Raw genomic sequence first — 72,089 nt, forward strand, 5'->3', positions numbered from 1 at the left:
GCAAAGGAAATACCCCAGGGACCAAGGGGGAACGCTCTATCCACTTGAGCTAACTCCTATCCTTTAAGTATTTTTTATTTCTTTAAAGAACTAGGAAGTGATATTTATAATACATCCTCCTAAGATAATCCACTACAGATAGGCCTTTAAAAAATAATTTAAATCGATGGGTTGATATCCACTATATATAATATCTACCTCAAATGGATTTTTTACCCATTAGACAATATATTCTAGTTGAAGGAAGTTAATTGCATTATTGTCCTTTGTATAGCACTCCTTGTAAACACCCATAGACAAACAAATAAAGGTTGTTTGGCACCTCTATAAAGGAGTATAAAGGAAGGTTGGATCAATTAAAGTCTGATCGACGTATCTTTTTCTTTAATTTGCGAGGTTGGTAACAGGTCAATAATAATTATATGCAATTGATGAAGATGAGAATGGAGCATTATTATTATTTTAACGAAAAAGAAATTTAGCTCTCCTACATATATATAGTTCCTTTCAACCATTTAATTAGCAATTAATTGAATTAAGTAGTAGACATGGGGTATATTGAATGAATGTTAATAGCTCTGCCATTCTTCTGCTTAAATTTATAGCATTGGATCTTAAATTCATACTATCATAACATTTAATTTGAGCATTAATCTTTGTGACCCAGCTTCTTCATGCCATCTTCTCGCTTACAACTGCAAAACGTACCCACCACACCATGAATTCATATTACTTCCGATCCTCTTTATATATACAAATTTGTATAATTAGTTGGAGTTGTGTCTTTATTAATTTGCTATATATCAAATATCAATGTTCACCATTTGGTTATTCAAGCTTTGAAAGGAGCTCTTAGGAGGTCTAGTGATTTTAATTTAGTTGTCGAAGATATTTTCGCTCTAATTCGTTGTTTTGATAATGTTGTTTGGTCTTTTATTAAACATTATGGAATTAAAGTAGTTCGTGATGAGTTAGCCGATCTCCAAATTCTGGCCAACGCTGTTGGGTTGATAATATTCCGGATGATTTTGTTTTGCATGTTTCGAACTTCGAAGGATTTAATAAAGGAAAAATTGACAATAGAGGTCTGAACTTTAGGTGATAATTTTTAAAAGGTCTAAACTATCGATTAACCTGTGTAGGTCCCAACTTTAGAGGGTCTTAACTTTTAGCGGGCCTTAGTGACTTAAAACTGGCTTAATAGGTGATCACTTGTATTTACTTTCGAAAGATATATGAATACATTGATTAATGGAATTAAAGCTCCAACCAATAATATTAAGTACTTGTAGAAGAAAATCAATGAAATAATCTGTAAAAAGAAAATGGATGGGATTTGTTTAAAATGATACTTGTATTAAGATGGAAATGCAATACTTGTATAAAAGGATGGAGGGTAGTGCACATGTATGGTTTTTATGAGGCCTCTTAACAGTTAAAGCAGCTAGCTGTAGCTGTACCCATTTATAATCATCACTCACTACTTACTACTACTCCTTGAAAGTTCAAACTTCAAAGTTAAAAGTTCAATTCTAAGTTGTGATGGCAGTTCTTAAATTGGTGCTTTATATTTAAATTTACTCTCTTCTACCTTGGAAGGGGAAGCTACGGTCACCTTCTTTAAAGGCCTTTCTTAATTATTCTGATACCATCAATTAACCAAGATACAGCTAATTTAAGGCTTCTTTTTAATACTCTACTTTCCTGGGATCCACATGCGCGCTTTGCTTTTCTGGAATTTACTCTCTTCGTGCCCATAATATAATGATATAGTGCTTACGTTTCTTTTTAAAGTATTCTAATTTACGTTTTTTCCTATAAAAAAAAAAAAGCCCGAAAGACGACAACAGGTTGGACTTGGACTTGGCAAATACGAATTTCACGATTCTCAGCTGTCGCATGTTGGCCTATGTTAATGCTACATGAATAGTGCAGTTAGCAGTACATAAATAGTACCTCACTTTTAGCAACTCCTTTCTCATTTTCGTTATTAATATTACATTCATTGTAGGATATGACTCTATGAGTACGACAACTTGTGCTTGTGACCATTGTAAATTCATTATTTCCATTCAACTATTACCATCATTTTTTTGGTTTTACTTCTGAGAGCATGTTTAGTAATGACTAACATTTTTTTTTTTTTGGAATGAATTGAACTTAAACTGTGAGAGAAAATTAGTTAAATTGATTAAATTGAACTAAAAATGTACCCAAGACAACAGGGTCTAAGAAACGAAACCAAATACCTTTTTTCTTTCTTCTTTTTTGGTTCAACCTCTACTCAATTCGTTACCATTTTTTTGGATAATTTTTGGAACTACCATATAAAAAGGACATCTAGGGTGTTAATGATGCGAGTCGAGTTCGAGTTTGAGCTAGCTCGATTCGACTCGACTCGTTAGTATTTTCAATCGAGTTTGAGTTGAGTCGAGTTCACACGAGTCGAGTTTTAACCGAGCTTTAACTGAGTTGAGCATTGACCGAGTTGAGCTTTGATCGAGTATATTTCGAGTAGCTTGCAAGTGTCTCATGTTAAAAGCAACAATGAGATTTGTATGGTATTACAATGTTTGAATTAACAAATATTAACAATTTACAAAATTGGAGGGTTTAAGTTAGATTCTCCTAGTATTCTATTTTTCAAATTGCAAACTCGACCATAACCTAATAGAATTTCCTTACCATGAACCTCCCTCTACATGGACAAATCACATTAAAAAGAGATAAGTTGATATTTGAAGCTTGTCATGGCGTATTTCGTGATGCTTGGATCTTCATTTTTTCAATCTTCAAATATGAAATTCGCCATGCATCTATTTCATAGATCATAGCCAATAATCCTTGAATATTCCCCTTCTTGGGAACGAGGAAGATGATGCAATTAGATTTAGATCAAATACTCTAGAACTTCATAGTCTCCCATCATCATTACATACATCATTTAAAGTCCTTGTGCAAATTTGGTGGTTTCATCCCGTTCATCGGATTTCCATGACATTAAATTTATTATGTATATATTGTTGTTATTATTCTTACTTCATGTTGTCTTATATCCACATTACTACATTATGTGATTACACAATTTGCAAGCTTTTTTTTTTTGTGTTTGCATCCGGTTCACCCTTCGGGCCACATCCGGATCGAGGCCAAGTTTGGGGTGGTTAGGTTTCATTCCTCTCCTAAGAGTGTTGCGGAGATTCGAACACGGGTCAGTCCTACCAAAGCCAGTCCTTATCACCACTGGACCAACACTTACTTGATACAATTTGCAAGCCTTTGATCCTAACATCACTAATAGTGGCATAAAATGCGTAGATGTCTATCCAAGTGAAATATGCTTTTTATTTAAATGTTTTTGTGGTGACCGCTATTGCTAATTGAATATGTATCTATAATAACTTAGACGTTTTTGGAAAATAAAGATTTTTTTAATATTTAAGATCTATTATTTAGTTTTCTTCTTATAATAAGGAAATTATTGAAAGTAGGTTAGACATGATTGCAATATATTCGAAAGTTTTTGTTACTTGTTAAAAAAAAAAAATTCCTTGAGCTAAAGATCCTTAATATTTTTGTTCTTAAAGGTAAGATGAAGTCCCTTAGCAAGGAAGGGGGAAAATTGGGGATCCCTCCTTGCAAGGGGTGAGAGTCGATCTCTTGACCTCTGGGATCAGAGATGATGGCAATACCACTAGGCTATCACCTACTGCTCAGATCCCATAGTAATATGAAAAGCAGAAGGTAAAAGGTACACCTTGGTGTACGTACTTCTATGTACACCAAATGAGTATGAATTAGTCACCCAAATGAGTTTGAGTTTTCCAAATGAGTATGTGTTTTCCAAATGAGTATGAGTTCTCCAAATGAGTATAAGTTTTCCAAATGAGTAGGTGTTACCTAAATGAATATAAAGTCAAATGAGTATGAGTTGGGTTGGGGTTTTATTTAATTTTTTAAGTATGATATTTCTTGATTTATAAAATAAGTATACTCATTTGAGTCTTATCTACTCGTTGATTAAACATACTCAAATGCTTATAAATGAGTATGAAAATGTCCAAATGAGTATGAAAGTTGTTCAAATGAGTATGAGTTGGTTGCGGTTTGATTTAATTTTTTAATTATGATATTTTGTGATTTATAAAATAAGCATATTAATTTGAGTTTATGTACTCATTGATTAAACATAATACTCAAATGCTTATAATGAGTACGGAAATGTCCAAATGAGTATGAAAGTTGTTCAAATAAGTATGAAATGTACAAATTAGTATGAATTATATGAAAAAAATAAATGAAAATTAAATTAAAAAGAGCAATTGTGGTTGAAGTGAGGAGTCGAACTCCCGAACTCTATGCAAAATGGAAAGGACGCGCAGGCGCAACACTGTGACCACTGAAGCAAATGTGGTTTTATAATAAACTAGCACACGAAATGTATATAAGAGCACTACCAATGGTGATCAAACCCATCACCAAAATCAGAAATTTTGGGTTGAACAAAAAAAAAAAAAACATCCCATTGGTGATATAAAACCCATCACCAAATGACAAAACATGTCATTGCTTACCATGTGAACAAACTCATCACCATGTGAACCGTGTAAATTGAAGACAAAAGAAGGATTGTCACACACAGATTACTCGGATGTACCTATCGCAAGGTACACCCGGGTGTATGTTATAATTTGCGTATGAAAAGCTATTGATATCTAGAATTCACTCATTTAGATATGAAAATGTGAAATAAGAGAGATAAAATTCCGTAAAATTAAAATATTATAATTTAAGCATTTAAATATCTTAAATTTAAATATATAGCCATTCTCAATTTCTCATAGTACATCATGCATGTATATTTTGACGTATTTCTATATATTTTGATGCATATTCTTTAGGATAAATATTTTCTTATTGGTCGTTATACGGGTCATTTCTTATATTCTAGAGTCTAGGCAATCAAATAGAATGATGGATCCAAATCCATTCCTGAACTCAAGATTGGATTTAAAAAAAATGCCTATAGTGACAATAGTGTGTGTGTTTGTGGCATCTTTAATTGGACCACAGTGGGGACTGGGGACTGGGGACCAAGTCCAACATTTTCAATCATTGACCGGTCAAAATAAAGGGACAAGTGGAGTGTAATATAAAGTGGGAACAAAGAGTGTGTTATTGCAATTGATTTTTGCATGCAATTCAGTTTTACTTAATCTTCTTGATGCAAATGCAACTCCACCTCGGGATTGGATTGTTTTTAATGATATTGAAATTGGCTTTGTTTCTTTGATGATTTTAAAATTTGAAGAGTATCAAAACCCATAAATGAGAAATTTCAAGAGTATCAAGTCAAGTAGTCAACTATAATGGATATATTAGACTATAGACTTATGATAATTAAATCATTAACAAAAAGTAACACTAAGGTGCTCCTAGATAGTCAAGGGCTCAAGGCGATGGTAATTTATTATGAAGCACATGCATAAGCACTAAGCATGAGCAAGAAGCTAAGTGAGACTAAACACTAATGATCACACAACAACGACCCATAGAGGGTTCGCTCTTATTGGGACTGGTTTTTTAGACTTAAAGCAATAAGGCGGAGCGTTCAACTACTTTTATGTAACAACCTTGTTTCTATGTAGTTTTTCGTGTTTGTTAATGATAGTGCTCTTATACAATATGTTGCTAGGTTGTTTTTCACATTTTATCATTTAACAGAGAGTTTAGAGAGGTTAATAACAGAGTGACTAGAGAACCTAAAGAGATTGAAAATTCTTCTTAATTATATCTTTATCTCATATTCAAAGTACTAGTATAATTGTGGTTTTTCTGCCGCATCACGGACTTTCATATATATATTTCTTGTGTTCTTTATTATTTATTCGTCTTAATTAATTCAATTTTTTTCCGAACATTGTTCATGAGCACCTATTGTTTTTATTCTCAACACTCAAATAAGATAAATCAAGTGTTTGGAAATGCAAAGACTTCAAAGATGGAATTGGTTCAAACATGTTGTTTAATGGTTCATTTGATTAAATTGAAGTAACTAATATTATAATTTATAATTCCATGCTAACCTACAACCCAACCTATTTCACTTTAACCTTCACTCTCTTTTGTTATGATGTGTTTGTTTAAAGGAATAGCGGGGTGGGACAAGATAAACAGACGGAGATTAGGGATGTGCAAAAACCAGGTTCAAATAGGAATTTGGAACACACCAGACCAAACCGAACATTCAGGTATGGTCCTCGATCCACAGAAAAGCAAGATTCCATGTTTTCGATAAGGTTGAGCTTAAATTTGGAAAATTCCTATCCGAACCGATGGACTCGAGTTTCTGTTTTTTTAGTAAAAAGAAAAAGTTTAAAGGTTGAAAAAATTTTAAAAGTTAGAAAGCTAATAAAAACCTATTCTTTATTTTCTTTAGGATTATTGTTGTAAGAATTATATATCTATATCTATATATATATATATATATATATATATATATATATAATATATAATATATATATATATATAATATATATATATATATAATCGGATCAAAATTTCTAGATCGATCCCGATCCACATAATATTCAAATTGTGATCGACAAGTATTGGACTGGTGCACACCCTTGATTGATATAGGGGAAGTCTTATATTTATTTTGGAGGATGATGATTAAAAATGGAAAGGAGGAGTATAGCGATGTATAAAAACATCACCTTAGGCTTTTTCCCACCAATATAAAGTATTCATCATTTCTAAATAACGCGACACTTTGACAATAAATTTCCATTTCCAACTATCTGTTTTTTCTTATTCAAATGTACACTTTAGACTATAGCCTATAGGTATTGTGGAATGAGCATGCAAAGGAAGGTAAACAAGTTTTTTACGTGGCTGAGATGAGTGTGATAGCTATAAAACCATATAAAACAATTATGGTATATCGATATTAAATTTTAGAAAACGTATTGTGTCAGACTCGTCCGACCATAATTTTTGGTCGGACGACTTTTAGGTGGTTTCAATTTTTTTTCAGGTAGTCTTCATTTTTTTTTCAGGTGGTTCCAATTTTTTTTCAGGTAGTCTTCATTTTGTTTTCAGTTAGTCTTCTTTGTTTTTCAGTGGGTTTTTGTGCTTCAGTTAGACTTACTTGGGTTTTAGTTGGTCTTTATTCTTTTTCAGGTAGTCTACATTTTTCTTCAGGTAGTCTTCATTTTGTTTCAGTTAGTCCATTATTTCTTTCAGTTGCCATTATTTCTTTCAGTTGGTCCAACTGAAAGAAAAGAAAGTCTAACTGAAAGAAAAGAAAGTCCAACTGAAAGAAAACAAAGTCTAACTGAAAAGAAAAAAACAAAACACTAACCTCTACTTTCTCCCACTTTCTCCTTCTTCTTCACATTCTCCTTCTCCTTCACAAAGCTGAGTGTTTTAGATTCGTCTAAAGCTGTGCTTCAACAAGAGATTGCTGCTGCTAGAGGTACAACTATACTATTGTTTGTTGGGTTTGGTGCTTGTTACTAAGGAGCTCAACGCTAGGCACCGCAAGGTCATTTCCTCTCTCCTCTTCATCTTCATCTGTTTTTTTTTTTTTTTAATTTGAAATTCGATCTGCAAGTGATTCTTTTTTGTTCCTGTTAAATCCCCATGATTTATCCTAATTTGAATTTTTTTTATTTTCAAATTGATGTGTTTCATCTTGATCTTGTACTAGTAGAATGACACTTTCAGGTTGAAACATCATCATCATCATACGACCATTTTGAACTTTGTTAGAGGGGTGATGATGATGGGTTGGTTGAAGAAAAGTTGAGAAGTGTTTCAAATGATGAATCTGTTAATGCAGCAAGATGAACCCACAAACATTCGTGTGAATGAACGACATTATTGCAGAATTTTAGTATTGGGTTGGGCTCGTCTGACCATAACTTATGGTCAGACGGTCTGACCCAATACTTTCACTAAATTTTAAAAACGTATGAAATAAATAAAAGAAAAAATTGATGTGAATAATCCCAATTTTCAACTGTTTTCATAAAATAATTTGAACTTTGGATTATTTCAAAATAATCCGAACTTTGAGGGAATCTTCTCAAAATAAACCAAAGTATCATTTTTCTTGCCCACAATAATTCGTTTTAGATTTATATATATAGAACATTAATAGTTTGAATTATTTTGAGAAGGTACTCCTTAAAGTTGGGATTATTCTAAAATAATTCAAAGTTAAAATTATTTTTAAAAGACCGGTAAAAGTTAGAATTATTCATGTTAATTTTATTTTTCTAAATAAAATTAACATGTAATAGCTTTATGCTTTATCTAGTAATAAAAATTTGCATTCATGTTTCTAACATGTAAGAAAGTTATAAGGCGCATTAACATTTTTAACCATTGTTGATTCGTACCATTCTCGGCTCTCTCCTACGATCTTGACCGAAAAATAAATACTCGTCTGGTGAGTGGTGACTACTGACTGGTGGTGGCTTTCTTTTTGATCTTCCCAAGAGAATCTCCCATTTCACAAATTCTTTCTTTCTCTCTCCTTTCGATTTTGTTCTCCTAAAATGACGATCGGCTCCGGAGGTTCAAGCATCGTCGGTACGACATCTTTCCCCTTTTTTGTTCATCTTTTGATTGATTCATACAACTGATTGAATATTTGCTTCGGAATTGCTTTTTCGTTGTTTAATTGAGGTTAATTTATCCTTGTTTGCTTAATTGTTGTTCAAGATTTTGTTTTATATGCTTCATCGATTACTGCTTCATGTGAATTTTAGCTTATTTGCATGCCAAGAACTAGAGTAGGTAAGTAGGTTGTTTTATATTTTTATCGAATTTAGGGTTTAACTCAGCCTGCCTGTGCTTTTATTGAATTCAACTTAGGGTTTTGGATATTATATGTGTTTCAATATATAACAATGTGATTCAATATATTATATTTGTGATTGAATATAGTACTAGTTTAAAGATTGTTATGAACAAAGAAGGTGTCATATTAGTTATGAACTAGGCTGCCTTTATAGTAGTTCTTGGCATAAATTTGAACATGGAGTGAGGATATTGATTGGGCTTATTGTAATTGGCTGAAACTTTGAAGATGAAGGAGATAATCATGTCGAATTGAAGATGATTGTTTAGTATGCATCATTTGATTGCTTTCGTCTACTAAATCTTTGAGTTCTGTAAGGTTTTCTCGATTGGTTAGGAGTTCAGTATTTGCACATGAGAGACATAAAAGTTTGAGCATAAAACACAAATTACAAATGCTGGAATTACCATGGGAATGAACAATGATTTTCTTCACATATTTACATACAAATTGATTTGTATTACCACCATTTATAACCAACTACTAAATGGGCTGTTAATGAGTGGCATTGGCGGTGATCCTTTTGGTTATGCTAAGGCTTCTCTGAAATGTTTCCATCATCAATTTCTTGACATTGCGATTGATTCTCCTTGTTTTGCTTTTATTCCCATTTTCAACAACAGTGTTTTTGGGTGTGCGTTTGCTATTTGTATAGTGGCTGTTTCTACTTTCTTTTAGCTGGTAGTCTCTAGAACGTTGCACTTGTACCTGGGATGTAGTGTATATACTTGATTATACTTTTACCGTTATGTTCATACAGTTCCCAGAAACTTCAGGTTGCTGGAAGAACTTGAACGTGGTGAGAAAGGGATTGGAGATGGGAGTGTCAGCTACGGTATGGATGATGGTGATGATATTTACATGCGTTCTTGGACGGGTACTATAATTGGCCCTCATAATGTGAGTTGTGTTTTTCTGATCACTGTTTTCTGCTTTGTGCATGAGCATGTCTCATTGCAGATGATGCAGCTATGGGTTACTGCTTATTTGCTTTAAGATCAATGACTTTATTTTACTAGGTATATGTTCCCTAGTAATAGTGATAACAAAAGTTTTTCAGGTAGCTTTTTGCATAAAATATTATGCCATTTAACTGGAGTATGAGGGGAACAAAATTAGTCCATCCAAAGTCTGGATAGAATGTTGTGTACTTGTGCTGATGATGTCCTCTTGAGTCTTTTCACATATTGAGAAATCAATTCTGAATATTTCGTGTATAAGATTCTCTAAGTGCCTAGAGGAAGAAACTCATTTTCTTTTTGTCTCTTGTCCATGGTGTTTTAAGCTTTTTCTCAGCTATTGTCTAGTAGCTTTAACCTCTTTCTCTGCGTGTTTATCAATCTTTTACAACCTGTATTTCTGATTCTTCTTTTCTTATACGGGTTTGTAATGGGAGTATATTCTTGTATCATGCAAATTATTGGTGTCTACTATAGTGATATTGATGACTGGATATGGTACATTGGCTGTATTCCATGGCTCATTTTCTTTTTTAATGGGAGATTCACACTGGTTTTGTATCAGAGTGTACATGAAGGTCGAATCTATCAATTGAAGCTCTTCTGTGACAAGGATTATCCAGAGAAACCCCCAAGTGTTCGCTTCCACACACGGATCAACATGACTTGTGTGCATCCTGAGACTGGAATGGTATTGTTATTAATTTTTTGCTGACTAACTTGGAAAAAATGTGTTGTTCTATCCTATTTTTTACCATTCTGCTGAGGATGTTAACTTAAGCATGTAACTCTTTATAATGGTATGAGCATTTTGCAAGGTACTTGCAATTGGGAGAGTAGAGCATCTATTCCTAATAGAAGAATTAGTCAATTGTCTGGTTTATTGTGGTGAATCACAGTTTACATGGTTATTGTTGTTTAAGTCCACTTGTTCATTGTTGATGTCTTAGCACCTGGCTTATTAGTTTGTAGGTGAAATTGCTTGAATCTAGCCCTTTAGTAGACTCTGTTTGATGGTATCCATCTGATCTGGCTAGATTTTTCACAGAGCCTCCATAAGTTTATGACTTAGATGTGTAATTAATGTGTTCGGAGTTATGTATGGTCACACTTACTCATGATTTTTCCTGTTGAGATAATGAAGGTATCTACTTGTCAGGTATATCTGTTGGTCGCATATGATCTGTCATGAAAATTGATATTACATGTAGAAGTGGGGTGATATTGTTTTTGATGAGCTCTAGGTTTTATCATCTTTGTTGTTTTGCTTTGCATGCTAAGTTCTTATGAGCAATGATGAATGTCAGGTTGAACCAAAGAAGTTTGGGATGCTTGCAAATTGGCAGAGAGAGTTTACTATGGAGGATATTCTGACTCAGCTAAGGAAAGAAATGGCTGCACCCTACAACCGAAGACTCGTTCAACCTCCAGAAGGAACCTATTTTTAGGTGAACCTATTTGATTAGCACGCCCCACATCTTTCTAAGTTGGGAAGGCTTAAACACCAGAACCTGAATGCCTTGTATGGTTATATAATTCAGTATAGTGTTTGATTATGTCTACTGTTGATAGGGAAGCTTTGGAAGGAAAAAATTTCCGGTACTGCTTGCTTGTTCATGTTTTGGAATTAGTTTCTTCACTGTGTGTTCTGAGATTTCCCTTTTTATTCTCCTTCCTACTTTGAGGTGTGGACGTTGTTGGATGTGCCATTTCTGTAATCTATACACTGAATTGTATTGATTGGATAGACTAATCACAATTATTGGAACTTGGATAGACTAATCACAATTATTGGAATTTTGAGTCTTGGACCCATAGTAACTTGGTTATTGGGCGGGGACGTGGCGTGGGTTGGGTTGGGTTGGGTTGGTGTTGTTCTAAATAGGGGATAATGCTGGGTTACTTTGTTATGGGTCAATAGCAATACAGGGGTGTCAAGGGTTTGGAAAGAGTAGGGTAATTTACATGATCTTTTGGAGCTATATCTTGTCATCTTTTGTAGATTAGTAATTAAAGAGAAACAAATAGTTAAGGAAAATGTAACAATTAAAAAAATGAGGAAGTATTAGCTATTAATTATTACTTATTAGCTTGGCCTACTATTTTTCCTAATATTGTTTCGTCTAAAAACTCGTTTTCTTATTGACTATTTAGTACTTATTTCATTGTAACCCTATGTTTGATCTCTTTTTTTTCGTTTGTTCCTATTCATGAACTTGGTCTGGTGGTAGATTATCCAAAAAATGTTGGGAACTCAATTTATTAAGTTAAGTTTCCGTCAAAAACAAGTGAATGTCCTGGATCAAACAAGTGGGCCTTGATGATCCAAAGAGTTTTGAGTTTGTTGGGTTGAATCTTCATCCATGGATACCTACAAAACAAGTAAACTGAACTGGGGTTGTACGGGTAAATCCTCTTCGATGCTTAAGTCAGACGGTAGACAAGTGAACAAAGTAGGAATGGATAGAGTAACAGATCTTTACCTTTGTGTCAAGTGGAGTATTTGTAGACGTTTCTTGTGAGACCTAACAGGCCTTGGGTCCTTTCTTTCCAAGTAGGCTTAAAGACTTGGTTATAAAGCAGAGGTATAAGAGCAACTATTGGACTTGGGAGTATATTTAGACCCCATCAAATTAGACAACAACAAAAAAAAAAAGTTATAGGGTTGGGATGAAGATAGCGTCCATATGCAAGGGTATTGTTATACTTTTCTGAGATAAGATACCTTTGTTCTCATTTTACACGAATTCAATATCCATGGGATATAGATGGTCATATGTAGTAAATTAGGGGTCATTTGAGAATTAAGCTGACCTAGTGGACTAGAATTTCAAATTCATCATAGGGGTTTGATATTTATCTCTTGCAAGAATCAAGATAGATTCTAGGATATGAATATTAGTAGTCTAGGGGAGTATTGAGCAAAGACTTTGAGAGTCTTGAGTAAAGACTATGCAATAATGTTGAAAGAAAAAGATGGGAGTCTCATAGTGAGTTTGATAATCAAAAACTCCATCCAAGACTATGACATGTAAGGAATTAAATTTCTAGCCACTTAAAAGTTTTTGTCTTTTTTTTTTTTTTTTTTTTTTTTTTGTAAAATCAATTTAAACGGTAGTTTGTGGAGAGTCTGATGGATAAAGTATAGAATTAGAATGAATCTGAAATGAGTCCATAAAATTAAAAAGTAGTCGAAAGTTAATGTGGCACACTGAAGTTTGGAGTTGAGTTTGAGGAATAAATTCACCCTCAAGTTTCTCCTTATTTGTAGGAGACTCCATCTAACTTTTAGAAAGGAAAAAAAAAAAGGCAGTGGTTTATATTTCCTATTTAGGCCTCATAAGCAATGAGATAAAAAAGACAGCATGAGAAAACTGTGTTGTTTTGGTCACTTAACATTAACATAGTTGACATATCTATCCACATATAGATATTTAGGGGATAGAATGTAGATGATTGAAATAAGACTTGAGTTGAGTAAAACTCCAAGTAAAGCAAGTGGGCTTTTTTTTACCTTTAGGCTTTAGATAGACATTGAACTGTGGAAATGGCAGACATGAGCTTTGCTTCGAATCTATACCCTCTTTTTTTTTTTTTCTTCTTAAAGGAAGCTTTGAATCTATACTCGTCACTTAATTTCCAGTTCCCAGTTGCCAATATGACAACCCGCGGCAGCCGCCATTTTATGTAAATAAAAAAAAAGTAGAATGCGTGATTTGTGAACATAAAACGTGCATTAAATTTCTAAATATCCTAGAGACCTAGACTACAATCAAGTGTTTACCAAATCAAACTTTCTTTTTTAATGGATAAAAACAAAGTTTCATATCATTGAATAATAGTAAAATGTTAATCAATCAATTTAAATTTAAATAATAGATGGTGGGGAGTATGCCCATATTAGTACATATACATATGTATATATGAGAACAATACGCACGATAAACATGAAAAACTAGATTATGAACACAAAAACCAATACTAACGAACATGTACTAACATAAATGTACATATGTTCATTTGACTTGATATTCATGTACATATGCTCGTTCAGCTTGTCATTTATATATAAGGGAAATCCTCAAACTGAGTCCTATAAAGTTTGATCCCTAAATCTCACGGATATAAGTTCGGAAGTGATATATATCACTACTCCACCATCTCATTTTTGCTATTAATATACATGTACAATCATACTATTTCCTCCGTTTCATAATACTCGCTACACTTTTCATTATAAGAAGTTTCACATTACTTGCTACACTTTCTTTTTGGGTAATAAACTCTCTATATCTCTCTATTCTCACATGAGTCCTTTTTCTTTTTTACTCTCTACCTCTTTCTTCTCCAAAAAGTATAGCGAGTAATATGAAACGGATAGAATACATGTAATAGTGGATGCACCATCTAGGCGTTGTTGTGAGTGTGGAGTTGTGGACCAATTCTTTTCGTCACAGCCTACCAGTAGTATATTATTATACACATGGTCAAAAGTAGACCGCGTTGAAATTAGACCATTCACCATTACCTTTTTCCCTTCTTCTTCTCTTCAAGTGGAGTGAGAATATTATTCAACACCTTTCTCCGAAGCAACAAAGCAGCCTCTTATATTCTATATAGACTATCTCACTCCCTTATCCCCATCTTCATCCTCATCACCCTCTATGCTCTCTTTTCTCTTTCTTCACATCAAAAACTCACCAAAATTACTCATATACTACCTATATACATAATTACATAACAAAAAGATTGCATCTTTCTTTTAGTTTAAAACCATTATGTATACACAAAATCTCCAACGAAAGTCAAATTCAAAACCAATAGTGATTAGAGAAGTATGGGCTGCTAATTTGGATTATGAATTTGAATTAATCAGCAACATAATAGATAATTACCCATATATATCAATGGATACTGAATTTCCTGGTGTAATCCACCGTCCTCAAACTTACACTCATGGTAGTCGTCCTTCAGATCTTTACAAATTTCTAAAATCCAACGTGGACGATCTAAATCTCATCCAAGTGGGTCTCACTTTATCCGACGTGTCAGGTAATCTCCCAGATTTAGGTACAGATAATCAGTTCATCTGGGAGTTTAACTTCTCTGACTTTGACGTTGACCGTGATCCACACGCGCTTGACTCAGTTGAGTTATTAAGAAAACAAGGTATTGACTTTATTAAGAACAAAAAAGAAGGGATAAATTCTGAGAGATTTGCTGTTTTAATGATGTCTTCTGGTTTAGTTTGTAATGAATCAGTAAGTTGGGTTACATTTCACAGTGCGTATGATTTTGGGTACTTGATTAAAATTCTCACACGTCAAAGTTTACCATCGAGTTTAAATGAGTTTTTAGCAATTGTAAGAGTGTTTTTTGGGGACAAAGTTTATGATATAAAGTATATGATGAAGTTTTGTAAGAGTTTGTATGGAGGATTAGATCGTGTTGCGAAAACATTGCAAGTTAAACGTGCAGTTGGGAAGTGTCATCAAGCTGGTTCTGATAGTTTGTTAACTTGGCAGGCATTTCAGAAATTGGTGGAAGTTCATTTTGTAAATAATGTACCTCATTATCATGCTGGTGTGCTATATGGACTTGAGGTTTACTAGGAGTATTATTGTAGTTTTATGTAGAGATACTTTTATGATTCATTGATTTGATTATATGTTAACTTATAAGATTAGTATGCCAATGTAGTAAACTTGTATATTGGCTGTTATTATATTTAATTAATCTACTCTATTCATTTTATGAACTACTTTCTTTGTTATTTTTGTTATTGTGGGACTATGATTGATATATTAGTTCATGGAACATGCCTATTTTGAAACTTTATATGAATATGATTTTTTTTTGGCCCGTTGGTAAGAAGAAGGATCTTACTGGACTAGCACCTCGTTCAGGTCAGCCAACCTAGCTACACAGGTCAACGCTTGAGAATAGAGGGGGATATAAGGGAATCCCTACTCTCAAGCATAAGTAGATAGTGGGGTTCGAACTGGTGACCTCCAAATCACAAGGTGAATTCCCCACCACCTCCACTAAATGTTGGGTTTATATGAATATGATATATACTCTTAATAAATGATGCAAGTCAAAGATGGGTATGAACATATACTCTGTTTTTGAGTGGTTTAAATTGTTAGATTGGCCTAAGTTAACTTATGTGCATGAAGTTTTGTTCTGATATAACACTTTTTGTTGCCTAGTTTCAAAATTTTCATGCTTAATTTGTGTTTGGTTAATACTTATTGATGCGTAGTTGCTACTTGCTAGACATAATGTAAGTGTTCGAGTTCCTCAAAATGCCAAGCAAATAGTATGATGACTTTGAATATAAACACGAGTTGAAGACTAAAGAGTACGTACAAGTGAAGATACCATATGTATAGTCAATAGCTGACCTAGTCGACTTGCAAATGCATAATTGACTTTCAAGTTAGGCAGCTTAATTCACTCCTAAATTAAGTAGTGATTGGATACAAATGTTTTTGACTATTCCGCACTGCATCAATGATTGACTTCAGTTTGTAAGCTAGGGAAGGTGAGATCAAGCTCTCATTGATGAGGTGACACATACCTATATTAGATGGTACGTATTGATTAATACTTTCTCTTTTCAGAATTAAGTGAAACACTTCTCTCATTTATGTGAGAGCTTTTTAGAGAAATATATGACATATATATTACTAAGGATTTTGGTAGTTCTACTTCTATCTCAATGTGTAAATCAAAATCTAGTTATTGGCCCTCAGGGATATGTCAGGATATTAATTGTTGTTTGATATTATTTTTTTGAACTAGGTGAAATATTTCAAATATATAGTTTAAGATCAAAATTACGTGCAAATATGGTGGGGTGGATGTGCATATCATGTGTGCAGTTGTGCAAAATAGGAGATATACTTGAGTTTTTCTTGCCTAACTAGACCTAAGGGCATAATGGTTTTCCGTCCGTTTATTTATCACTGAACAGTTTGTAATTTAGCCTTTTTCTTCTCTTTGATTGTGTCTCTAATCTCTATAATAAGTTCAGGTTGTACAGTTGTACAAGTACAAGACAAGCGATAATTTTAGGAAGTTTTATACATCTTCTCCTTGGAGCAATGATAAAACACTAACTGAAAACTACTATCAAGCTAAGGACCATTTTGCAAAAAAAGTTGGTGGAGGATTCAAACAAAAAGCTGAAAAAGTAGACTAATTGGATTTAAAAAAAATATATCCCATCCAATAAAACTCGACAAATTTTAATACAAGATAGAGAAAAAACAAACGTTACTTTGAGAACCCTTGTTTGTGAGTCTAAAACACCTGTTATTTAAAAACCAACTCCTATTTATGTGTTTAAAACACTTGTTATTTATAAATCAACCCATGTTTCTGTGTGATAAAACTTACTTTTTGTCGAAAAGTACAATTGCAATATGAAAAAAAGTAAAAATTGTATCCATTAACTTTATCACACAGAAACATAGTTTTTTTTAGGATAAAAATGTGTTAAATTCTATTTTCTAAAAGATATAATATATTGATCAATAAAGCCTTCCCTTAACCTTAATCTTAATATACATAAGGATAAACTTTTCGGGAGCATAGGAAGCTACTCAAAATTTCGAGATTATAGAGCGCACTACCTAAGATTGTCATGTCATTCATTTTTATTTAATTTTTTCAAAAAAATTCTACATAGATATAAATAATTATAAGAAGTTTTAGATAAGGGAAAATTAGAGCTTGGTTTTGAATAAACAAACTAAATTATAACTGAAGATTTGATTTTGGTTTTTAATAAACAAACTAAATTATTATACCATGTAAATTGAATATAACTTTTGCTACATGATTCAGATTATTATACCATTGGAGAATGACCGGAATATACTTCGAAATAAGATCCATTTATAATATAATTTAAAAACATGTAAAAATATATAATTCTGATTGTAAGCATGCCATGTCATTATATTTAGTTTTTAATTTTAAAAAAATGGAGTTCTAAAATAGACATAAATAAATATAAGGAGATTTGAAATAAAATAAGAGTTTGATTTTGAATAGACAACCTTAACTATTACACTACTAGCCTTATATGCACGTGATGGGTGCATCAATTTAAAATAGTGTCTTATATCCACTTAAAATGCTAAGTTGAAATAGAAAATGATTCTTAAATTATTTTCTTTTGTAATTTTTTTATCCCATTAGATCATTAATGGTAATTTAGTATTTTTTTGAAAGAGAAATTTCATTAATTGAAGGCCAAACGGCATCTACAATATGTATTAAAGTAAAACAAGATACAATTAAACAAGACTAAATCAAATTCGTCTTCGAAGAAACTACAATGAACCAGATCAAACAATACAGCACAATCCTCTTGTATTTGCTGAATCAAGCAGCTATTGATGAGAAAGTCTATCATTCTGATATAGTTTGGGAAGAACATTCTTGATCGAGTCAGGTTGACCGCATCCGAGATTCCAATACCTTCGTGTTGAGTCTCGAACTTTACCAATGAGAACAATTTCTCATACCTAAAAACAAAAGAACCATACTCACAACTCCCATAGGGGAGAAAGAGATTTTCAAAACAAAAACTAAAAACCCCATAACAGGATTTGAGAAAATCTCATAAAGAGAGACTAATTTATTGAACAAAACAAGAAAATGAATTAAAAACTGGAAATAAAAGGGGAAAAGGGGCTTACCATGGATGAAAACATCCATGACAACCCCTAATTGATGAAGAAGGGGTAGGGGGAGGCTAGGGTTTAATGGTAATTTAGTATTTTCAAACGCGAACACCAACTTCCTCCCCCCTCCCCTTATATATTAGAGATGTAAATTGAATATAACTTTTACTAAATAATTTGAAATATTAAAATTTTTATACCATTAGAGAGCGCTCGAAATATGTTTCAAAATGAAATTCATTTGCGATATAGTTTTCTAACTTATGAAAATATATTTATCTAGATAATAATAACATATCATTTATTCTTTATTTTAAATGCATATTAAAATAGATAAACATTTGAGAATGAGGTGGAGTTTATAAGATTAAAAAAATGTCTTTCAAAATATGAACCTCATTCAATCGAACCAAAAACAAATTAATATTGCAATAAAATTGATTTAGAAAACTTTGTTTTTACGACATTATTTATCACAGCTTTTAAAGGGTTGTCTTCTAAGATAATATAATATTGTCTTTATATTAATTATTACATACAAATTAGATTGATAACTATTAAGATAAAAGACAATTAGAGTTTTTTTTGGGGGGGGGAGGGGGGGACTGAGGACCCCGTGGGCCTTATTAGACTGGAACTTCTCACAGGTTAACCCAGCCTGCGTTTGCGAGCAGACACTTTGAGTTTGGGGGATGATAAGTGGAAACCCTCTCCAAAAGTGTCCTAGTAAGAATCGAACCCAGCCCCCAACCTTGAGGTTGGAAGATTCTTTTCTTACCACTAGGCCAAGCTAGGCAAGCTTATAGCTTGTTAAGACAATTAGAGTTTGGGTTTACTGAATTACCTAAGTATTTTTTACTAAAATAATTTTGTTAGTTTCAATGTCAATAACTAATACTTTATGTCTAAAAACGTTTCAAATGGATCACAAAATAGAGAAAATAACTTAAATAACTTGTTTATCATCAAACCTAATGACATATAAATATCATTTTACCACATTAACAAAATAACATGAGCATTGCACTGCTTTAAAAACTAGCACAAGAATATAATGGCTTCTTGATTTCGTCTCATTAAAGAAAGGTACACCCCGACGTCAATATATATGCTATAAAGAAACAAAAAAACTCTGTCGAACTATCCATTTTCAGTGGGTAATTTATCAGGTGATAGATGTATCAATCTCCAACTACGAATTGTCTAATTATCTTAAGTTAAAAAATATAATGTCTCATAAACAACTCTTAATGATAATAAAATTAGTATAAGAGTCCAAGAAATCTATGACTTTAATCGGGTACTTTAGCTATCAGCCAGACAGCCACCAAATGAATAGGGGCCACCAATTATTATCACCGTGTGATTCAAACATTTATGAAAGCTTATGTTGCCCTTGAAGACTTCATTAGGTAAAGCGTAATGGTACCCGTGACCAATTAACCTCGTCCTACAGAAAAACTTGTAAGATACTCTTTAATCAGCAGAGATGTCTTTATTCTGAAGACTTGGTTTAATTTTCTATGGATCATTCTCTCTATTGGAAGACTTTATCTATTGTATTATATCATCCGTAATTAGTTTTTTTCGGATATAAAAAGCTACAAGAACAATTGGTGTAGACGAGATTTGATTACAGAATTTGGGTCACCGCCAAACTTTAACCAATTAATATAATTTACATCCATTAGTATCCCTAATTAGTAATTATCGTCTCCTTTGATTTGTTTGATCACATTTGATTTGCTTATTCAATGTATAGTTTGAGATATCAACTTCAATAATAGGAGTATTTATATGTAAGTCATATTATACTAGAATAATGGTATTAGAAAAAATCCAATAATTAGTATAATTGCACTTTATTCAATAGATCGATGTATATTCTCAATTCTAGCTAACTAACCAGCACGTAGGCTGATTAAAGTAGTATCAATAGTCCCTGATTAAGATTGAAGTACTTATTATTCAATTACCAAAGTTTAGTTTGGTACGTTGTCTTTCTCTTGGAAATTATTTGGACGAACTTAATTAAATTTTGATGAACTTTTGAGGTGATGAAGCTGCAAAGTATTTTTTTCCTCAATAGTCAATGATACCCTCGACATGTTAAGAATAGAGTTGCTTACAAGAAATACTAGATTGTGAAGCACTTTATTTCCAGATTGAAAAAAAAAGAAAGACCAAATAGAAAAAGAACGAGATTTGGGAATACACACTTTTATTCACATGATCTTGGACGGAGTAAAAGCAAGACGTGTAGGCAGATCGACTCATCAAGTTTCCATTATCAAAAAAAAAAATATAGTTGTATCAGTAATGGATGATGACATGATTTACCATGTACGTAGGAGTATATACTTTTATTTATTATGCATATATGGTTACAACTTACAGCATACATACAGATTACAGACTAGAGAGGATGATTAGGTGCATGTGGGCTTTGATTTGAGGAAGAAACGACGGCGTACTGACAAACCTGGAAGAAAGCACAAAGAATAAGATGATGATGAGCAGGAGAGTTAAGTCGTAGGAAGCAATTAAGAAGTTGAAGAAGTTGTTCCGAAGAAAATATTTGATTCTCCTTAATCATTTCCAGCATCGACTGTTGGAAATCATCGCACGGATTCTCCGACTCCATCTCCACCACTGTAGTACTACTACCACTACCAATACTAGCATTGCTCTTCCATCTTCTTGAGGCCGAGGCCGAGACCGAGGCTGAGCCTATGTTTGTCTTCTCCACCATTTCATTGCAGTTGGGCTGATGAGATGGAGCGGAGGAGGTGGCCGAGGGGGAAGTAGAGGTGCAGGTGATCTCTCCGTCGCCGTCGCGAGGGGAGGAAAAGGTGGAAGATCTAGGCTTGTTTACTTTGAGTTTGGGCTCATAGACGTTGGGAATGTTGGGTTTAGTGGAGGAGCCACAACCGCAGCCTATGTTTAGGTGGGTTGTGAGTTTGGTGAGGAGTTTCTTCCCAAACTTGGTTGGGGACATGTTGTGGAGATGTAGGAGTAGGAGAAAAAAAAAGGGTTAGTTAGACATTGGAGATAATCATATATAGATATATATACATACACACTTGTGACTTGTTTATATATATTATATGGTGGTGCTTAATTTGAAGGTGGTTATTGTTGTTGGGTTGAAGATGAGTGAATGATACTCTGAAGAGGAAATAGGTAGAAGTGAAGAGAAAGACATATCATGAATCATGAGGGACATTTGACTCCTTAAAGCTTTTTTGTGTTGTGCCAATTGTATACACCACTACTTATACTGCTACTACACAAAAAGCTAGTACAATTAATATACTGATGCTACTAGTTTTACTTCCACAACTATATGATGGTATCTTCAATCTTGCTTGCTAGGTAGCTGAAGGGTTTATGTCTAACTTTCATGTGACTTCAAAAGAGGCTATACAAGCATAGCTTAACTGCTTAAGTTATTGTTTGGGAATCCATTCATTACTTTTTTTTTTTTTTTTTGAATTTAACATTAATTCATTGATTCAAAGTCATACGACATCTACAATAGAAGTAGAAACTAAACAAATACATATCAAAATGAAATAAGTACAATTGTAATATGACAAAACCATGATCGTTGAGTAGATCTAACAATTTTGAACACCCTCGTCTTTCACATCTCTGCTGTATGATGCAGCCTTTTGCAAGGGGGTCTGTCGATCTTTTGTAATTTTGAATTAGAAATAAGAGATTACCACCGCTCAAAAAGATGATGGTAGCCCCTAAATTGAAAATTAGGATTTTGTGAGAACAGAGAGAGAAGAGAGAAAAAAAAGGAGAGAGGAGTTCTTCATTACTTTATACTACAACTCAAAAGGCATAGACGTAACTTAAAAAGAAATGTCTATTTTGTGAATAATCTACTCACTTTGTTATAAAATAGGTATAAAAACTAATTAATCTAACTCAAAAGGCATAGACATAACTTAAAAAGAAATGTCTATTTTGTGAATAATCTTCTCACTTTGTTATAAAATAGGTATAAAAACTCATTAATCTATATTTCTTGAGTGAATGTAGCGATTTAGGTATTAACTCACTATATACCAGGGTGTTTATTACATATCACACACCCAATGACCCTATTATTTGTGACTTGAAATCTTGTGAACGACATAAGACTGACTTTGAATGCACATATCTTTCAATATATGAATGATTTTGATGTGATTCAAATAAATGGAGGTGATAGCTTGTTCATAGAGCTTTCCAACGATAGGTCATATGCCCAATTCCGCCGAGAAACGAGAAAGTTACCCTCGTTTTATGAAGAACTGTCGAGAGCATACCGCGACTCGCGGTTTGCGAGATGCGTTTCCGAATTAGTTTTTCTTTTTGTAGGGTTTTGTGCGGAGTATATTCTAGGGTTTTTATGCGGGGTTCCACAACAAGAATGTCAGCCTTTAGCGTCCGCAAAAATCAGACGCTAAAAAGGCGAAATCGGACGCTAAAAGAATTAGCATCCGTCAACGGATGCTAAAAGTCGAATGCAAAACCCCTGGTCGCTAATACTTGGATTAGCGTCCAACAGGCGGACGCTAAAATTTTAGCGTCCAATTTTTCCATTTAGCGTCTGATTTTCAGACCCTAATTAGCGTCCGACTTTTCCGACACTAATTAGCGTCTGAAATGACAGATGCTAATTAGCGTCTGAAAATCAGACGCTAAATGCAAAAAGCGAACGCTAAATGTCCAGTGCAATATGCCAATGCATAACGCTAAACGCTAATGTCCATTTAGTAGCTAGTTTCATTTTTCTTTTAATACTGTGAACACAAAATGAAACATAAATGGACACAAAATGAAAAGAAAAAACATTGGAATTGAAACATGAAAATGAAACATAAATGGAAGTACTTCTTATTAATTATTATGGTAAATGCAACATATTTTACATCCCTCAGTAATATCTAGAACAAAATTACTTGAACTAAAATGTTAAATAAAAAAATTACATCAACTACAATATGAAACAAAACCAATCTCTTCTCATATGGACGAGAGTTATTCAAAAATACTTCTACTCACTTATAAAAAAAAATAAATACATCTATTCAACTAATATTTGGATTCAATCTCTTCAAATAATCCTTGAACACATCTGAGCTGCAACCACCAAGATCTGCAACCATAGAATTAAAACAACAAAACATTAACACCAAAATTTAACCCAAGCATAATTAAATGAGATTAACCAAAATTAACAAGAAAAATAACCAAAGATTAACTGAAAAATTAATCAAATCCGAACTCCATAATCAAAAATCAGAATGACAAAAAATAAGTACGAAAAATCAAAATAGAAAATAAATTTTTTAAAAAAACAGAAAACGAAATTAAAATTAAAAAACGAAATTAAAAAACCACAAAACCCAAAATTTTTTTTTTAAAAAAATTAAACTGAAATATATACAAATACTTTATAGCGGAAGATAGAATTTTTTTTTAGAAAAAAAAGGACAAAGATGTTCTTATAAAAACTTAGATCTACCACAATACTAACCCCCAAAAACAAAAAAAAATCGAAAATATAAAAAAATAAAAAACATTTTAAATAAAAACCCCACCCACCCAGAAAACCCACCCACCCCACGAACCAAAAAACCAGAAAACACCGGATCTTCGATGCTGAGCGGAGATCTTCGATGCTGAGCGACGAACACTTTCGGCGGCGACAAAAACCCACCGGATCTTCGATGCTAAGCAAGGATGGCAGGGATTCGACAATGGTGGTTAGATCCGAAGAGGGGATTTAGGGATTTAGGGTTCGAAGAGGAGAGAGAGGGGAGGGAGGGCCGTGTAAGTGAGAGAGAGAGAATGAGGAGGAGGGGCCGCGTAAGTGAGAGAGAGAGAATGAGGAGGGAGTTAGGGTTTGAGTGAGAGAGAGAGAATGAGGAGGGAGTTAGGGCCGCGTATATGAGGAGAATGAAAGCAAAGGGTTGTCACGTGTTTGAACGGGTATATGGTCGATTTTATTTTAATATGGATTATAATTAGCGTCCGCCTCTTCAGACGCTAATTAATCAAAATCGGAAGCTAATTACCGTCCCGTTAAAAGTCGGACGCTAATTTTCGCAAAACGGACGGTAATTTGCGTCCGCTCCATAGACGGACGCTAATTTTAGAAAAACGGACTCTAATTTGCGTCTGATTGTTACCGACGGTAATGTCGAATTTACCGTCCGCTTACGGTGCCGGACGGTAACTTCAAACGCTAAAAGCGCGCATTCTTGTTGTGTTCCTTATGTTATAAAATGACCTCTTGGTGCTCATTATTTACGCATAACTTATGAAAAGAAGCTCTAATCACCCACATGTGGACGTAGGTCAAATTTGATTGAACCACGTAAATCCTCGTGTTCTTTGTTTGTTGATCTTTATTGTTTTCTCACCTTTATTATTTCATTGATTTTCTGTTCCGCATAAATCAAACAGCAATACCCTCTTTCCTAACAGACCCAATACTCCTTTTCTTTTGCTTATTAAAATTCTCACGTGTTATGGTATACACTAGTGTATATGAAGCTTCAAGAGTGGGTTGACAAGCTTGTAAAGAAAAAGTCAATAAATTTCAATAAGTTCAAGTTTATGAGAAGTTAGGTGAAGAAAAAAATATATATCCTCTTTTCTCCTTTAAAAAAATAAAATTGTACTACTTCATCTTAAAATATAATATTTGTTCTTTTTTTCACAGTCTACAAGATAAATATTTGACCGATGATATCTTCAATTCCTTATTGATAAAAAAATATAAAAAGTTGAAATTATGAAACTATATATTGAGGCAATTCTAATGAGATCACACGTGAATATGCTTTTTTTTTTAATATAAATGAGAATATTTGGTCAAAAATTTTAAAGTTTGACTTCAAGAAAAAGAAACAAACACTATATTATGGGACAGACGGAGTATCATATAAATGGTTAATAATTAAGGATTTAAGGTTAATAAATATGCATAGCGCGTCCAACACTGACCGGCCATCATACGAATTATCCTGCCGGCCTCCCTCTTAGTCCTTTTTTCATCCTCGTTAATGGAGGTCCACAAGTTGTCCACTAAAATTAGCAACCCAAAAACATTAATTTAAAATATGGCCACATGTTATTTGTTAATGTTTCTTTCATAAGTTTGGGATGCTTTTCGTAATTCAAGATTTCCATTCATGAATAAAAAGTTAACTAATATGCGTTAAAACTTCAAAGAGAAAATAAAACATTCAGAAAGAGTAAAACAAATTATACCTTCTTGTTATCTTGTTTATTCAAGAAATAAAAAACATATTCATAAACTAAAAAAACAATATCATTAACAAAACTAATGTTTTGCTCAACAATTGATAAAAGTAAAATCGCACACTAATCCTAATATGCGTTAAAACTACTATAAACACAAACTAAGTTAAAAAGTACTAACGATCCGTTTGGTTAGTGATCAACCACTCGACAAAGTCATAGATACTTTTGTTAGCACTAACCCTAAACTCTAGCAACTAGGTAGTTATTAGTAATACTAATGATTCCCATTGGAGAAGCACATACAAAACATTCTTCTAAAAAATTTCATAATACCAACTTCAACATGCACATTCATATCAACATTGGTTGATGCCAAAAACTCATCTTGCTGGCCTACAACGATCAAATTTGTGGCGAAATCCGGCGAAGGACGAGCCAAAAGCTTCCTCCACCATGGAGTTTTTCTTGTTGAGTAGGGTATAATATCTTTTAAAGAAGTATACGATTGTACCTTCAAATTTCCGAGTTTTGTTTTATTGAGTTTACACCTTTTTCTCAATTTAACAGGCATTACAATTTCTGATCCGAACAAACTAGGATCACGCCTGTAATCAAGTACTTCTATATCAACTACCATACCTTTGCTACCCATGCTTACTAATCTTATTAATCAAGGAAGAAAACAAATTGAATTTACTCAATAACAGGAAGATTGTATATATATATATATATATATATATATATATATATATATATATATATACGACAAGAGTGTTAACTTGTTACAAACAAGTTTAAAAGATAGTATTAGGAATACGAGTTCTATTCGTATTAGGAAAGAATTCCCAATAGATAGAAATAACAAAAAAAATAATAAGGTGTCAACTACTCTCCAAAGATATAGGATAACTATTTTTTTGGAATCCTTAACGTACATGGTATTTTGTAGATAAATTGATGGTAAAAAACTTATATGGACATGGTACAAATTAAGGGTTTGTTTTCACCAACTTATTTTCAGTTCAATTCAGTTCAATTTAATTGTAAACAGTTCGGTTCAACTTCAATTATAATTTCTACTAGTTATAATTTAATTCTAATCAGTTCAGTTGCAATTAGTCCAGTGATATAAGATAATTAATTTTATGGAATTCTTAATGTACGTGGTATTTTGTAGATAAATTGACGGTAAAAAAATTTATATGGACCTGATACAAATTAAGGGTTTGTTTTCACTAATTTATTTTCATTTCAGTTTAATTGTAAACAGTTCATTTCAGTTCAACTTTAATAATCATTTCTACTAATTATAATTTAACTCTAATCAGTTCAATTGCAATCAGTCCAGTTCGGTTGCAATCAGTTCAGTCCAGTTTAGTTGTTTTATGGCAAAGAAAATATGCTCTAAATCAGTGTGAACCTAATGCTAATTCATGTGATTTTATAATAAAAAAAAGGGTCGTTATATAAAAAATAGATATAAAATATGAGTAGATAAGACTGAAACACTTAAGATTTTTTTAAAAATACTATTTGGAAAAAAGGGTCACTATGTTAAATAAGTGACTTTTGTCTATAATATTATTAGTTTGGACCAGGTCCACGCACGACTATACATCGTACACATAGGTATAGCATGCACATAATAATAAAATGTATTTTTTTTCCACAAAAAATAACAAGAGATTGTTTTGAAATCTTTTCCATGAATAATGTCAAACGAAGTATTAATTCCTATTATTCGCTTAACTTAAAATTAATTTCATGAATATCGTCCACGAAGGACAACACATCATATTTTTTAAAAAAACTAAAACTGCTACTCTAAGTAGTGTTTAATGCCAATAATATTTTACTGAAGTTGACCGCTACTTGAAATAGTTGAGTGCAAGTGTACTGCGCGCCGCGCAGCCTCATGTGCGGGACACAACGCATCTGCGTGGCGCACATTTTCTCTGCTTCTTTCATTGGCAATTTACCAGTGTAGACACGCTACGCCAAGTAGCGGCTTAACTTAAAACCTCTGCTTTGGGTAGTGCTTTGTTTTGCTGAAAATAATAATAATAAAAATTCTAATATGCTATACTACGTGAATGGTATAGCGGGAATTAATTTGAAGTTTAGCATATAGGAGGAAATAATATCCTTTTGACATTACCTAAGGAAAGACTTCATTGTTTTGTGAGGAAGGATAAGAAACGTGGTATAACATACAGCCGTATGGGCCATAAAAGAGGTAGAAGTCTGGGCCGCAAAGGAGTGCGTTGCAAATGCAATATACAAGTCCCGTCGCAAATGGGCAGAGGAAGTTGTATGGACAAGAAAAGCTAAACCACCAAACATGACAACACCTTCTTTCACTCTTTCTCTCTCCTCTTCTTCTTCCCTCAAATTCTTTGATGCAACAACAATTACCAGTCAGAAATTCAATTTCTACAATAAAAATGTTTCTTCACTTTATAAAACTTGTCGATTTTCTTCAAATTATGTGTTTCAAGTAAAAGCTGTTAGAGATAAAACTGATGAGATTTCTCCTCCTTCATCTTCATCTTCAGCTGAGGAAGTTACAAAGAAATATGGACTTGAAGCTGGTCTTTGGAAGGTAATTCATCTATTTTCTCTGATATATTAATTCATTTTCTGGGTGCTATGCTCTCATCTTCTATGTTTTTTATTTGTATCAACAAGAACAATCAATGTTTGTTTAGCATATTCTTTTTCTTTTCCAAGATAAATATACTAGCTCCCTGTCATATTATTTGCAACGATTTGACATAAAGTGCGAGTAAAAAATGTCTAATCATTGCAATTAATATGAAATGGAGGAGGTAGTATAAATAATGATTAAATGAAGTTGGGTGTTATGAACCCAGATATTTAGCTCAAAGGAAGATGGAGAAGAGAGGAGAGAGAAATCAAAGGGAGAAGAAGCAAAAGAGCTGCTTGCAAAATATGGAGGAGCATATTTGGCTACTTCCATCACTTTATCTCTTATTTCTTTTACATTATGCTATGTTCTTATTAGTTCTGGTGTTGATGTCTCAACTTTACTTCAAAAGGTATATTCCATTTTTGATTACTTTTTCAATCTTGTAACTTGTAAGTAATTCTGAGTAAACTGATAGTATGATTTACTTTAGGTGGGAATTGCAACAAATGAGACAGGAGAGAAAGTTGGGACATTTGCGTTAGCATATGCAGCTCACAAAGCAGCATCCCCAATAAGGTTTCCACCAACAGTTGCTTTAACTCCCATTGTTGCTTCTTGGATTGGCAAGAAAGTTGATCAAGATAATACTAATGATACCAAATAATCACTTTGTAAATCTATTATAATCTTTAGATATGTTTGTTTGTAATACTCTTTGTTTATGCATATCATGTTTAGGTAAGAAAATTCACCAGCAATTCTGAAATAAATCATGTCCCTTGCTTTTTTTGTCTTGTCTTGTCTTATCTTACATCAACAGTAGACTCGGATCTCTCAGCACATAAACCTAGTTTGACTTCGTAACTCAAACCCTTCGGAGTGGGAGGAAAGAATAAGAGAAAAATCTCCACATCCAAGAACCACCACAGCTAATAAGGATCAAACACAAGGAAAACTACACTAAAGCTGCTACTCCTTCCGTAACGAATTACTAGCAACAATTATATATTTAATCTCTCACAAATAATACCAAATGTTGCTAATAATTCATTACGCTGGGAGTACTTGGAAACGTGTTCAATAGGTTACATCTGCAACAGGTCGAAGAGTAAAATCTGATACCACTACAAACCATGCCAAAATGAACTATAGATTTTGTCTCTATCAACATCTTGTTAAGAATTAGTATTTTTACTGGAGAAAGCATATAAAGCAAGACAACAATGTCATTTTCATTAAGAATTGGCGATCCTTGCAGGATAGAATTGTTGAAAGCCAATTCAAGAACCATAAACTATCTAGAAAAGGAATACACTTTTTACAAATCATACCAGAAGAAGAGCTTGCCCTATGGCCTATCCGCACTGATAGTAATCCCTCAAGCAATCTTTCTGCCGAGACTAACTCTGAAATTTGCCAATCTATTTCAATCGAGCAATTGAAGTATGTGAAGAGCTACTTACTCCGTTCTGACTAAAACCAACAAAATAATGTACAGGTTATAGGATTACAGCTACAGACTAACAGCTACAGATCCCCCAATCTTGTTTGCAGCTAAGCAATTATCTCTACCCGTTTGCTGTACAACATGTTAGGAACAATCTCTCCCTGTCAACTCACTTTATGCACACAATAGTATTCCACATCATGTTGCAGCATCTTTGAAGCCGCAGTTATACCCAATTCACAATTTGAATCGGAGGAAGGTAGGAAGCTCACTTCATTACCAAGCAATAGAGATCAATAAATGGAGCAACACTGGCCACACCAATGTATTCAAGGATAGACCCCAATGCCATGTCGATCACCTCCCTGTTGTGTTCGGTGGAAGCACTTCTGTTGCACTTGGTGGTGGGCTTTGTGGCTGTGGCGTGCCAACACTGGCCACAGGATAGTCTTCATGGATAGTCCCCAATTCATTCCATTCAACTCCAGCTATCAATAAGTTAGGGAACTCAATTTCATGTTTCCAAGAAATTTTGGAATGTAAAAATGAACGGAGATAGAGATCTCAAACTCCAGTGACGATCCTGCTCTTAAATAGCTTTGGTTTCCTTTTTTAGGGTAACACATATATTAACAAAAAAAGAAGTAACACAGTTTAAAAGGATACAATCTGTTCTCCACATGTCAGTAATGCTAACATCACCATCCGATAGCAACCAGTAATCAGCATCACTCTGCAGAGCAAGCAGAAGGGTTACATGCATTAGATACTTGTATTCAAACTCATATGAAGTGATCTTTCAACTGTCTAAAATGAAAGACAAGGAAAATTCAGCGTGTGGGAAAGATCCAACAAGATCACTATAAGACATCATGCTCATAGGAGTGACAAAATAATAACCTGATCTACAACTAAAAAGTACCACAAGACTTTTTCTTCCACAACAAGTATTAAGCTCGCATATCAAACTTACATCAACTTCAGGAACTATCTTCATGATTCCACTCACAAAGTCCTGCTGAGCATTGGCATCAGAACAAATTCTATGGGTTTCCTGTCCTTCCATTTCGATTTCATCATGTTGGTTTTCATCCTTTGCTGCAGCTGCTGTGTGTTCATCATACCCTGAGGTACTTGGTATACTTGGCGAAGGTTCGGCACCACTGATCTCCTCAAACTTCTCTTCAAATTGACTAGAGAGAGGGCAAAGAAAGCACAATGAAGAAGCAGAAACACTCAAATCACCAAAGCTGGAAAGCAATCAATAGGCAACGAGAAGGCCAAGATGAACACCCGAGAGCACGCTTTACAGTTTACAATATACATATTACAAATGCAAGTTGATCAAAAGATATCAATAAAGAGGTCACACTCATCCATCAGCAATACAAACCACATAGTACAAAACAAGAAAAGACAGGATAAAGACAAGTGCTCTTCGAAACAGAATAACTTGAATTCCAATGAAGCAACTCATTTCACTTCGTCATTTCATCCTGAGCTAAGAATGAATCAAAAAGAAAGTAACTCTCTATTTCTGTTTTCTTCAAAGCACTCCACTCTAACCCTATCAAAAAATACTGAGAAGATATCTCTTTTAACATAGGGTACAGATATAGATGAGAAAGGCATAGAAAATCCAGAAAAGGTAATACCTCGAGAAATTCTCAAAATATCATATGCAAACACAGCAAAGACAAATTTCAATTGACGAAAAATAGTGCATTATGGTAACACGAGGCATAGAAAGCGGACGGAATCATACCTGACAAGATAAACGTCAATAGGGCCCATTGTGCTCCTAAGAACTATTCTGTATCTTCTTTGAGGAAAATCAACAGCCTAGTACATAAAACCCATAGAAACACGGTACGTCAGAATTAATAATAATGTTGTATTTCCTATACATATACTGGGTTAACCTCAATGAACTTGCCTCATCTGGATCTGGAACCTCCAAAGTTGTTCCATGCGGAGCTTTGATAGCTATCAAGGTTTCATTCTGTGAAGTCACAGATTACAAATTACAAATAGCAGCAAGCTCTAGAATCAATTTTGAGGAACATTAAACCAGACTAATAGAAACTGATGTAATATCTGAGAAATGATTAATACGAGACAACAAACCTGAAAACAGGGAAGACCCTTTATGTCTTCTTCGGTTACAAACAGCCACCTAATGATGCCATATGCAAATGGTGCACAAGTCAGATACAGAGGTGGCTGCCGGTTAAAGTTCATAGTGAAGACAAAATACAAAAAGCGAAGAGACGAGTTGTGGTATAAAGGATATTACTTCTGATTATTTTCTTCTTCACTCATCTCCCTCAATCGTTCCTGCATTTCCCTGCAACAGATTGAAACATCAGTGTCATTTTAAATGGAGAAAGCAACATGAAAGACTTCTCAAGCAGACTCATGAGTTTACCTTATTTGCTCATCCAATCTGCGTTCTTCCATTGAGAGGCTTTCAACATCTGTCTGCAAGACATACATAGTGTGAGCTACAGCTTATCAAAATCTGCGCTAAAGTGAAGAGCACATGGTCTTTACTAAATGTTACTAACAACCACCACTTGAGAAGATGTAAAGTCATAACAATTGAGTTGACATACCTGTAGACTAGTAACACTGTCATCAACCTCACCTGGCCTTGAGACATCAAGTCCCCTGATCAATTGGTCAAATATTTTTAAGTACACATGAGCTCAATCATCCAAATAAGGGGCAGATATATAGGCATAAAGGCAGGAAATAAACATGCTAAAACACACAAACAAACAAGTATGGAGTCAAACATACTTCCATTGTATCCTATTCTTCAGCTTCTTTTCTATGAGACCAATGCCCTCCAGAACATTGGTTATATCATAGATACGCCTCTTTTGGACCTGAGTAACAAATTGAACTATCAGGAATCAGGACCACATCAAGAAGAGAAATAAATGAGCCAAGTGGAAGCGCGTCACAGGAAATCACCTCTAAAGTATCAGCAGCTTTGTTCAAATCAAGGATACCATCTTCTGCATGTTTGATTAGATTAATGAACTTTTTCGTCAAAAGTCCTGATCAAGAAAAAGAAATCGTTATCATCAGTTGGATTCATAAGCAGCAAGTCCAAAACAAAAATCAACTCTGCTGCACAGAATACTTGACAACAAGTAAGTTTAGATTATTACCAAGGGAGCTGTCGTAGCGACAAGGACCAACTGGAGTTAGGCTGTTGCCCGGAGAACCTGCAACTTGAAAATGTCAACTACAATGAAAGACACTGATAACGCTATCCCAGATTTTTACAGTAATTGCAAAATATTAATAGTCTTACGTTAAAAAAAAAAACCAAAAAGAAACTTCACCATGTTACAACATGACCCCACATCACATTAGGCCATAAAGAGTGGAGTCCTAAAAGAACTCAATAGCATTATTTTACTTTGGAGTGACACTCCACCGTACATCATGTGAAGCCATTATACATCAAGCCAACCCCCTTGAACAGTGAAAACTACCATATATATATAAGTTTCGAACTTCGATACTGACCAACATTTGACACGGGAGTCTGAGGCCCAGCTCTATTAGACTTGCTAATCCTTGATCCTCGCCCCTTGCCAGCCTTTCCAGATACAGGAGTCTGAAGAGGGCTATTAACAATTTCAGTGTAACCCGGGCTGGTTGTCCAATCACTAGACTCAGCGTCATATTCAGGTGTATCACTCTTTCGCTTCATTGGCTGAAGAGCACCAAAAGGCATAAGTTAGAAGTTAGCAGATGTAAAAACAAGATACACTCATGACACAACCCAATACACATGGAAAAATGAGTGCAAAAGAGTAGGTGAGAAATGCATAATCGAAGATGTATTGCAGGTCATGTCTCCAAGAAAGCTAGAAAGCCGAGCACAAAGCCTCAAATGCCGCAGCTTAAAAAACGAGTCGGTTCTCGGCAAGTATAAGCAGGTACTATTATACCACATTTAACTGGTGCAGATTTTTGGTAAAGTTCCCAATTGATTTTCAACTAACAACAACTCTGAAGATTATCCACCTATAGAACTGTTTTTCAAGCTACGAGAGATAATATGAGAGAATGAGTGTCGTGCTGGCTTGACAAATGAGTTACTGCCTTGATCACTTCTTAAAATTGCTTGGGAGATCCAATCGTTAATTCCCCAACAGCTAACTTATATGCTGCTTCTTTTGAATGTCACATCATCTATTGCTGGTAGAAGTGACACATCTCAATAGTACAACTCATCAGGGAAAACTCTTAAGAGAAACGAAGAATCCTAAAACAAGCTATTAAAGCCATAAATCGAGTTGAAATACAAGCACAAAGAGGTTACAATGTCCACTGTATAAGATCCTTGAAAAAGCCATGTATCATAAGCATAAGAGACTCGGACAAAAAATTGAAGTTGTGTCACATGATAATGATTTAGAAATAATATGTACCCATTCAGTTCATGATAAAAGGCTCTGTTACTTGGAAACCTTCATTTACCTGAGGTATCTCGTGACACTACACGACATGAAACTTGGACACTTCATCTCAAACCAGAAACTTTACAATTTTCTATAAAGTAGACACTTCATTCGAGTGTGAGTAACATAGATAAAAACCTATAGCCAGCCTAGATAGCAGTGAGTCTATAATACGAGCATTGACAGAAGTAAGAACTGTATGTTCTTGTCAAAGAAACACAAAGGCCATGATAATGTTACCTTTTTAAAAAGAGTAATCATAGGATGTAGGGAAGATGTTGCAATGAGGATGTAAACAGGGAGCAACAAGAAAGACAGAATAGTCCCTTCTGAGCAGAAAACCTTTCGGAGGCTTCCCTCTCAAAATTGGAAAAAGATTAACATCAATGCCTCCTATAACATAGCAGATACAGCAGCAGTGTGCAGAACTGTATACAAGGCATAGCGCTCCACAAGTATGCAAGGATGAATCACAAGCCATTCATGAAGCACTAGTATGGATTATGAGGATGCAATGGCACCACATAATTTTATCCACAGATAGCAAGCAAGCATTAGCAGCCATCCAATCTTAAAATAGACTTAAGTCGCATTTAACTCATATAGCAAATCATCCCAAGGAGCTACAAGGAAGGAAAACAAACAAGGTTGTGGATGCACTAGCACGACGGGCAAGGAAGAACGAGGAATGCCTAGTTAATGAATGTATTTTGCAAACACCCCCCCTCCCCCAACCTTTTGTGTTAAGTTATTGAAGCTCAATAAACTCTCTACTGCAAGCTTGGTTTCTATTAGTAATTATCAGAATACTACTATGGATTATATTATTACCTAATCAATCAATAAAAAAAAAAAGCAAATGGTTTGCATTGTATTAAAAAGAAGAAGAAGAGGTAGTAAAATTGTTGTAATCAGTGTTACTCCCACACCTTCATTTACCTCAAAAAAGAGGCGTCATGTCCGACATTACACTATACATTACTTGAATACTTCATTTTAAACTAAACACTTGAGTTTTTTCTACAAAATAGCCGAGTTGGAGTTGGACACTTAGACACCTGTATCCGAGTAGACACTCAATCCGTGTCTGAGTAACATAGGTTGTAGTAGATGCATAGATACACCCACCCTAATTAGTAATTGCAACACTTGAAACAAAAACAACAATGCACTTATGCTTAATAAAAAAACCCTTAACTGAAAGAAAAGCACGAAAGAAAAGAATGAACTAACAGGGGTTTTAACAAGAACAGCTTCAGAATGATTAGAAGGAGGAACAGAACGATTGTCGGAGAAGCGGTGGTAATCTCCAGGCGGTGGAACAAACGGCGGCTTCATCGATGTAAACGGAAGTTGTCGTTTCAGATGTTGTTGTTGTTGTTGTTGCGATTGTTGTTGCAGCGATTGTTGGTTTGTCGACATTAAAATAGATAGATTGTACCAAATTAACGATCTTCTATAAAAATTGTAAGGGTTTTCAATTACGAGGGTTTTTGAGATAAACGTCAAATTCAAAAAAAAATAGTAAAAAAAAAGAAGAGAGTAAGTTAAATTTAGTTGTGAGAAAAGATCGGAAAGAGGAGAGAGATCTGTGTTTGGCGGCGGAAGAGACGACGGAAGTCGGAACTTGCAATTGTAAAGAGGAGAGAGAAAGAGAGAAAGAGAGAAAAAAGAGAAAACGAGGGAAGAGAGTGAAGGAGGGAATTTGGTTCGGATATCAGATGTGGAGGGAAGCCACTTCTCTTTTTCATTTCCTCCTATTTCTAACTATTTCCTCCTAATACCAAAACACCTCTTTTTTTTTCTTTTTTTTTTTTGTAGTTTCCCTTACCTCCTTTTCCCCCCTTTTTTTTGTTTTTTTTGTTTTGTTCTCTCTCTTTTCTTCCTTCAATCCAGACCTTTGTTTGTCTTTCTTTTTCTTTTCTTTAGCTCTATTATTTCTATCTCTCATTCTACATCCTATTTTTTTTTTATACTCTGTCCGTTTCTTATTAGTTTACCTACTGTTTTGTTTCTACCGATTTTTATTTGTTTATGGGATGTTTCTTATTAGTTTACTCATTTTTTTGTTTCTACTTTTAGAATGGGATCACTTACTTTCTATCACACATATATTCAATTTTAATATAAAATTATAGTTTCTCTTTCTTTCTATGTCCCACAACATTGTTTCTCTTAAAACTTTGTACAAAAGAAACGGGTAAATTAATAAAGACCGGAAGGCTCGTCAAAAAAAAAAAAGACCGGAAGGAGTATTATATTATACTTTCTCTATTTTTTTAAAATGCAACATTTGTTTTTTTCATGAATAAATTAAAATAATTAAATGTTGTATCTAACTAAAAGTACTTAGGGCCTGTTCTCTTCGGCAAAAAACAGCTGAACTGAACTGATCTGAACTGATCTGAACTGAACTGATCTGACTTGAACTGAATTGAATTGAACTGAACTGAAATGAATAGTGATATGTGAGAATAAAAGTATTGTCAAGAGCTGAACTGAACTGAACCGATCTGAACTGAACTGAAGTGAATTGAACTGAACTGAACTGAAAATAAGCTGGGGAGAACAGACCCTTAGTAATTACTAATTAATAAGCACTAACCAAATTCAACTTTTTATCTTGTACTTGGCTATCTAAGATTTTAATTACATTGCCAAAATAATATTTTGATAGATTCACAAATGCCAAAATCAAAGAAATTTTTTTGTGTAAAGGGTACATATCATTTGAAATATATCCTTATTTTATGAAGTAATTATTTTTGTTACTACTATGACCTAATATGTATTTCAAACATCATATAGAGCAATTTACAGGAGGTGAAAATTCTACGGCTCATACCACTAAAATATTCTTAATTTTAAAGTTTGAGAAATGTTGTACTTGATTATATGAAAATTATTGTTTAAATTATTTTTCAAAATTACAAAAGAATCTTTTTTTTTTTTTCAAGATAAAGATACTATCTAAAGCTTCAAGGGGAAAAGGTATTCTCTCTTTCCAAATGTCCTTACTCCATTATATGCAAATATCAATTAAATATTATTTACAATAGTGTGTTCTCTACCATCCTAACTTCCACTATCCAAAGAAATGAGCTCCGCTCCTCATTATATTGTTTAAGATAATGTAATTAGAAAGCAATTTAACAATATCAGGAAAAAAAATTACTTTCTTCGTTCCGTTTTAAATGCAATAAATAGATATTATTTGTAAAATATAAAATATTCATTCGTTATATTTAAAACGAAACGGAGAAATTATAATGTCTGGCATTTGCCAAAATGCCAAATGTATCAATATATAATTATTCACTCCCCAAAAAACAAGGAGTGAGAAAAGAAAAAGAAAAAAATACGCGTATTTCCTTGATAGAAAATAAAACAACCGGGTATTAATTAATTGGGGATATAAATTATAATATACATACATGTAAAATAAAAAAGCGGTTAGTCCACGTGCTACGTGGTTTAATAAAATCCCGCAGTTTCTTCCCACTACATCGTAACAAACAACATTAGGCGCCAATTTAGGGTATTTGGTTGTTAAATTAATCATTGGGCTGGGCCTCCTCTCCTTCCCATAAACCATTCTCAAAGAATGGGCCTAAATGTTTATTCCTTTAATAGGTCCAGCAAAGCCCATATCTTAAAATGACCACATAGTAGTATATCTTAGGACTGAGCTCACTCATCCTTGTTAATTAATTAACCTGCATGATCTAATAGATGAAGCAATATAATATAATGTAAACTTCAGATGAAACAATAGTTGCAAATTCTTGCACATCCCATGGGAATGGGGATGTCAGGATTGTTCATCTCCCGGTTGTGTGCAGCACTGAAGAGTTGATTATAGCGGGACTCGTGGCTGCTGTCTGCTGAGTGCTGCTATCTGTATCAACCATGACATAGTCTTCAGGAGCAATCCCCAATTCATCCCAATTCACCCCAGCTGTGTTGGGTTAAGGAATCGAGTTACATGCTTCTTTTGGGGGGGAGGGGTGGAGATAAAAGTTTCGAAGATTGAACAAATTTAGGAAGGATACATTCTGCTCCCCACATGTCAGTGATGCTAACATCAGCATCTGATATCAACCAGTAATCTGAGTCCATCTGTTTCAAACAGAACAAAAGGATTACAAGTATTAGCTACTTTAAAACTAGCTTCCATTGTCGAAAGAAAATCAAAGACACGCGAAAGGTTATGACAAATTGTAAGCTCGAAGTTTGAACATACAAAGACTTCAGGTATTATCTTTGTGATGCCGCTTAAATCTTGTTGGGCATCTGCGTCTGAGCTCATCCTATGGCCTTCCTGTTCATCCAAATCTATTCTATTCCCACCATTTTCACTCATTACCATGGCGTTTGGAACATCATTACAGCCTGAGGTACTTGGCAGGCTTTCTTGTGTATCTGCACCATTTAGCTCCTCGAGCTTCTCCTCAAATTGACTATAAACAACCGAGAAAAATAAACTGATTCATACATGTGTTTAAGCCACATAAAACAGGAAGAAGAAAACCACAAGCAGATAACTCATTTTGCAACAATGAAAAAATATTTCACTTTACTTATTCCAGATACAAGTTGATCACAATGACAAAAGTCCAAGAGGAAGAAGATCGAGGAGCTGTAGCTATACTATAATAGACGTGTAACAGATTTCACATTCCATTGACCGAAATATATTCAAAAAGCAAATTTGAACACACAAAAATATATTAGAGATCCACTGCTTTGAGTCAATAGAAAACAATGAAGCAACAGAGACCAAGACAAGCATAAAGGGATAGTACCTCACAAGATACACATCTATAGGACCCATAGTACTCCTAAGAACTATTCTGTATCTTCGTTGAGGATAATCAACAGCCTGAAACATAAAGTGTAGAGGAATCAGGTGCCTCAGTAGTATATCAATGGCATTATTTAACAAATATATACGTTGTCACTAATCTCATATGAAAATACCTCATCTGGTTCTGGGACCTCCACAGTTGTGCCATGTGGAGCTTTAATTGCTATCAAGGTCTCATTCTGTCATAAACCAATCAGTAGTAAATAGCATTGATTTTTAGGATTCAGAGTATACACTGCTTTGGAGGAATTAAACTAAAAGTTAATAGATGAAAGATAGGAGAGAAAAAAGACTGCACCTGAAAACAAGGTACACTCTTCATATCTTCTTCACTTACAAACAGCCACCTGATAAGAATGTCATATTCAAACTATGATCATCCTAACAAACAGATCCCTCACTTCAACATTAAACAAACACTCCCTCTTTTTAAAATAGATTCTCGACTTTGACTTTCGCACTATACGCAGACTCTACTTTGACTATATATATCTACAAATTTATAGAAACAATGTTAGCATACAAGATGATGTTTGGATTTGTCACGACATATTTTCACAATCTATTTTTTGTTGATGAATAATTAGAGATATTAATGGTCAAATTCATGGATTGACAAGTGCGCAAGTCAAAATGGAGCATCAACTTAAAAACGGAGGGAGTATGACTTTGATGGGCTGGCACCATTGGGTGGCAAACACCTACTTTTGATTATTATCATCTTCAGTAATTTTGCTCAATCTTTCTTGAATTTCTCTGCAATAGTTTGAACTTTGAATGATCAGCATTTCTTAAAAACAAAGTAAAGCAACATGAAAAAGATCTAAAGCAGACTGTAAGGAAATTAACCTTATCCGTTCATCTAATTGGCGCTCTTCTATTGAAAGATTTTTGATCTCTGCCTGTGTTATATGGAAAATTGATGCGTCATAACATAAAAATCTGATCATGTACTTGTATAGAGAAAACAGAACATCAAAAGCTTTATTCAATTATGTAGCTTTATTGCAAGCTAGATCATGGGGAAGTATATACATAAAAATACTTCAAAAATAACGAATTGCATCATTTAAGTTGGCATTACCTGTACACTAGCAAGGCCATCGTCAATCTCACCTGCCCTTGAGACACTAGGTCCCCTGAGCAAAATTTTAAAATTCTTCAGTATATAAGGAAGAATAATGACTGAATTTGCTTGATAAATCATAAATCAAGAGGAAAAGCAAGTAAGGTAATAGTCTGTTAGGTATACATACTTCCATTGTATTCCATTCTTCAGCTTCTCTATAAGACCGATGCCTTCTAGAACATTGGTTATATCATATATCCGCCTCTTTTGCCTCTTCTGGACCTGACAGTCACAAAGATGAATTAGAAGGTTGATCTATTTAGAGAATAATCAAGTGTCAAACTAAGAGCATATTGTGCAAATTACCTCTAAAGTTTGAGCAGTTTCCTTCAAATCAAGAATCCCATCTTTAGCTTGTTCAATTAAACTGATGAACTTCTTCGTCAAAAGCACTGGCAAGTGGCAAAAACCACAAGAAAGAGATCAACAGGCAAACTATACAGAATCAAAACTTTCAGAATGTATAATGAAATCAACTCTGCTTGCAGTAAACAGTTGGAGACAAGATGAGGTTGTAATTTAATTACCAAGAGAGCGACCAGAGCGACAAGGACCACCAGGAGTGAGGCTATCTCCTGGAGTACCTGCAAGTAGATGTTAACTGGCATAAAACATGCTGATGAAAATGCATCAAATTTTAGTGTGATGCCTCAACTGCATGAACCAAGCTCAAGAAAGATCTTCCTGAGCAGTAAAACAACCACATAATGTTCGAGACATGAATGCTCACCATTTATAGACATGGGGGTTTGAGGATTGACAATGTCAGATGTGGTAATTCTTGGAGCTTGTTGTCCCTTTGCAGACTTTCCAGATACAGGGGTCTGAAGAGGGCTGTTAAGCACTTCTCTAAACCCTTGACTGGTTGGATTATCAGCAGACTTAGCGTTATGATAAGCTGTATCATTCTTCTTCTTCCTTGGCTGATTAACATCAAAACATGCACTCAGAAATTAGCAGATCAGAAGGTTCAGACTGGAATAAATTTGACACTGAGATCTTTGAACTTTAAACCTAAACGCACACTTCGAATTGAGTGGGACAGACTGGATTTCCATCTTCTGCATTGAGAAGCATTATATACAATAACATGATAAAATGAATGCCCCTTGAAAGTTGAAATGGCTATAGTTCCTTGTCCCACAATAAAAACAAGGGTGGAACACAAAAATCAATCCAATGTTCATTACTAAACAGAAAGGCAACAAGGAAACATGAAATTGCACATTGCAATCATATCAAATCATAGTAGAAATTATGACTAACGGATGCAAATGCAACACCCTCTAGTAAGACTTGAAGTCACATTTCATGAGATCAAGAGATCACCTAGTTGAATGTTGAAGACATCCATCCAAATCCCCAAACTAGTACATACACACGTCCGTAGGAAGAGAACCATACTGACGATGAACATGAAGGACTAGATTATGTACACAAAGACCAATACCAATGAACATGTACATGTACCAACTAGAGATGTACATATGTTCATTTGACTTGTTATCCATGTACATATATTCATTTGACTTGTTATCCATGTACATGTGCACACCATGCTCTATGTACTAGCGTGTGCACCATCTAAGCTCAAAATTTGAACAAAATTTCCATAATATGAACAAAAAGATCACACGGTACATCACATATAAGAGGCTATCCAGTATCAACCCAAGACACATCAATTATGAATAACCAACTTCTATATGGTGCTAAATTGAGTAATCCACAAACTACCAAATAAAGCAACATAATTTCCTAGAGCTACCAAAAGTTAAAAACAATAAAATAAAACACTTGACTAATTAAAGAGCAATTAAGAAACAAAATTAATGACCCAATTAAGATCCCCAATTGAAAAAAAAAAAGAAAAAGAGAAAGTAAAGGAGAGCTACTAACAGGGGAGTTGACGATGATAGCATCAGGACGAGGTAAAGGTGGAGAAGGATGGTCGGAAAAGGAGTAATAATCGCCAGGAGGAGGAGCAAATGGAGGTTTCATCTTCATCTTCATCTGTGAGAGTAAAAGCAACTCACGCTTTTGATGACTAACTGGAACATCATTGCTTGTTTTTTGCGTCGCCATCTAAACTACAGATTAGCCGGAAAATGTGTTGTGGTGGCGGCTGAGGTGAGGTGAGGTGAGGTGTTTGTAGTTTTGATATTTGATGGAATTGGAAGAATTTGGTAATTTGGAAAGGGGGAGAAAACGAGGGAGGGAGGGAAGGAGGGAATTTGGTTCGGATTTAGATGTGGAGGGAAGTTTTTACTTACCAACTGCCCCCACCCTACTCGAATTTTGTTTTTTTTTTGGTCCTCCATGTTGCATCTATTACTCCTGGTCGTCGTTGCATGATATAGTGTTTGTTTCCTTTTCTTTTTTTAATTCGGTAATAAACTGACTCAAGCAAGGTCAATCCTCATGAGTTGGGGGTAAGAAGGGAGATTCTAACTCATAAGAAAACTTTCAAAGAATGAAATTGACCAACAAGTTGGGAGGTGGGAGCTCTAATCATTGGGCTCTTACATAATTCTCAAAAATTTGTTTCTTATTTAATATGAGAATCAAGGTAAGTAGAATATTATCAAATAATAAGTAACTTTTATTAAGAAGAAAAACTGATTTTAGGAGGAAAAATGGAGAATTATAGGTCATGACATGGTCTATTTTAGACAATATTAAGGAAAAATGTGAAATTAAAAAAGGTAATAAGAACAATATTTTTGGGATATATAAAAAAATAATACAAAGCACTATATTATGAAAATTGAAGGAGTAGGTTAGGTTAGAAACTTATTCTCTTCGTGTTATTGCTTAATACTCCCTCTGTTTTTTTTTTATCATTCTCACTTTTCTGTGCGCGTCTTCCAATGCACGTTTTAAAACTTAAATATCTTTCATTATATATTAGTAAAAATTATAACGATTGAATATTAATAAAGTACTAATTGAGACGAATCAAACAAGACCCCACATGACTATGTTTTTTCTTATAAATTGAGAACATTTGAGAAGATTCTCTATATGCATGAATAGTGTCAAGATTCTAAGTGAGAAAGATAAAAAAAACAGAGGGAGTATAATATAACTATAACAATTATAATAACTTTGTGTTAACTATAAGTATTTTAAGTGTTGTAATTAATAAGTTACAGAGGAAGTAATTGATTATGTGAATTCAAAATAATTTATCTGAATTAAAGTATCACTTTTTGAAATCAAATATTCTTTTATAAATGTGAAGAAAAAGGAAAAGTGTGAGAGACTTTATGTTTGGAATATAACTACATATAAATCGAAAACTTAGTGAGTGGCTTGAATGACTCTTTGAGTTATTATGCACTTAATCTTGACACTATTCATATTTAGAGAGGATCTTTTCATTTTTTTTCAATTTATAAGAAAAATATAGTCATGTGAGATATTGTTTGGTTCGTCTTAATTAATACATTATTAATATTCAATCGTTATAATTTTTACTAATATATAATGAAAGATATTTAAGTTCAAAGAGGTATATTAGGAGACACACGTAAAAGTGAGAATAATGAAAAAAATACGAGTACTTGTGTTGCAAAAATAAGGAAATAAATATGCTAAACTAATTTATTGTTGGGTCTCGACCTGGATCATAATTCAAAGGGCTTATTCCTCTCAGGCCCACAATCCACAAGTCCATCATGTGGTAATTACAGTATTTAATGGAGTTCCTTTTGGGCACAAGCCCCATAAAGAGTAGAAGACAAGTGGACTATGATAATAAGGCGATTGCTTTTATAGCCCACATGCTCACACTATCTTATTTTTTTTGTGTGTGCAAACATGCCCACACTACAAAATACCCTCATGAGTCATGAAGGCCTCATAGAGAGTTTGGTTGGTTCGCTAGACTTTATTCAAATACTAATACTTCCTTTGGATTGAAATAAATGAAATGCTTTTTCGAAAAACTCTCAAGTAAAAATAAAAGCATTTTATTTATTTAATAATAGAAGAAATATCTAAATTCTCTTAATCTCCATACTTAAGCTAACTTGTCAGCCTGACTTATTGAAGAGGCAAAAAAACTTAAATAGATCGGGTTCACAATAACTTATTCTGCACTGAAAATCATTATTCAGTTTTCGTTTTATTTAATCAGTTTTTTATAATATAATCACTTTTTATAGAGTCACTTTTTGCATGATATAGTCAATTATTATTTTTTATATAGTCAATTTTTATGTAATAAAGTCATTTTAGTTGCACAATAAATTATCATGAATCAATCCACCCAAGACATATTGTAGAAGAGGAAATCCTTGAATCCTCTGTGCAGGTTAAACTTTAATATCTTGATTAGCATCATCTAGTTAAAATTAATTAAGTAATTCTTATTTCATAAAGCTAAAATTATAACACATCAAAGAAGACTTATATGAATATGATGATATTATTTCTAATTAACTCCATATATTAGTAAAGAAAAAGAGGGTCAAAACTCATAAAGGTTGACCCTAAAATACATACTCCATTTTGGAGTGAATAATAAAGAACATGTGAAGTATTAGCATTCTAGAAGAATAATAATTCAACAAACCAAAGTTACCAATGAATTTCCACCATGATGAGTTGGTGACCTTTGATTTCAAAAGTGTGGAATCGAAGTACATGGAAAGGACAATAAGTACGTACTATTCTAGTCAGCTAGCACCTCTTATTTCCACGCAAGCATATATAATATTAAAAGTAAACCTAGGTTATATTATGGACTAGTATTAGTTTGAAAACAAAAGGACTTGAGTAATATAAAGTAAAAGAGTTGTTAGTGTTTGGGTAGTTGGTTATGCTTATGATTGACCTTCTTCAGTCTATCACAAAAGACATGAAGCGAAGAGAGATAGTTGGGATGATACTCAAGAAGAAGAACTCTCTACCATCACCACCAAGCTACATTAGATTATCACGAAACGGCGACGGCGGAGGAGGAGGTGGAGATGGCGGCGAAGGAGGAGGAGGAACCCCTAAAGGACATGTTCCAGTTATCGTGGGGGAGGAGGAGGGTGAAGTCAAGAGATTTGTTGTTCCAACTCAGTTCATGAAAGATCCTTCTATCCTTGCTTTGCTTCAATTATCAGCTGATGTGTTTGGGTATAATCACCAAGGAGTGTTACAAATTCCTTGTCAACCTGATTATTTTCAAAACATTATAGGTAAGTTACACAAAGACAACAAGATCAGATAATAATTTTGAGTATTATCTAGGTTGGAAATTGAAGTTAATCAATTACTTGTGTATTACTCTACAATTTATATATAAGTTCAACTTTTATGTTGAAAGCCAGAAAATATTTGTTTTCTGAATTTCATTTCATTTGTTTAGCTATTGTTAGATAGAATTGTTATTCCACATTTATAATGAAGTAGGACTCTACTTTAGATTGTATAAATATATTTTATGGATGAATGAGAATGATGACGAAAATTAACCCTAATTTAACAGTTATTGATTGTTGCTTAGATACTGTTATTTTGCAATTGCATCTCTCTAGGGCATCGGAATATCGTGTACGATGCACAAGCTTAGCTTATCCTTTTAGTTAGGTTTCATTTGTTTAGGTATTACTAATTGTTGAGAAAATTTACTTACGGTCTCTAGGATGATTTTAGTGAAGTGGTGATGGAATGTTGTATTATTATTCCAATGACCCGGATTTTTTTAAATAATACTAAAAAAATATTATTTCAAGCTTATATCTCTTTTAATTCTTTTATATAGTTAAAGCCATATTTGTGTCGTTTATAATATGTGTATGAGTCTACGGACGTTATTGGAACGTTATATGAGATATCTAATTTTGCGTTTAACTACTCATATTTATTTAAAATCAAATTCATATCTAGAATCGTAGTAAGTAACTTTCATATGAAGTATACTATACTCCCACCATTTTATTACTTGTTCCACTTTGACTGTCCGATTCATTTAAGGATATAAAAGTTTTACATGGCACTAAACTCTTCAACCGTGTTTAGTCATCATACGGTTTGAAGCAAAATTAAAGTAATAATATTGTAATTTACAAGTTTGTATAATCTATACTTATTTGTATATATATATATATATATATATATATATAATATATATATAATATAAATATATATATATATATATATATATATATATATGTATCCAGCGACTTCATGTTTGTTACCGAGTTCTAGTTGGTGCAATGGCGGATCCAGCGTGGGTTTAGTGGGTTCAACTGAACCCATGTGGATCTGGGGCAAAATAAAAGATCAAAGCCTCGCTAAGTACAATCGTTGATAGTTTAATTTTTTTTTCCTTTTCTTTTAAAAATTGTAACTCCACGTGGATCCGAGGCAAAAACAGAGAAACAGGACAAAACAAAAAATGAAAGCCTCGCTAAGTACAATCGTTGATAGTTTAATTTTTTTCTTTTTCTTTAAAAAATTGTAACTCCAAATTAAAAAAATCAATTTGAAATTTATATTAAATTTATTCCGAATTCATGTGACTCAATTCCTAGATTCGTCATTAAATTGGTGACAATTGTAATGGACGTTATAGTATGTTTTGTAAAGATTGTCTCATTCAAATTCGTGGTAAAATAATTGAATGAAGAAAAGAAGGTACTTGAGGACGGTTCCACATTTTGCTTTTGTCATGATAAAATAGAGTAAATCAAATAGCATGTACCTAACATTAACTAAGATTGTTTCCTCACGATATATACCGTATGTATGTTCTTGTCTTGTTGCTCACCAGCTTCTCTTACATTAGATAATCATGGTTCACTCATTTTGCTTATGTTATGCTAATTTCGGTCTCCAATTGTCGTCAATTGTTAATTATTGTCAACAATCAAGCCGAGTAAACATCAACTTTTTGACCAGCACAAGGTTTGAATTTTAGACCTTTTCATTCTAGTTATTCGTTACAATAAGTCATGCATTCAATATAACAATTAATTTTACCAAATATTTTTTATCAGCTCAAACAATTAATTTTGTCGAATAATTAAACAAATCAGGTACTTTATCAGTTGCAACTTTATCTTATCAGTTTAAGTTAAATCATCAATTTCAGTTTATCTTTAACTAATATTGCCAAAAACAACCAGCATTTCATTTGGTAGACTCGAAAGTAATGGAAAACTGATACCCGTGGTAAAAATATGAGGAAACCAATCAACCAATTTATTATTCTAAAATAGTTGTAGACTAGACCCATCGAAAAATGATAATGAACTACTCTCACGAATGAAGAACACAAGTGAAATTGATTTCTAGCTATATTCTTAATAAAAACTCACCGTTCATAATTTCTTATAAATTCCATGGATGATACGTCTACTCATGACATGATCTCATCTAGCCATTGTTGTAACAAACTCAATAAAGCAATGAAGAATTAAAAGATAATCGATACAAGAATTTAGGTGATTTATTAATAATATGTTAGTTACATCTAATATTTTATTATATTTGTGAGAGAGAGAAAGTACAACTTTCTGAATATTAGAGGTAGAGGTTGATTGGAAGTTTTATATCGTATTCTTTTAATTAACCTAAACATAATGGAACTAAACCAAACGTAAAACAGAAACGATATATTAAACTACATATCCTGAAAAGCTTCGGGGACGACGCCCCACCAAGGCGTTTCATCTAGGGGTGGCAATCAAGTCGGGTTGGGTCAGGTTCAGGTCGACCCAACTTCTATTTCGGGTCAACTATCCTAACCCAACTTTGGCCCGCTTGTCATTCCAAGTCAAAAACTATAACTTGAACCCGACCTGCCAAGTTTTGGGTCAACCCAAAACCAACCCAATATGACCTAATATATATTTTAGTTGCAAACTTGCAATAATTAAACATCATAAAATTAAATCATTGCAAATCCTAACTTCAAATGCCAATTAAATCAAAGATTTAAACTTTAAAATCATAAATTAGCCATCAGCTTCAAATAATTAAAGAATTAACCTTGATCCTATAATACAATCAAGTTTATAATTAGGAGATACGTAACATAAGTTATAAAAGTCGGGTTAATTTTAAGTTGACTAACCCGAACATAAACCAAATTCTAAATCAGGTTGCATTATTCGGGTTACTTTCGGGTTCAAAAAGTCGATCTAAACTTAACCAGTTAAGGTTTTAGGTCGGGTTGGGTCGATCCACTTTCAATTTCAGGTCAAAAATCTAAACTCAAAAATTTTAAATTTCTGGTTAGGTTTTGTTCGAGTTATCAGGTTGGATAAGCTTTTACCAACCCTAGTTTTACCCTTGGACCCCGACTCCCTGAATCCATGTGCTTGGTTAATCTTAGTGTCAGATAATTCAAGTCATATTTCAAACGTCACCTTAGATACGTTATTAATGTGATTTGAGGGGTTAGACACATAATTTATGTTAATTAATTAGTTCAAAATTGGTGAGACCTCGACTTAATTAGGTTGAGTCAGTTAAGTCTCCGGCCATGAACTGATAATAATGAATCCACTAATTAAGTATAAAGAGGATCCAGGATTTAATAAAGTCAAGATACGATCGGCTTGAGAAACTTAAAGCCATAAACAAACAACTAGTGTGAGGTGATCAACATTATAATAATTTGCTGTTAAACATAATTAAATCCATCGTCATAATCGTAACCAGTCATCCGCCAAAACCATGGACGCGGTTGTTTTATCTTATTTTAATTGCATCTTGTCAGGTTAGCGTACATTATTAAGTTTAATTAACTATAATTCTAATAAGAACAAGATACTTGTTCTAAGAGGAGAAAATCCTGTGTGAGAATTATTAGAGTTTATTGAATCAATTAATCTGCCTCTTACAAAGATACCTCCATCTTTTATATAGAGTGAGAGAAGGGTTTATTACTAGTTATTACAAGCTCTAACAAACTCTAACAAACTCTTGTAACTAACTAACTAACTGATTACATGTAATAACAGAAAATCAGAAAATAATTTACATAACTATGATATATCTGATATCCCCCCTGCAAGCTGGAATTTGGTAGAAGAAGAAGGGACCAAACCCAGCTTGAGAGACAGAAAATGATGTTGATCAGCACTTAAGGCTTTAGTCATAATGTCAGCCAATTGCAAGCCAGAAGAAACATGTTGAAGTTTAAGAAAACTAGATTGAACGTTTTCTCTAACATAATGGACATCAAGCTTGATGTGCTTTGTTCTTTCATGCAGCACAGGATTCTCAGCAATGTGTTGAGCTGAAGTATTGTCACAAAACAATGTGATAGGTTGATGAACAAACACATTTAAGTCTTGTAAAAGTCCTTCAAGCCAAACTACCTCACTAATAGTATGACTCATGCTCCGATATTCTGCCTCAGCTGAACTTTTAGACACAACTTTTTGCTTTTTAGTTTTTCAAGAAATCAAGGAATTCCCAAGGAAAACACAATAGCCTGTTAGAGACCTTCCAGAAGAAGGACAATTTCCCCAGTCTGCATCACTGTAGGCTTGAAGCTGTAAATCATTGTTATGATCATAAAACAAACCATGATCAATAGTACCTTTCAAGTATCTTATAACATAGATTGCAGCATTTAAATGTGGTGTCCTGGGATCACTCAAAAACTGACTCAGCTGTTGTACTACATAAGAGATGTCTGGTCTTGTCATATTCAAATAGAGAAATTTCCCAACAAGTCTTCTATAAACCTCTGGATCTTCTAGTCTATCACCATCATGAGCGAAAATTTGGGAGCTTTAGGAAATGGAAAAGCAGCAATCTTACAGAATTCCATCTTAGTATCTTTTAACATATCCACAATATACTTTCTTTGATTCAATAGAATGCCAGCAGGAGATCTAGAAACTTCAATCCCTAAGAAATAGGTCAGTTCACCTAGATCTTTGATAGTAAAAGCACTATCCAAAGCTTGCTTAATAAGCTGAATAGTAGGAAGATCAGACCCAGTTAACAAGAGATCATCAACATATGCTACTATAATAGTGAAGTGTTGTCCATCTTGCTTGGTAAACATGGAATAATCATGTTTAGACTAAATGAAACCAAAATTCACTAAGAATTTGCTTAATTCTAGGTTCCATTGCCTAGAAGCTTGTCTGAGTCCATACAAAGATCTTTTCAGCTTGCATACTTGATTAGGCTGAGTGAAATAGACAGGTGGTGGAGTCATGTATAACTCTTCATCAATGAATCCATGCAAAAAGGCATTATTTACATCTAATTGATGTAAATGCCAATTGTGAGCAGCAGCTAGTGCAATAATAGATCTCACAGTAGTGAATTTTGCAGCAGGACTAAAGGTATGTTTAAAATCTTTACCTTGCACCTGTTTATCACCCCTTGCAACTAACCTGGCTTTGTGCCTTTCTATACTACCATCAGGCCTGAACTAAATCTTATAGACCCATTTATAGCCAATTGCTTTTTTTACCAATAGGTAAAGTAATCAGTTCCCAAGTGTGATTCTGTTCTAGAGCAGCAAGCTCTTTGCTCATAGCTTCAACCCATCTAGGATTGTCTTTAGCCTGAGAGTAAGAATGAGGTTCATGAACTGTTAATACTTTAGAGAGACTAGCAGAATGTTGAATGGTAGAAGGAAGAACAAAATCTTGAAACTTGGAAGGAAGATGAGATACTCTAGTAGATTTTCTGAGAGGAAGAGGAGGTGGAGATGTATGTAAAGAAGATTCAGTAGGAGAAAGCTCAGTAGGAGAAGAAGTGTCAGTGTTAGAAGAAGAAGAAGAAGTAGCAATAGAAATCTCAGGAGAAGCTAGCAAGGTTGAAAGGAGGAATGTGAGAAGTAGTGTTAGATGAATCTACAGAATCAGAAGAAACAGGAAGAGAAGATGAAGTAGATGTAGAAGTGTGAAATGGAAAGATTGTTTCATGATCAAAAATAACATCTCTACTAAGAATAATCTTGTGAGAGTCAAGATCATAAAGCTTGTAGCCCTTTTGAGCATATGGATAACCAAGAAGAATGCATCTCTTTGACTTAGGAGCAAACTTATGACTAGTTTTAATAAAAGGATAACATAAGCATCCTATTACTCTTAGAGAACTGTAATCAGGAGACTTGCCAAGGAGCAACTCAGTAGGTGTCTTCCATTTTAAGACTGAACTAGGGAGCATATTGATTAAAAAAGTTGCTGAGAGAAGACAATCACCCCAAAACTTCAAAGGTAGATGAGCTTGAAATCTAAGAGCTCTGGCAGTTTCAAGAAGATGTCTATACTTCCTTTGAACCCTCCCATTTTGCTGAGGATTGCAAGGAATTGATCTTTGATGAATAATTCCTTTGTTTGCAAAAAGAGTTGCACAATATTCTTGAACAATCTCACTGCCATTGTCACTTCTGATATGCTTAACATCAACAGCAAAATGAGTCTTCACATAGCTTAGAAAGGCAGCTATAATAGCAGGTACTTGATGTTTAGAGTGAATGAGATGTGTCCATGTAGTCCTTGTATGATCATCAAGGATGGTGAGGAAGTATTGAGCACCAGATATAGTAGGAGTTTTGTAAGGACCCCAAAGATCCATGTGAACAAGATCAAAAGGATGATTAGCTAGAGAATGAGAAAGAGTATAAGGTAGTTTATGGTGCTTGGCAAAAATACAAGGTTCACAAGAGAAATCATGTTCATTACCATCATATGGAACTGTTAAATGTTTGATTTTACCAATAGAAGGATGACCAAGTCTTGCATGTAACAAAGACAATGAAATTTTATTGATACTAGAAGTATTTACAACACATGTAGGTTGACAAGAATCAGCAGCAAGACTAGTCTTAGCAACATGAGATACTAAAACAGAAGAATCATCAAAACAAGATGATGAAAAATGAAACTTATACAAGCCAGAAAAACGTTTTCCAGTAGCCTTTATGTGATTAGTGAAGAGGTCCTGGAAAACACAATAGGAAGGATAGAAATAAGCAATAAGATTGTGATTATCTAGAAGTTTACCAACTGATAAACGATTATGATGAAAAGCAGGAAGATAAAGAACTTGTTTAAGTAAAATATCAGGAGTTAATTGAATGTTGCCAAATTGAGTAACCTATTTAACAGTTCCATCAGGCAATCCTACATGAATTACTTTTGAAAGACTGGTTAATGAAGAAAATAAGGATTTATTGCCAGACATATGATCACTGGCCCCAGTGTCAATGATCCAAGAAATGTTATCAAGATTAGCAGAAAAATGATGAACATTTGAAACACTAATCATACCTGCAGAAGTGAAGGCAGAACAAGCAAATTTTGCTGGATTATTTTGCTGCATCATTTGCATTACACCTTTGTAGATAGCAGAGATCATTTCTTGAGAAGGAATTGAATGAGGTGTCTCTTTAGAATTGCCAGAATCATCATTATCCAGAGGAGTATTCCCAACAGACTCAGAAGCATTAGCTTGAACAGCATTAGCAGAATTAATCATGCCTGATTTGCCTTTAAGATTAGCAAAATTTTCTGGATATCCATTGAGTTTAAAACACTTATCTATAGCGTGATTCCTCATTTTGCAATGATCACAGAACCTATAAAGTTTTGCTTTCTTAAAATCTTTTCTCTGAAAACTTGATTGATAACCAGAATTAAATTACTGATTTGGTCTATGTGAGTATAATGCACTCACTTCTGGAATCTGAACAAGAGGAATAGCAATAGATTTTTGCTTCTCAATTTGTTGTAGAATATGGTAAGCTATATTAACAGGAGGTAATGGATCCATTGAAAGAATGTTAATCTTGACTTGATCATATTCATGATTTAATCTAGCCAAAAACTGAATTAACTTCTTCAATTGGTCAGCATCTAACATTTTCTTAAGCAATCCACATGAACAAGCATCCATAACACCACATTTACAAGTAGGAATTTCAGCGAGAACTTGTAATTCATCCCATACTCTCTTCAATTTTGCATAATACTCAGCTATAGACAGATTGCCTTGTTCTATTGAGGTTAAACTTCTATGAAGATCATATAAAAGAGGAGCGTTAGATTGACCATACCTCTCATGAATTTCCTCCCAAAGCTGCTTAGTAGAATTAGTAAAAATGAAACTCTCTGAATATGTGGATTCCATTGAATGAAGAATCCAAGAAGTGACTAGATAGTCATTTCTAATCCATTTCTGGCAATCATCAGAAGTAGCAACTGGTTTACTTAAGCTTCCATCAATGAAACTAAGCTTATTCTTAGCTCCTAAAGCTAAACGAACTCCTCTACTCCAGTTTACAAAATTATCACCATTGAAGAGATAAGTTCCTAATTGTTGTTTAGGATGATCACCATTTGAAATGAAATAAGGATCATTGTAGTTGATTGCATTATTCTGTGATCCAGAATTTTGTGTAGAATTTTGTTCAGATGTTTCTGCCATTTCAGAGAAGTTTGAAGAATAGAAGAAATCAAGAATAAACTTGATGAATAAACGATGAACTTATTTCGTTCAAAACGTTTGGAAAAAAGATGAAGATATTGATGAATCAAGAAAAATGAGCGAGAATTGGCTCTGATACCATAATAAGAACAAGATACTTGTTCTAAGAGGAGAAAATCCTCACAATGTGAGAATTATTAGAGTTTATTGAATCGATTAATTTGCCTCTTACAAAGATACCTCCATCTCTTATATAGAGTGAGAGAAGGGTTTATTACTAGTTATTACAAGCTCTAACAAACTCTTGTAACTAACTAACTAACTGATTACATGTAATAACAGAAAGTCAGAAAATAATTTACATAACTATGATATATCTGATAAATTCAGCATTTGTTAAATATGGGTTTGGGCCACACCCATCACAAGGAGAGAGAGTCCACTTCACAACACAAAGGAGGTTTCACCTTAAAACTATCTCTATTATATAAGCCAAAGGAGGAGGTGTGGTGTCCTCTTTTGAAGTGACTAAAATACCCTCTAATAATTTAAAATAATGTTTTTCTTTATATAAAAAATTGAAAAATGATAATCAATGAAACTTGCCATATGAGTAGATCAAAAATGGAATATGCACTACGATTAATAACAAACTAGATTGACACAATCAGCTCACGAAATCAATTAAAATCTTCAACCAAAAAAAGTTAGCAACATATCGTGATAACATAATATTTCATATTTACAAAGTTCAAACAATATGGTTTATTAACATCTATAATTGATAAAGAACTATACTAAAGTTGTTGAAAAGAAAATTATTAAATCATCTACCAAATTTAAAGTGACGGTATTGAACAGTTAAAAATCATTCACCTTTAATTTAAAAAGATAATAACATTTACAAAAGAACCTCAATAATTTACATCACTATCAAAATAATTTTAGTTTAAAAAAAATATGTCTTTTAAAAACTACATAAGATTGTCGACACACGCATCGCGTGCATATCAACTAGTATGGCAATAAGGGAAGTAACCCCTTTGCATTATAATGTGAATCCATCTCTCTTATTTAATCAATGTGGGACACTCACATGTGATGTGCGCTATATATCATAGCTTCAACAGCATTACATAAACTTATGATCACCGTATAATGGATAGTGAAGGATTGAATATCATATTGGATTGAAAAATACAATAAAGACCTTTCAATTTCGAATAAAATAAAAGGGTTCATATAAAGTTATACACTTGTACTGAAATTAGGCTTTTAAGTTTCAATGACGAGGGTTTTTACCTCATGGAGCCTAAATACTGCAACAACTCTTACTCTACTTTTCTTTTTCAGTCCGACTATTAAGAGAGAGGTTCGCTAGAGAATATACATGTAGGAGTAGTCTATAGACGTATGTGATATGATGTACCCTTACTCAATGCATTAGAGAAGAGTGGCAGCATGTGATGAATTGATGATCTAAAAGATAAGTAGTAGTATTAACAACATTGTTTAATTCTATAACCAAAACACGCATTTCACATACAAAGAAATCCAAACGATGCTGGCATCTATCGATTCAGCTAGTTAGCTTTTTTTTTTTTTTGAAAGAGAAAATTTCATTAATTGAAGGCCAAACGGCATCTACAATAGGTATTAAAGTAAAACAAGATACAATTAAACAAGACTAAATCAAATTCGTCTTCGAATAAACTACAATGAACCAGATTGAACAATACAGCACAACCCTCTTGTATTTGCTGAATCAAGCAGCTATTGATGAGGAAGTCTATCATTCTGATATAGTTTGGGAAGAACATTCTTGATCGAGTCAGGTTGACCGCATCCGAGATTCCAATACCTTCATGTTGAGTCTCGAACTTCAACCAATGAAAATAATTTCTCATACCTAAAAACAAAAGAACCATACTCACAACTCCCATAGGGGAGAAGGAGATTTCCAAAACAGAAACTAAAAACCCCATAACAGGGTTTGCGAAACTCTCATAAAGAGAGACTAATTTATTGAACAAAAAAAGAAAATGAATTAAAAACTGGAAATAAAAGGGGAAAAGGGGCTTACCATGGATGAAAACATCCATGGCAGCCCCTAATTGATGAATAAAGGGTAGGGGAGGCTAGGGTTTGAGAGAGATTCAGCTAGTTAGCTGATAAATGGAAGTACTATCTAATTCTTATAATGTATTTTGTATTGAGTGAAGGCTCAACGGCTAACAGTTCGGCAGTGAACCAACCTAATACAGTGGGGATCCCGCGTGGGTTCAGTGGGTTCAATTGAATCCATGAAATTCTCGAGAAAAAAGATGGAAAAATTATGAAAAATCGAAATAAGGGAACAAGGTTATAAACGATACCGCACAACGTTGTATCTGATGGTTCAATGGTTCAATTCAGCGTGGGTGCAGTTTTCCTGTTTATTTTTTAAGCGAGTTCGAATTGTACAGAGAGATTTCTATGTTGTCTCCTTTCCCCTTCTTTTTTGTTTTGTCTTATTCCCTTTTCTTGGCAATCTGACTGATGGTTTGCATTTAATTTTTTAAACAGCGTGTTTTGTGTGTGGCCGGCCACACGCGAAATTACAGGTGTGGCTGCGCGCCCGAAACGCTGTCAGCCCGTCAGCTCATTTTCAAATGGTCATATCTCACTCGTTTTTCATTAAAATCGAGCTCTTGACCAGGCGTTGGAAAGCTATCGAGCCAAAATTTCATCTCCAACTTGAATCTTTCCAAAATATTAAGTGTGATGTGAGATATGACCTCTTGAAGTTGACCCTTATGCACAAACACTTATAAACAAATGAAGTTACTCTTGTGAACAGATTTAGTTACTCTTTATGACCAAATGGAGTTACTTGTATGAGGATGTGGTTACTTTTAACAATAAAAGGATGCCACTTCTATAAAGAAATGTGATTACTCTTATAAGCAAATGCGGTTACTTTTCTGTGAGGTTACTCGTATGATTAAATGAGGTTACTCATATGATTTATTGAAGTTACTTGTATAAATAAATGAGGTTACTAGTATAAATTAATTGGGTTACTCATAAGATTAAATGAGGTTACTCATAGATTAAATGACATTATTAGTATGAATTGATTGGTTTACTTATATATCAAAATGGGATTACTCATATAATAAAATGGGGTTACTTTTGTGAACTAACAAATTAGGGATACTTGATCAAATAGGGTCATCATATGATTAAATAATTAATATTGTGAACTAATGTGGTTACTCGATCGTATGAAAAAAACGAAGTTACTTTTGTGAATAAATGAGGTTACTCATTTGAATAATTGAGGTTACTAATCAGTTTAATTTTATGAATGAATGAGGTTACTCGTTTGAATAAATGTGGTTACTTTGTGAACCTTTTGCAGTTATTCGTATGATTAAATGAGGTTACTCGTATGATTTATTGAAGTTACTTGTATAAATAATGAGGTTACTAGTATGAATTAATTGGATTAATCATAAGATTAAATGAGTCATAAATTGAATGACATTACTAGTATGAATTAATTGGATTACTCATATGATAAAAATGGGGTTATTCATATAATAAAATGGGGTCACTTTTGTGAACAATTGGGGTTATTTGATCAAATAGGGTCGAGCAGGAACAGAGATATTGTAACACGTATCATAAGTAACCTACTAAATAAGTCACAAACAGGTTAAAACTCAACAGAAGAAAACAGACATACAAGCCTAACTCAATCAAGGATAATTAAAAAATAGACTTGAAATGGAAAGACCGCGCACGCAAAAGTTGACTTATTTAAAACAATTTTTCCGAAACTATATTTGCACATCCATAATGGTTTTTGCATATCCATATTATATTTTATACATCCAAAAAATACATTTTCACATTCTTAATGATTTTCGCAAGTTCTTGTATTGTCTCAAGTTCTTGTATGGACTCTGTTAGTAGTAATTCTAGGGATAATGTCATGAGTTCATGCATTAGGTGTCCTAAAATAAATGAAGCCCATAACTTAGCTATAGGAGATAAAAAAAAAAAAAGGGCTTACTTGTAATGTTTTTTTATGCTAATGTATGCTCTTGCTTTAAAAAAAAAAATACATCTAAAGGGCATCAAAAAATAATAAAAAAAATTTCTAAAAAAAACCAAGAAACCATGGTTACTTTTATTTGGGAGATATGGGCCATAATTGTTTGTTTATTGACGAACGGTTTGATATTAAGTGTTTCTCTTTTGTATTCTCGGACTAGTATAATAAATGTAAATAGATAAAAGATATTTATCATTTCTATATCTATTTATTAAGCTAAACAATGAAAGTAAATTTCATCATTTCTTTTATGTTTAACAACTAAAAAAGTAGCTTCTTTTTTGTCTTCAAGACAATGATCACCACCTAGCTAGCTATAAGAAAGGTGAACGCTGCAGATATACAATGGTCTCAGTAATAGTCATATATGATAGAGAAATGAGGAAAAATGAAGGTAGAGGAGAAATTAGCGTTGAGATAAGTTTAAGGAAATGAGAGGAACTATAGAAATAAAAAAGGAAACTCAAAATGCATGGTGAAGAGTGGGAGAGAAATTCATGCCTTAAAAATCAGCCACAAATAGAAAGAGAGATAGTTCACCATAACTATATATAGAATAAGGTGCAAAAGCAGTGATATGCTTGCTTAACTTCCTCCATATAGTATGTTTGTGTGTGTATATATATATATGATCCTTTAAACTAGTTTAAACATGATCTTGAGAAATAGAGAAAATAAGCATTATCAAATATAATAAGGCAGAAAAGAAATATATAAAAAAAAAGAAAAAAAGTGAAAAAAAAAAGTGAATTAAAAGATGAAAAGTTTAGGAATCTTGCTCATTTGCTTAAGCCTAGTAGGGCAGAATGTGGTAGGAACGTTTCCAGGTGGGGTGGGACTCTTTTCATTACCTGGTTTGGGAGGTTCAGGATCAGGATCAGGTTCAGGATCAGGATCAGGATCAGCATCAGCATCACTAGGACTAGGACTAGGAGCAGGAGGTTCAGGTTCAGGTTCAGCTTTAGGTTCAGGTTCAGGTTCAGGTTCAGGTTCAGGGACAGAGTCAGCAATAGCCCAATTTCAAAAACTATTTCAATTTCCAAACCCAATATTCCCATCATCAGGGGCTAGTGCTGGGGCTGGGGCTGGGGCTGGGGCAGGGGCTGGGGCCGGGGCCAGCGCCGAAGGGCAAAAAGGAGGAGGGTTGGGAGTGGGAATACCGGACATGACTAGTCCTGAGGCACAAAAATGCATGCAGTCTTTCCATAATCCAGCAATGATAACATGCGTACAAGACTTAGGAAAAGCATTCCAATCACAGAAAATAGCTTTATCTCCTGTTTGTTGTACTTTCCTTAAGCAAATGGACGAGACTTGTGAACCTGTTGTCCATTTTCGAAATCCTTTTTTGCAATCCTGTCTCGAGAAGCACTGCTCTGGAGGAGCCGCAGCTGCAGGTGGTGATGCGTCTGCATCTGCAGGTGCTGACGCTTCATCAACTGGCAGCACGGCTGCCTCCGGATTTAGTGATGAAACAGGACCAGGAGGCCCTGGAGCCGCAGCTGGAGCTGCGTCTTTCGGAGCAGGAGCAGGAGCCCCAACTTCATTTAGTTAGGTGTTAGATGCAGTGTTGTGTTGAAATACGACATTACTTCATTTAGAGGCACACTATGGAAATAGCCATAGGCGAATAAAAGTCCTATATCGTGCAACTAAAATTTGTATGTCCTCATTAGGCAAACTTGTTAACTTACAATAATTGTCCTTAGTAGCCTTATATTAGCAAATTGTATCAAGTTACATGCCTCAGTTTTGGAGGGATATCAGTTCTTTTGTTCCTTGAAGAACTTTCCGTTTTACTTATTCTTCATCATCTTCTTTTGTTTTCAGTAATAACTGGTTGTAATGAATTTGATCGATCATTGGAAATGAAGCATATTTACATGCACCCAGATTGTTTAATTATCACTAATTTGTCTACTATATACCGAATACCAGTTACGGATTAGCATGTGTAATTTATTGCAATCGCCTGATTCTAATATTATGTAGACGGTCCACGGTCCACCACTTAATTTTTATTCGATAGACTAAGAATCAAAAAACTAGTTGAGTGCTCAGGAAAAGGCAGCATCATTTACGTAGATTATCAGTGTTGCTTTAAAATGTTGAAGATCATATAAATAGAAATTCCTCCCCAAAATCATAGTAATGTTGGAGAATTAGAGTATAATGTTAGTTTAATTCATTATATATTATTTGAGTCACTTGGTTATGGTGTTGTTACTCGAATAATATATGTAATAATATGCTATATGTGGTTTGTTCTTACGTTTCGTCAAGAATTTGTGAACTACGAACGAAGAAATGAGAGCAGCAAGAGCAGCCTCGCACCTCGCCAGCATGGTCGAGCAAGGCGTCGCACCTTGCCGAAGCTGCTGCAGAATTGGCGTTGGATGTCAGGTACATGGTCGCCCCTCGCGACGAGCATCGACGTGGCTCCTGATGTCGCAATTCTTCGCATGTTTTGATGGTTAATCAAGGTATCATTTCGGATTTTCTGAAACAGTATAGCATTACTACAAATATGAGATCTCTGATATGATGAGGTGGGTTGATAAAACTATTCCTCTCATTTGCACACGGAAGTCCTCAAGATCAAAATCAGAAATTATTTCATCATTTTAAATCTTTCAAAAATTCATTTCCAATTGATAGTGTTCATGGTAAGTGTGATCACTATTGATCTTATTTGTATCTCGAAGATAAATTCCGTGTAACCATGCTTTACGAATAGGGTCTGAATATTACTTTTGGAAAAACGAATCGCGCCTAGAAGATTTTCATTGTTATTTCAATTTTCAAGTACTCATCTCGTGACACTTGTTTTCCATATTTTCCCTATCAAAGTAATGATACTCTAAATGAAAAAAGTTTCAATAATATGGTGTTCTTGTTGATATTTACAAGTTTATTTGAGTAGATATTTAGGTCATTTACCATGACCTGATATTTTAGGTTTAATTGATTACCCACCAAGTAATAAAATTAGGTCACTAGGTAGAATTTGTTAAACTTGGGAGTCACTTTTTTTTTGTCTTAGAAAAACTGCAATTTGATGGCTACCATGTAAAATTTTCCTAAATAAATAACAAATTGAAGAAAATTTGGCTCAAGATGAACCTGGTTGCATCCCCCGAGAGATATCTATCTCAGATAAGTGGCCTAATCCAGACCTCCAAGTTACCAGTAAAAATAACAATCTAAAAAGCTTGCCAATTGAAGACAAAACAAGATTGCAAAAGATTAATGGTGTTTTTCAAGGTTAAAGAAATGCCATCAAAGCATGGATCAGAGTACTAACTAGTAACTACAACTGTAAAACTACTTCTGAGCTGTTCCTAAGCACCTAGTTCTAGCACCATATACATTCCAGCAACTAGTAGTTGGTTTTTGCCCTATTCCACAAAATACTCAAGCACCAAAATTGATTACTGAACATACACATTTTAGTATCTTCCAAAAAAGGACAGTTGTAGATGCAGCCTACAAGGGTCACAAAATGAACTACCAACGATTACGATCCCTATAATCAGGACACCCCGTTGAAAATTGGTTGTACATTTGATGTCCATGTTCTGATCGGCCTCTTCTTCTCCCTCTGCCCATGAACTGAGGGACGTTTGTGTTATGCGGCCTAGGCTGTGCTGATGATTCCTCACTGTAGTGGCTAGTAAACCTAGGCCTTGCATATGAAACTGATTGCCACGATGTATTAGCATGTCGCACAGCACCAAACTGAGTGTTGTTTGCATTATGTGGCCTAAACTGTGCCAATGACCCCTCACTGCCTTGACTAGTGAAACTAGGCCTTGTGTACGAAACTGGTCGCCACGAGGTATTTTCATGCGGCACAACACTTCTTGTAGACTGCATGTTATTTCGTGTGCTTGTGCCCCATGATCCCCCAGATACTCTCAAGTTCTCCATTCCCCTACTCGGACTTTGGGGGACAGCTGTAGAGGCATACCTCTCATTAACATTATAACTATGAGTTTGCCTTGCATTTGACGTGAATCCCTTGCCTCTACCAGCTGCTTCAAAGCCACGACCTGAACCAGCAGTTCTGATTACGCAGCTTTTGTTTACTGTGGTGTTTTTCCCTACATCATGAGCTGCTCCAGTCCCGTACCTATTGTAATGTCTAAAAGATATTGATTGTCGTTATTTATTCTCTTCGACTTCAAGTATCGAAAAAAAAAAGACAAAATGTCAGACTTAATATACCTAGTGATAGGAGGTCTGCCACTGTACTCGTGCCAAAGCACAGTCTCCTCGATCTCATTCTCTAATATTGTCTGCATGCCGAGTAACCTGATTTAGCAATCGATTATGAACAATGTAAGCTTTAGGGTAAATCAATGACAAAGTACCTTTTCAGGAGGCTGAATACCTTCCAGCAAGCGAGGTATAAAACATGCTTCAGGTAACTCGAAATTTAAGCACCTGACAAATGGTAACACTCAAACTAAGAATGTCAATGAACACTAATGATTAGAGAGGTACATGAAATTCTCTTGCGGTCATATAGGAGAGTACCTATTTGAAGTTCTTATGAACAACTTATCAGTTGTCTGAATATTTCTTTCAGCTTCCTCCTCCTGCATTGTTCCATGATTAACTTTGTATTATAGCGCAATTAGTGAATCGTTTCAACGTGCACATGTAAATTATAAAACTTACCTCTACTTTTTGCTCCAATTGTTTGGTGGCAATCAGGAGCTTTTCCTGGTCTATGAAAGGAAGTATGCAAATTCCCTTTCCCATGGTCAAAATGCCCACAATTATAAATCAAACTGTTTAAATACTCTATTTTCATACAATCTAGATGTATTAACTATTAAGTAAACATGGAAGGGAAAAATAATGGATACCTGCCACATAAATCTTTTTCCATCCACATCGACGTCAAAATCTGAATCGCAAATGGATCACAAGTAAATTCCTATAAAAAGGCTTTCAACGATATATCAGTAAAATCAGTGTAAGTTTGAGGATATTGTACCAGTGGGATAAAACTCAATGATGTTGGATTGCGTATCTGTCATGAGTTCCTGATAGACTCTTGGAAGTGCATGCGCACTACAAAAATTGTTAATTTCAACCAAAATCACACACCATATCGTATATTCGTTATCAGATCATATCACTTTGATAATTGGTTCAAGAAAAACCTCTTCGGTGGGAGTACAGCCATTAGCTGATCAAATGGCTTAAATGGAGCACCTGTTTGAAATCGCACTTTAATACCAGCTAAACCCTTTAGGTCTGAAGCAAATGGTCCATAATGCTCAGGATAGTACCTGTTAAGTACATTAGTAGGTATAACTGTATAAGTATATGATATTTAGCAGCATGAATAAGAAAGGCATAAGATAGGTAGGAGAGAGCTGAGCTCTGTTGTGTCGCATTACCAATTCCAAGATGGTATTCCAGAATAATAGTACAACAAGACCCAACATAGTCCTTCAGTATACAGCTGAACCTACAACCCCAACAATCAAAATGGTGTTATATACTATTAAAAAGCACTCAATTCATAATAATATAGGACATATATAAAGATGCTTTAATCACATACAATCTGCTTTCTTTTGATTTCTATTGCTTTAGGATCCTCCACTGAAAACTTTTCTTTATAATATCGCAGTTTCCAACCTTGAGATCCTAGTTTCACCTGAAAAGTTGTAATTATGACAACTTTCAGCAACAAAAACCTGCTAAATCAGATAAATAGAAGTATATCAAATGTGGAGCAATTGTGAACCTTGTCTCTTCCCATATTCCCATCTCTGAAAATATCAGATCTTTCACGAATGCACTTCTTCAACTCTTCATGTAACTCCTTTTTATTTGCCAACATCTGTAACATTGATTATGACATATATAAGTAGTATATTAAATCGTAGTTATTGAAGCGGTAGCATTTTTGCTAAAAAGGCTTATACATGAAGATTCAAAACTAGTACATTGTACTAGCTTCTGAAGTTAACATTTCTCGTAAACTTCATGGATTTATTTGATAGAAGTTACTAATATGTTACCACAACAATGTCAAAGCTACATAAGATGAAATGCAAAACATACTTCTTGAAATTCTGAATATTCCGGAGCATTTCTGACTTCATGATCCTTGATATCCATCCCACTAACTTCAAAACCTTCAGGATCTTGTTTATATGCTTCCTGAGAAGGAAAAGAAGAAAAGAAACATTCAACTATGTTTGATACATGCCCCTATGAGATATGAATGAAACCTAGAAGAGCCAGATGAAAGGAACAAAAATGGACAAAGCAACGCACAGATTCTAATAATTCAGAAATTATCCTTCGAAGTTTCTTGTCCCTTATCTCAGTCCGTTTCTTAAAGATCTTTTCTTCATAGCTGCCAACGGACAGAATGAACTTCTCAACTCTTTTCAGCTTGATATAACCAGCATGCTGGTCATTGACCTAGTACGTTACCATAACAAGTAAAATATTAGTAAAGTATGTAATCCACTATTATCTATCAGAATGAACAGGCAATACAGTCAACCCAGGTAGTTGTACACTTCTTACTCTCTGCATATCAACTAAATATCCACCAAGACTCTTGAACTCTTTCTTGTAGACATACATAAGCAAGTCTATAGCATTCTGTCATTTAAGGGAGGAAGATAAAAGCATGTAAGCATAAGCAATCATTCAGAAAACAACAAATAGAAATTGGTTTTCTATCAGAATTTGCAAAGCTAACCTCATGTATTTCAAGGGTGGGCATGTGAGGTAGGAAGTCATTACCAACAAAGAAACACATGAAAACGAAGTCATCAATGATGCGCTCAACATCAAACTCAAATTTTTCCCGTGGATCAACTATCTGCATGTCGAGCTCTAAATACTCCCTCAAGATCCAAACATGCAGGAACTGGAGAACATGTACGATGTAACCAGGTTTAGTTGTATTAAATTACAACTATCCATGACACAAATTAAATTTAAAGGTTAGGATACATAATTACATACTTGATAGTGCTGTGGCTGGATCTGCAAATGTTGGGTTTTGTCATGAATGTCAAAGAAAGGTTTTGGCTTGTCCTGAGTTGATTTAGCCAAGAAATCCTCTGCAGCCTTCTGAATACTCATATGAAGTGTTGATTCAGAAACAGGGAACTGTTCTCGTACTGCAAATACATCCTTCGAACAAAACAAAACATAAAATTCTTCTTGTAAAGATTAGCATTTAAGACCATAATTCATAGACCATAGCAAAATCAGAATGTGCGGTTTAGCCTATTGACACAACAATTAGTGGTGGGGAGCAATTAAAGATAACGAAGGGTTAGTTTTCATTGATTAAGAATGTAGTGTATGGTTTAGTAACTATGAAACAAAACATAACACACGCCTGTTTAGAAATTCGTGAAATTATTTTGTTTGTGTGGAAAAACTAAATAGCCTTTCGCTTGACCGACCCTTCCTTTCTCAATTCTCCATTCTCCATTCTCCATTCTCCTGAGTCCTGTCATTTCAAATATCCATATTCCATTTATCCATCATTATCTAGTTTTAGTTAACTTCCCTGTTAAGAGTTCTTTTCTAGTCCTTTTCTTCCATTTTCATCTTTACTTTGTCTCATCTTTACTTTGTCTCAAACACTCAAAAACAACCATATCATATACTTCCATTAATGAAATGGGTGTTCCAGCTTTTTACAGATGGCTAGTGGAGAAGTACCCTAAAGTGGTTGTAAATGCCATAGAACACAACAAGAACTCATCAAGCAATGATCTTGATGTTGATATCATCAGCCTTCCAAATCCTAACGGTTATGAATTTCACAATTTATATCTTGACATGAATGGAATTATACACCCTTGTTTCCACCCTGATCATCTTGTTAGTTCCCATCTTTTCTTTCTCACTTTTACTATATATCTTTGCTTCCCTATTTTATTTGTATTGTGTACTTTTACTATTACTAGTACTATTTGGTATTGATGTTAGTTTACCTAAATTGTTATAACTTGCTTTTGTTATTTAAACAAGACTTTGCACTTTTGGCAGTTTTTTCCTCCCACCACATTCGAGCAAGTGTTTGAAAACATCTTTGCTTACATAGATCGTCTTGTCAGAATTGTCAGACCGCGGAAGTTACTCTATCTTGCAATTGGTAAGCCGGCACGGTTTAGCCTGATTCGGCCCGTTATCCACTATATGGACCAACCTGTCACGGTCAAGAAATTTTATTTCAGGTACGCACTGGCACGAGCTTGTCTAGATGGCTCATGCGCAGGCCCGGGGGCTTAACTTCTCTTTTCTTTGTTTTTTAGCCTAAAACTATCAAAAAAAACAACATAAAACACAGGTCGGTACGTGGACAAAATATGAAAATTTCAGGTCCGACACGACATGGCCCGCCACTCATAGGCTTGGGCCCAACCCGTCATTTCCCCAAGCCCGCGGGCCGAGCTCGTGAACAGGCCGGCTCGGCCCATGCCCAGGTCTAAGACTGGTAGTTCATGTAATCGTACGTTTTTTTTTTTATAAATAAAGTTAAGGAAAAAAAAGGTTAGGAGACCTTCCGCACGAGGGTAGCTACAACCTTGTTTACAAAGATTGGATGAGTATAATTTTCAATACAAGAACTATAATCTAGTTATTGGCCAACAGTGGCAATCCAATTTGCTGCTTTGTTTGCTTCCCGATAAACATGTCGAGTGAAGTTTGGTTATCCTGAATGATGTGGGCGATCTGCCAAGGGGATCCCGCACTAACATTTGTTGTGTCAATAATATAGAGATAGTAGTAGACTAGTAGTGCATGTAATCGTAAGTTTATTGTAACTTTTTTTTTTAAGTAAGAATAAATCCTCCAAACTCTAGACACTCTCGTATAAAGCCTTTATTTAGAGGTCTATCACAATTTATAAGCTAAATAACTTCCAGACCTCAACCTCCTCTTCCTCTTTAAATCGCAAACAAATGTTAGAGAAAGGAATATATTCATTGTAACTTTAATGAGTTTAATATATAGTTATTTCCTAAGAAGTAAGAAGAAACATGATCTAGTTATAAAAAAAAAAAACAGGATTTAGTTTATAAAAAATGGAACATTATTTACTTAAAAGTTTAACTGCCCTATCCCCCTCCCTTTCAACTTTCATGGTCGAAGCCTGAGTGCCAAAATTATAATATGCTTTCTCAATATTGAATACTCCCTCCGTTTTTAAAAATTGTTACATTGTATTATGCACAACAATTTAGTCAATGTTACTTTCAAATTTTTTTTAGGTTATTTTTTGAGCCAATCAATGTAAAATAATATGAAAAAGTAAAAAAGTAGTTTTTTTGATGGAAAAAGAGAAAAACAAATATAATAATACTACTTTATGGTGGGCCAAGTATCCCAAATAAGATACTCCCTCCGTCCCATAATATAGTGCTCACTTCTCATTTTTCACAAGAATTAAGGAAAATGGAAGGAGTTTTAGGATTTCACAAAAATATATTTAAGTAAATGTTTATTGGGTATTTTGTCTTGGAACTAGTTTTTTCTTTTATTCCTTTAAATAAAATGAAGAGCAATAAATATTCCTTTGAAATGGTGTAAAACAATAAATAGGCACATATTTAAAAGAAAGTAGGGGTATTTTGGAAATTTTATATAGAAATGAAGGATAATTTAGTCCAAACAAATTGATAAAAAAGAAATAGGCACAACATTTTGGGACACCCAAAAAGGAATGCAAGCACTATATTATGGCACGGAGGGAGTATATTTAAAGAACGTAGCAAATAAAAAGAAACTATTTAAGAAAAATGTAGCAATTAATAAAAATTTAGAGGGAGTATATAGGAGCCACCAGGCCAGGTGAAGGCTCTAGGGCAGAAGGCTCTAGGGTCGAGGGAGTTTAGGCTCAAACAGTATTATACTCCCTCCGTTTCCTAAAAATTTTCCCTCTTTCTGTTTAAGGGTGTTTCCAAAAGATCTTCCCTCTTTTGCTTTATTCATTATTTGGCAAAACAAATTTTCCTATTTACCCTCTCATGTCACTATCATATGGCCACATTACATTATTAATTCAATTTTACTCCCTTTCTCTCTCCTATTTAACCCTTTTATTTGTTTATTTATCTTAACCCCTTTTTATTTGTTTATTTATCTTAATCCCTTTCTCTCTCCTACTTTACTCACACCATGCCCCACACAACTTGATTTTCCTTGGTATCTGTAGGAACAGTAAGTGGGAAGATCTTTAGGAAACGGAGGGAGTATGTATTAGAGAGATAAAAAAGAAACTTTACATTTTCAAATTATTTTTTCAAGTTCTACTCAATTCAACTCATCTTCGTTTTTCTGAAATTATTTCAATTTATCAGAAGATATGAAATATTACTTTTTGCTTATTACAACTTATTTGAACTACATATACAATTTATAAAAATAATTTAAGATAAATTGTTCAAAACACCATTTATCATAATATTACATAATTGGTCTAGTCGCTAGTATTTTATCCTTTCTTTGAAATTTGAATTTATAGGAAATTATTTCTCACTTATTAAAACTTACCTTCCACTATATTTTTCGGAAGTTTATATTAATTGGACAAAACACTACCATGATGTCATGTAACTACTCTAACCAATACTGATTATTTCATCAATGTCATATAACATCAGAGCAATAAGACCATCCCACTCTCTTTCTGACTTTTTCTTTATAAAAAATATTATCCCACTTTCATTCTGACTTTTTTTTATAAAAAATAACATCCCACAATCTTTTTCCATTTATCTTCTTAACAATGAACCTAAAAAAATCATTCCAATACTTTTTCCTCTCTCTCTTACTTTTTGACCCCATCCAACTACTTTTTCTCTTTCTCATCACCCAATCACCATCATACAATATTTTTATTATTTACTTTTTAATGATATATTCATTACTAATTGATATTTTATTATTAATTAATTAAATTAAAAATTTTAAAAGGGTAATGTTATATGTAGCCCTACATATAAGCATTAAATACATTTCTTTAAATGAAAACAGTTTAAGAATTCAAGACACATTCTCACATCAACTGGGGTAATAAATGCTTGATTCAATATTTTATTTTCATTTTAAGTACCTTATACATAGCCCTAAGGGCTATGTATATCACTTTCCATTTTAAAATTATAATTATCATTTTAATAATTAAATTATCTACATAATTAACTTTTATTAATACGTAACACACGTAATTAGTGTTTTTATTAAGTAATTAAATACGAAATTAGCTACCACTATCTTATGCATACATAATTAACGATATACTAATTAATTTATGAGACACAATTAGCATTTTTAATATATTTTTTTTTAGAGACAAATAATGAAATGCAAAAAAGAATTATTAACTTAATTAGGAACGAAATACATAAAATACATAAAATGCTACATCGGTGCGACAATTATAAACTTAATTAAGAACGAAATACATAAAACTTAATTAATAACGAAATACATAAAACTTAATTAAGAACTAAATACATAAAATGCTTTTAATAATTAGCGTTATTACAACCAAACTTCTGCCATATATTGGCAACCAAATCGCGTTTCAAGGATTGATGCACATGGTGATCTTCAATTGCATCTCTATTCACCGTGTAACGGTTGATATCTACGATCCGATCATGATAATATTCAAATTTGTCGTCGTTATTACTTGTGTTTGTAGTGAATTCAGTAGTACTCCCTCCGTTTCCTAAAGATCTTCCCACTTACTGTTCCTACAGATACCAAGGAAAATCAAGTTGTGTGGGGGCATGGTGTGAGTAAAGTAGGAGAGAGAAAGGGTTAAGATAAATAAACAAATAAAAAGAGGTTAAAGTAGGAGAGAGAAAGGGAGTAAAATTGAATTAATAATGTAATGGTGGACCATATGATAGTAACATGAGAGGGTAAATAGGGAAATTTGTTTTGCCAAATAAGGAATAAAGCAAAAGAGGGAATATCTTTTGGAAACACCCTTAAACGGAAAGAGGGAAGATCTTTAGGAAACGGAGGGAGTATCTGTGTAGTGTGCATATGTATCTCGTTCATCTTCCACAACCATGTCGTGCATGATAATGCATGATAATGCAAGACAACATGATGTTATTGAGAATTTCCTCATCCCATACGAGGGATGATCTACGAACTATAGCAAATCGAGTATGCAACACCCCAGATGTTATCTCAACATCTTTTCGAGCTCCTTTTCTGTGTTGAGCAAATAACTTGTCTTTGCGAGTTTGAGGACATGTAACTGATTGAACGAATGTTGTCAAATTTCGAATATATACCATTAGCGAGATAATAACTCTTATCATATTGGTTACCATACACCGTAAACTGCACTGGTGGTGTTCAACCTTCTAAAGCATCCCTAAACACAGGAGATCGATGAAAAACATTTAGGTCATTGCACGAACATGGTATCTCGAAGAAATTAAGAATGTCATATCCAAAAGTCACGATCAACAACAGCTTCAAGAACTAAAGTAGCAACACCAGCTTTTCCTTGATATCGTCCTTTCCATGTCGACTGACAATTTTTCCATTCCCAATGCATACTGTAACACCCCCAAATTTCTCTCTTTTGAAAAACTTATTTTAATATAAAACTCCTTGAGAAACTTGAGAGTATTACCGCCACGTGATAACGTTAAAGGCTTTAATACTAACTACTAACTGAACTTGAAACTAATGCAGCGGAAATAACTGAACTAACTTCTCTTTATTAATATAAACTTTATTGTACAACTATATAACAATGGAAATAAAGAAAATAAAATAACAACTCCTTGACTAATTATGATTCCTCACTAGCTCCCCCATATGAAGTATGCATCATATCAACCTGTAAATTCTGCTCACCAAAAGGGTCATCACAGGGACAATGCCATAAAACAAAACAAAACAAAAGCGTGTCAGTAAAAATACTGAGTACATGTATATGCGGAATATTAAACACTATATCTAATTAAACTTTTGAAATATTTAATTTCAAAAAAACCTTTCTTGAATACTTGATAATACTTATATAATATAAAGTATATAACCTTGATAAAAATCCTTTTTCCTTGCCTAGGTACCTTGCCTAAAGTGTGCACACCCCCAAGTTTAGTATTCCTTACTGAGTCTATTACGAGGGGAACTACCTTGTCCACATGACTTATACAAAAAGTACATGGGTAAATAATATAATAGCTACCGTTCTTGCTAATAATTAACAAGCCGTGGCCTCTTTATAGATTGTGATCATAAAAGATCACATAACTAATAAAAATCCTTCTGAAATAATCCTCCTTTAAAAAGAATAATAATTCTTAAAACTTAGCCATATAAAGGCATAAATAAAATAACTTGCTCAAGGGTTAACCTTTGAAAAATAATAATAGTTCAAAAACACTCCTTTTTAAATATTTAAACATGACATGAATCAAAAGATCAAACTCCTTCAATTCAAAGCTCATAAATAAAATTTATAAACATACAAACATGTTCATATAAAACAGATGCAGTTCATAATAAAACTAATAAATTCATGTATTTCAATCCAAAATATTTTCCTAAAAACATGATACTACACTTGCAAAACAATTACTAAAGATCTACAAATACACGCACCTTGAATAATAATAACTACTAGGGAGAAGAGAAAATGTAGGCTAAGAGGGAGAGAGGGTTTAAACTTGAGAAAAGAGATTTATTTCTCAAATTTGGTGTGAAGAATTGATGGGTGGAGACCCCTATTTTATACTAGTTGGGTAATTAGGATAAGAATAGGAATAAGAACTAAAAGATAGATTTTTAAGAAAAGATAATTACTTTAGCTAGGATACATTATCTTTTTATGATAATATAGCTTGAATAGAGGAATATTCCATAAGATAAATAGTCTAGATCCTTAATTAACCAAAAGATAAAAAGAAACAAAGTTACTAAATCTTGAAACAAATTAAACTCACTGGCGTGAGTTCCTTCACGTAAAGATTTTTTTTTTCTTTTTTTTTTCTTCTAAAAATCTTTCTCCTTTTTTTTTAAAATCTTTTCTTTTCTAAACCTTTTTAGATTTTCTTTAAAATATTTGTAATTTTATTTTGAACCAACTACATGTAAAACTTAGGAAAGTTAGGTCCAAATTCATTTGGGCTAAAATTTGTTTTAAATACCCAAAACCTTTC

General features: G+C 33.9%; 6 protein-coding genes and 1 non-coding gene across 7 annotated transcripts; 4 read left to right on the forward strand and 3 right to left on the reverse strand.

Annotated features, from left to right (window-relative positions):
- The first annotated feature begins 8,391 nt into the window (after positions 1-8,391).
- Positions 8,392-11,619, forward strand: LOC104899836 (ubiquitin-conjugating enzyme E2 variant 1D). Its single transcript, XM_010687115.3, has 4 exons — positions 8,392-8,601; positions 9,633-9,772; positions 10,397-10,522; positions 11,139-11,619. Exons 1-4 carry the CDS (start codon positions 8,568-8,570, stop codon positions 11,277-11,279), a joined length of 441 nt encoding a protein of 146 aa, XP_010685417.1. The 5' UTR covers positions 8,392-8,567; the 3' UTR covers positions 11,280-11,619.
- A 2,792-nt stretch (positions 11,620-14,411) lies between these two features.
- On the forward strand, positions 14,412-15,592 carry LOC104899837 (probable CCR4-associated factor 1 homolog 9). The gene has a single exon (XM_010687116.4). It carries the CDS (start codon positions 14,610-14,612, stop codon positions 15,441-15,443), a length of 834 nt encoding a protein of 277 aa, XP_010685418.2. The 5' UTR covers positions 14,412-14,609; the 3' UTR covers positions 15,444-15,592.
- A 12,443-nt stretch (positions 15,593-28,035) lies between these two features.
- Positions 28,036-29,246, forward strand: LOC104899838 (hypothetical protein). The gene is made up of 3 exons (XM_010687118.4): positions 28,036-28,404; positions 28,676-28,861; positions 28,943-29,246. Exons 1-3 carry the CDS (start codon positions 28,144-28,146, stop codon positions 29,114-29,116), a joined length of 621 nt encoding a protein of 206 aa, XP_010685420.2. The 5' UTR covers positions 28,036-28,143; the 3' UTR covers positions 29,117-29,246.
- Positions 29,247-29,660: 414 nt separating this feature from the next.
- On the reverse strand, positions 29,661-36,284 carry LOC104899839 (transcription factor E2FB). Its single transcript, XM_010687119.4, has 14 exons — positions 35,617-36,284; positions 33,443-33,632; positions 33,079-33,135; positions 32,879-32,964; positions 32,702-32,790; positions 32,515-32,569; positions 32,328-32,380; positions 32,196-32,246; positions 32,027-32,075; positions 31,836-31,901; positions 31,665-31,741; positions 30,873-31,092; positions 30,566-30,632; positions 29,661-30,387 (listed from the first exon to the last, which is right to left on the reverse strand). The coding sequence occupies exons 1-14, from the start codon at positions 35,803-35,805 to the stop codon at positions 30,257-30,259; spliced, it is 1,380 nt and encodes a 459-aa protein (XP_010685421.2). The 5' UTR covers positions 35,806-36,284; the 3' UTR covers positions 29,661-30,256.
- Positions 36,285-37,759: 1,475 nt separating this feature from the next.
- Positions 37,760-42,715, reverse strand: LOC104899840 (transcription factor E2FA). The gene is made up of 14 exons (XM_010687120.4): positions 42,279-42,715; positions 41,110-41,302; positions 40,907-40,963; positions 40,686-40,771; positions 40,507-40,601; positions 40,335-40,389; positions 40,100-40,152; positions 39,956-40,006; positions 39,549-39,597; positions 39,364-39,429; positions 39,189-39,265; positions 38,627-38,843; positions 38,436-38,502; positions 37,760-38,341 (listed from the first exon to the last, which is right to left on the reverse strand). The coding sequence occupies exons 1-14, from the start codon at positions 42,462-42,464 to the stop codon at positions 38,205-38,207; spliced, it is 1,389 nt and encodes a 462-aa protein (XP_010685422.2). The 5' UTR covers positions 42,465-42,715; the 3' UTR covers positions 37,760-38,204.
- A 15,558-nt stretch (positions 42,716-58,273) lies between these two features.
- Positions 58,274-59,763, forward strand: LOC104899841 (uncharacterized). The gene has a single exon (XM_010687121.3). It carries the CDS (start codon positions 58,643-58,645, stop codon positions 59,438-59,440), a length of 798 nt encoding a protein of 265 aa, XP_010685423.3. The 5' UTR covers positions 58,274-58,642; the 3' UTR covers positions 59,441-59,763.
- Positions 59,764-61,104: 1,341 nt separating this feature from the next.
- LOC104899842 (5'-3' exoribonuclease 3) lies at positions 61,105-65,085 on the reverse strand (the record flags this gene model as incomplete). The annotated part of the gene is made up of 15 exons (XR_008967128.1): positions 61,105-62,029; positions 62,113-62,183; positions 62,259-62,486; positions 62,569-62,643; positions 62,760-62,800; positions 62,891-62,967; positions 63,060-63,188; positions 63,300-63,370; positions 63,467-63,562; positions 63,653-63,748; positions 63,973-64,071; positions 64,189-64,338; positions 64,447-64,524; positions 64,625-64,795; positions 64,894-65,085. It is a non-coding gene; the product is annotated as a 5'-3' exoribonuclease 3 (transcript).
- Between the last annotated feature and the right edge of the window lie 7,004 nt (positions 65,086-72,089).

Source organism: Beta vulgaris, chromosome 7 (assembly GCF_026745355.1).
Source record: "Beta vulgaris subsp. vulgaris cultivar EL10 chromosome 7, EL10.2, whole genome shotgun sequence".
Classification (NCBI taxonomy): domain Eukaryota; kingdom Viridiplantae; phylum Streptophyta; class Magnoliopsida; order Caryophyllales; family Amaranthaceae; genus Beta; species Beta vulgaris.

Coding starts and splice junctions, on each gene's coding strand:
- LOC104899836 (XM_010687115.3), top strand. CDS start 8,568: ATGACGATCGGCTCCGGAGGTTCAAGCATCGTCG. Junction 8,602..9,632: donor CGGAGGTTCAAGCATCGTCG/GTACGACATCTT, acceptor ATGTTCATACAG/TTCCCAGAAACTTCAGGTTG. Junction 9,773..10,396: donor CTATAATTGGCCCTCATAAT/GTGAGTTGTGTT, acceptor GTTTTGTATCAG/AGTGTACATGAAGGTCGAAT.
- LOC104899837 (XM_010687116.4), top strand. CDS start 14,610: ATGTATACACAAAATCTCCAACGAAAGTCAAATTCAAAACCAATAGTG.
- LOC104899838 (XM_010687118.4), top strand. CDS start 28,144: ATGACAACACCTTCTTTCACTCTTTCTCTCTCCTCTTCTTCTTCCCTC. Junction 28,405..28,675: donor TTGAAGCTGGTCTTTGGAAG/GTAATTCATCTA, acceptor TTATGAACCCAG/ATATTTAGCTCAAAGGAAGA. Junction 28,862..28,942: donor TCTCAACTTTACTTCAAAAG/GTATATTCCATT, acceptor GATTTACTTTAG/GTGGGAATTGCAACAAATGA.
- LOC104899839 (XM_010687119.4), bottom strand. CDS start 35,805: ATGTCGACAAACCAACAATCGCTGCAACAACAATCGCAACAACAACAA. Junction 32,076..32,195: donor GAAGAAGAAAATAATCAGAA/GTAATATCCTTT, acceptor TGGCATCATTAG/GTGGCTGTTTGTAACCGAAG. Junction 30,633..30,872: donor AGATAGTTCCTGAAGTTGAT/GTAAGTTTGATA, acceptor CTTGCTCTGCAG/AGTGATGCTGATTACTGGTT.
- LOC104899840 (XM_010687120.4), bottom strand. CDS start 42,464: ATGGCGACGCAAAAAACAAGCAATGATGTTCCAGTTAGTCATCAAAAG. Junction 41,303..42,278: donor CTATCATCGTCAACTCCCCT/GTTAGTAGCTCT, acceptor GATGTTAATCAG/CCAAGGAAGAAGAAGAATGA. Junction 38,844..39,188: donor ATAGATGTGTATCTTGTGAG/GTACTATCCCTT, acceptor GGTTGTTTATAG/TCAATTTGAGGAGAAGCTCG.
- LOC104899841 (XM_010687121.3), top strand. CDS start 58,643: ATGAAAAGTTTAGGAATCTTGCTCATTTGCTTAAGCCTAGTAGGGCAG.